The 70,807-nt window shown below is 45.5% G+C and overlaps 6 protein-coding genes across 9 annotated transcripts; 2 read left to right on the top strand and 4 right to left on the bottom strand.

The window, feature by feature from the left end:
- Window positions 1-30,041: 30,041 nt before the first annotated feature.
- On the bottom strand, window positions 30,042-30,837 carry LOC149374752 (uncharacterized). The gene is made up of 3 exons (XM_089592155.1): window positions 30,775-30,837; window positions 30,416-30,690; window positions 30,042-30,324 (listed from the first exon to the last, which is right to left on the bottom strand). The coding sequence occupies exons 1-3, from the start codon at window positions 30,784-30,786 to the stop codon at window positions 30,231-30,233; spliced, it is 381 nt and encodes a 126-aa protein (XP_089448281.1). The 5' UTR covers window positions 30,787-30,837; the 3' UTR covers window positions 30,042-30,230.
- Window positions 30,838-35,631: 4,794 nt separating this feature from the next.
- Window positions 35,632-36,695, top strand: l(2)k10201 (zinc finger protein 511 lethal (2) k10201). Its single transcript, XM_014351187.2, has 3 exons — window positions 35,632-35,913; window positions 35,988-36,183; window positions 36,252-36,695. Exons 1-3 carry the CDS (start codon window positions 35,747-35,749, stop codon window positions 36,666-36,668), a joined length of 780 nt encoding a protein of 259 aa, XP_014206673.2. The 5' UTR covers window positions 35,632-35,746; the 3' UTR covers window positions 36,669-36,695.
- Window positions 36,696-36,716: 21 nt separating this feature from the next.
- gt (transcription factor giant) lies at window positions 36,717-38,927 on the bottom strand. Of its 4 annotated transcripts, XM_089592058.1 has the most exons (3): window positions 38,652-38,927; window positions 37,206-38,455; window positions 36,717-37,035 (listed from the first exon to the last, which is right to left on the bottom strand). In XM_089592058.1, the coding sequence occupies exon 2, from the start codon at window positions 38,388-38,390 to the stop codon at window positions 37,215-37,217; it is 1,176 nt and encodes a 391-aa protein (XP_089448184.1). In that variant the 5' UTR covers window positions 38,391-38,455; window positions 38,652-38,927; the 3' UTR covers window positions 36,717-37,035; window positions 37,206-37,214. The 4 variants fall into 4 exon arrangements, with proteins under 4 accessions (XP_089448184.1, XP_089448182.1, XP_089448183.1 ...); XM_089592056.1 differs by having other exon boundaries at window positions 36,717-38,455; XM_089592057.1 differs by having other exon boundaries at window positions 36,717-38,452.
- An 8,991-nt stretch (window positions 38,928-47,918) lies between these two features.
- Window positions 47,919-51,949, bottom strand: tko (30S ribosomal protein S12 technical knockout). The gene is made up of 5 exons (XM_014351289.2): window positions 51,798-51,949; window positions 51,609-51,656; window positions 51,475-51,528; window positions 48,200-48,424; window positions 47,919-48,110 (listed from the first exon to the last, which is right to left on the bottom strand). The coding sequence occupies exons 1-5, from the start codon at window positions 51,859-51,861 to the stop codon at window positions 47,977-47,979; spliced, it is 525 nt and encodes a 174-aa protein (XP_014206775.2). The 5' UTR covers window positions 51,862-51,949; the 3' UTR covers window positions 47,919-47,976.
- A 745-nt stretch (window positions 51,950-52,694) lies between these two features.
- LOC106638231 (uncharacterized) lies at window positions 52,695-54,001 on the bottom strand. Its single transcript, XM_014351308.2, has 3 exons — window positions 53,858-54,001; window positions 53,552-53,723; window positions 52,695-53,091 (listed from the first exon to the last, which is right to left on the bottom strand). Exons 1-3 carry the CDS (start codon window positions 53,870-53,872, stop codon window positions 52,892-52,894), a joined length of 387 nt encoding a protein of 128 aa, XP_014206794.1. The 5' UTR covers window positions 53,873-54,001; the 3' UTR covers window positions 52,695-52,891.
- Window positions 54,002-58,233: 4,232 nt separating this feature from the next.
- LOC106638136 (mitochondrial genome maintenance exonuclease 1) lies at window positions 58,234-60,104 on the top strand. The gene is made up of 4 exons (XM_014351188.2): window positions 58,234-59,248; window positions 59,316-59,523; window positions 59,660-59,792; window positions 59,880-60,104. The coding sequence occupies exons 1-4, from the start codon at window positions 58,540-58,542 to the stop codon at window positions 60,024-60,026; spliced, it is 1,197 nt and encodes a 398-aa protein (XP_014206674.2). The 5' UTR covers window positions 58,234-58,539; the 3' UTR covers window positions 60,027-60,104.
- Window positions 60,105-70,807: the final 10,703 nt, after the last annotated feature.

The raw sequence follows: 70,807 nt of genomic DNA, 5'->3' as shown, positions 1-70,807 counted from the left end.
AAACATAATTCTTAAAGAAAAAAATATATATATATTACTGAAATTGCTACTCTTTCACAAGTGGTCAATTCAATTTAAGTCAATCATGTGAATCTCTAATCATTCAGTCTTCCGTGTGTTTTACCTTATTTCGCTGGTAGCGAGAGTAAAATTGTTCAATCACGAAAGAAATCGAGGTAATTATGTTGTACAACTCTGTCACCTAAAATCTCATAAAAACTGAGTGTTACAGTATTTTGCCGATGATGCTGAATAAAAGGGATCAAACAAGAAGCGGAAAATTAAAATTACTTTGCAACTTGCATAGCAACTACCTAGCCCGGGTCGTCCTATAGCTACATTTATTGTATTGATGTACGATGACAAGCTCCAAGAAATCCCGGCCTATGGCAAAAACTATTGGGGTGACAGAGTTGTATAGAAAGCAATATCCGCGATTTTATTTGCTTTTGAATTTTTCGTACCCGAGAAACAGCAAGCAAAACTCATCATTTGGTTTTAAAAATTCTCGTTTTAAAAATATATCTTTTTTTTTTCTTCAAGATTCTAGTACAAGCACAGTTTATCCGTGCGAGGGTAGCGAGGAAAAAAAAGTAGGGTGAAAAAAAAAGGGTGCCGTAATGAAACATAAATAACACGAAAACTTGGGGAAAGAAGAAGAAAAAAAAAAAAAAAATGGTAGCTACTCTCAATCCATCATCAATTACGGAGGCTCCCCGCACAAGTTGCGCGCAACAACTATAGGGCACACACCGAAGTACACACTATACGCTCCTGAGCAGTCCCAAACTCGGACGGGTCGAGGGTCGATTTCGAAACTCCCTAATGGCACGGCGCCCCTCCCAGTTCTCCCCCACCCCGTCAACTATCCACTATATATACCCACCCCCCGGACGACAGAGAGAGAGAGAGAGAGAGCACTTCTAAAGGGTGCGTTACCCTACCGACCGAACCAACGGCTATACTTTGCGGAGAGCGTCGCTCTTACCCTTGGATTCGGCATGTGTATATCCTTCGACCCCAATGCGGCCCGGTCGATACGGCAGGCAACTACCTTCTCCCGCGGGCCCTTTTTACGCTCGACAAATTCACGCGGAGCTTGCGTGTCGCAAACCCGCGCGTCGTCCTGCTAATTTCAAAGACTCGCGCGCCCTAGCATCCCTTGTAACAGATAGAAAACCCCATCGCTTGCTTTGGTGAACCCGAGATTTCGTTGCACTGGAAAACGTACGCGGAAGTAAATCCTCGGGTCACATCTGCCGATTTGTCCTTCTATTTCGCCGTACAACACGGACGCGGAATGCAGTCTCCCACCCACCCCCATCTCCGACTTTGCATCCCCCTTGCGCGCGAGCAGTGAATGGGCTGACGTATCGGCGGGCCGTCTGCGCCCGACACCTCGGATTTTTTCCATTAAATTTTCCCGACGCGCGAATCCATCACCGGCCACCCGCCGCTCCCGAGTGATTCACCCATCCCATTTTTTTTTTTTTTTGCTCTCTTATATTTATTTACAAAGTCTCACAAACACCCACTCGGCCGCGTCCCTTAGATTCCGCTCTTCCTCCTCCGAATCACACGGGGGGGGGGGGGGCTGGAAAAGAAAGTTTGCTCGTTTCGCGTCTGCAACGCGGTCGTGTTAATGTAACTTGCGTATAGCGAGGAGGAGGAGGGCAAACGCGAATTTCTGGGCCGTCGTTCAAACAGACCACCTCGTAGCGCAGATGGGCACCCTCTCCCTCTTTTCCGCTGTATACGAGTGTTTGCCCGGGGTAATACGATGCACGAGATTTGCCGCGTGCAAGCAATCCTTACTTTACGTATTACATGTACTTTGGTGTACTCGGCGGTGCTCGCGTTTTTGTTTTCGGCGTTTCTCGCTCATGCCCGTCACAATTCTCGGCCAAACAAATTTAATAATTAACTTTCCAATGCTCGTCCTCCTCCCGTACACTGCGAAAAAGGAGGGGGTAAACTTTGAAGTATATTTCGACTTGGCTCAACTTCGCTTCAAGTTGGCCCGTACTTGTGCTTATGCTTGTAAACTCGCGGGTGTCAACTCGGGCGTCGAGAAAATGTTTAACTTGTTCGCAGTCCAGGGGTGTGTACGTGTGTATACGCTCGTCAAACGAATTCCCATACATAGCTGCCAAGAGAGACAAAATCTGTTTCTCTTTGAAAAAAACTTGGCTGACCACTTTTTAAGTCAATAGGTCGGTTTGGCTTGTTTTAAGAAAATCCATACTCTATCAATCGAAGAAGCGTCCCTCGATCAAAAAAAAAAAAAAAAATGTACACGCTTACACTCAAGGAGGTGAGGAGGAGAGGGGCAGCTGGAGCGCTAAATCCTTTCAAAGACGAATGCACGGCCGAGCGAAATACTCGGTGTGCGCGTGATATCCATCATTCCTCGCGCGGCCCGAGCGACGCGGTGGCACGTGTACGAAAAAAAAAAAAAAAAAGGAAAGAAAGGAAAGAAGAAAGGAATAAGGAGAAAACACGTAAAAGCGAGCGTAGGGGGGAGGATTCATTTTTCAGTAAGCAAAAGCAACAGAGGTACAGTGTGTACGTGTACAGTCCGGCGAAAACAGTAGCACACACGCACACACACACACACACACACAGAGGGTGCGGAGAGAAAATGCAAATGCAGGGGGCATCTGGCAACAATGGCCGCGCGCGCGTGGTCTCGCCCTTATATATATTTTAAGGGTCGGCGGTGGCAGGGGCTTGCTGTCGGCGGTCGAAAGCTCCACGGACCGTCGACGGCGGTAGGGGGTGTGGAGCGAGAGCGCGACTTGCCGGCCATGCAGAGCGTATAGCGGGTAGTGGTGGTGGTGGTAGTAGCTATCCCCCGAAACAGCAGAGAAGAGCCGAGGTAAGGGCATAGAACTGCTCTCCCCGAGCCCCTGATAAGGGTGGACAGCCGCGATCGATTAGAGTGGCTGCTGCTTGCTCCGGTCTTCCCGGCACACGGGCTATATACTTACTTTGTGTCTCGGCTCTTTCTCTCTCTCTCTCTCACCTCACTTGCTCGTTCCTTATTCCTCTTACTCCGCCTTAATTCTCTTTCGCCTTTCTCTCCGCTCCCCCAAAGCCGCTCGCTCGCCACCACCTCCTCCTCCTCCTCCTCCGTCTACTTGCCGTTCCTCGAGATTTACTCTTACGCAAATACAAGCACACACTCGTAGCCCCCGTACACCCGATGGGAATTTATCGTGGCAGTGTATTTTACGCCGGTATATCCCTGACGCTACTTTTCCCTCCGTCTCGCTGACCCCGGGTCCTACCTCGTGATCAAGGGACAATCGGACGCTTGCTCGTTTCTTACAAATTTGGCTTTTTTTTTTTCCCCTCCCCCTCACGGGATGGATTTTCCCAACAAACGATCGTGTGCCGGGCGTCGTAAATTACTGGTTAAAAGTTGGGCCCGAGATATCCACTTGGACCAAGTTTCGGTCCAGCGACCACACGCTCACAGCTGTTGGCCCGCGGTGCACCACCACGACAGAGGCTACGTATATATACATATGTTGGCCGAAACTCGGGGAGTTCCCTCCGAGGAAAGGATATACTTTCCACCGTCGGGCTCTTGGACCAACTTGTTCCCAACTCTCCAAAGAGCCCCTCTCCCTCCCTCGTCCACAGGGACAAGGAATTAATTTTGGACGAGCTCCGCAAAGCAGTCGTTTCGAAAAAACACGCGCGTAGGGAAAAAGTCAAATATCGCCTAAAGGTATCGTGCCCGATATCCGAAAGGCACACGTGGCTTGATTTGGATTCGAAAGGCGAAAGTGCCTCCTCGTGTACGTAATACATGGTACGCGATACAAATCGATATATAATAATATGCAGGCGCGCTATTCGTTTCCCGAGTCATCGGTGCGGATGATGTACATCGTGGATGTAGCGACTTTTCCGCGCATCACCTCAGGAATTTCTGTACGTTAACACACACACACACGAGCCGCGAAACCAAATGAAAGAGAGCTGCTCCTCATCCTTTCGGCATTGAATTTTCCATCCACCCGCTCCTCCAATGGGTTTCTCCCGAGTCCTCTTTTTCGAATTGGTTACGCGCAAATCTCCGAATTGCCCCCTTTCAATTTCGTCCCGTACGCCGAGCATCAAGGTAACGCTCCGAAAACAGGGAGGGGGGAGGGGCAGACGCATATATCCCAGGGTATCCTGTACCTTTGGAATTTTCATATCGGCCTCGGAGCGTCTTGTCATATTAAATTTCCGCCTGTCCTTTTTACCCCTCCTCTCTCTCTCTCTCTCTCAAAGGAAAATCCTTGGCACCCGCTCTCGACACTGCTCGGGACCATACTCGTTCAAACCCTTACATATTGCACACGAGACACGAGTAGTCGATGGTACAGGCTAATTCACGAATTTCTCAGTGTACCTTTTGTACGCGCATTGTTTACCCAACTGCTCTACACTCCTCTCGGGACGCGTGCGTGTTTACGTGCAGCAGCTGATCGCAATAAATATACATCTAATGGATTTATTATTTCCAGGATAGCCGGTCTGAGTCATCTGTATGCCGCGCTCTTTTTTTGCGAAAGCAACAAAAACAACGTTATATGGAGCACAGTGGGTATACGGCGACAGACGGACCGCGTACGCGACGAGTACAATAGACGAGGCGCTACAAAACCCAAAACAGTTTTTCCAGTCTCGAGCTGTCGTTCGGTGCGGCTCGTTATTTATTTGCGAGAGCGCGAAAGAGGCGGGGCCCCGGCGATTCTCGCGCCGATGTACCTCCAAAGGAGCGAGAAGGCCCCCCCCTTGCTCCGGAGCAGCTCTTTTTTAGCGAAACGCATTGTCGAGTCGAGTGCGGCTTTTTAACCCCTTTGGAAAAAAAAAAAAAAAAAGTTTCGGTGAAAGGATCCGACGCCTGTTTCGATCCCGGGGAGTCTCGTCGATGATGCGTGTACACCCTTTCGAGGAAGGGATGGAAGAGGAAAAAAAAAAAAAAAGAAATTGCCGACTCGGTGAATACCCGGATTACACCGGGGATTTTGGTTTCCACGGCGCGTCCGTGTAACCTGCGCGGGTTCCTCGGAGAAAAGGCCGAAAGCCGATTTTCCGATTTCGGCGGACCAGGTTGCCCCGGAATTAGTCTATACCCGTATACTCGTGACGTCGCATATTAAGTTTTGCCCCTCTGTGTATCTATACGCGGTGGCGTACGTCTGCCTCCTCGCCCGGCCGATACTCAATTTACCTCTCTCGTCTCCGGTGTACCCCCCCCCCCCGTACTTCCTATCTTTTTTTTTTTTTCCTCACTTTCCACCCTTTGCTCCGAATTTGTCCATTAGTGTCTTAAATGCGCGCCGGTGAGAGAGTCGAAATTCCGCGCGGATCATGGGTGTGTTTGTTTGGACACCCGTTACGCCATTATCCTTCCCTCCTCTCGCTCGTGGGAAACGAGAGCCCGTGTATATACACACGCATCTCCCGCGACACGGGAGGAGGGGGGGTATCGATCAAAAATATATTAGTCCCCGGAATGACAGTGCGGAGTGTTTTCTGCGTGCTTTCGGGAAAGGGGTTGAGAGTCGAGGGGTGATCTCTTTTCTCTCATCCTTTTCTCCGAGGCCCTGATGTATAGGGAAAAAAAAATGCGCCTGCTCTCTCTGAAGTAGACGTATAGTGTCTACTATATCTTCGTACAAAGAAAGGACGATCGCGTACCTGTGCCAGAGGGGAGTATACAGGGGAGGGGGGATCTTTTTTTTTTTTTTTTCATCGGTGCTACCTGTGAAAGTGAACGAGTGCGCGGAGACGGAGAAATAGATATATGAGAAAAGGAGGAGGGAGGGGGGACGAAAATCGTCCAAATTAATGATTTAGTGGTGTCAGTTTCGACGCGTACGTGGGGTGACACTGCCATCTCCCCTCTTGGCTCCGTGTCCCTCTATACTATATGCCCTCTAATCGTGGAAAATACAAAATTAATAAACTTTCGTTGCGCTGCTGAAAAATTTCATGCCCCGGGAATTTCTAATGTATATATGTGTATATGTACTAGTTGTTTGGCCAAAACTTGGATTCTCACGATACCATGAATGAATTTTTTAAATTCGCCGTGTGTCGGGAGAAGACTCGAAAATAACCTCCTGTACCTCCACCACCACCACCGTCCACATATATATTCACGGACGCGTATTAAGGGAGTTTATTGCGAAAAAAGAAGAACCCGGGGGCTTTCGGGACGTCCCGAGGGATCGGGCGACGCTCAAAAATTGAAGGAAAAAACGCGACCTCGTGCTTCCCAGCCGCCGAGGGAGCAAAGTGACCAGAGACTCCCGTGTATAGGCCGGGCGTACCTCCCGGGGGACCCAAAATTCAAATTTAAATTCAAATTTGGGGACGAACCTGGACCTTTTTTTTCTTCCTTTTCTCTCCATTTTCTCGCGTGTACGCACGAGCCTTTTGATCGTTCGATAAAAATTCCAAGATTACTTCGGATACACCCCCCTCGCCGGGGCATGTGTCAAAGCAAAAAACGAGAAATGGCACCCACTCTAACTCTTCAAAGGAAAAAAAAAAATAGGCATCTTTGAACCACCAAACTTGTCGCGTTTATAGACGCAACGTATGCACAAAAATAAATATCGAGGAAAATAACAGATACCAAAGCCACTTTTCTTCGCAGCGGCGCAACTGACGTGCACACAATGCCGGTCGCACAATCCGATGATTGACGGACCGTTACGTGTATACACACGTTTGTAAGCGTCTCCCGAGAAATGGCCAAATACTCGTCTCCCTCCTTTCGAGTGGTTATGTACTTTTGCGCGGATACTGAGGACACACAGACGTACACTCTCGCGCAAATAGAGCGACGATCCATTAGCGCGGCTGTCAGAGGGTCGGACTACCCTCCCTTCGCAGCTTTTTCCAAGTGAGGGTGTCTTTTGCGCCCCCGCTTCGCCCTCGGTACGGTAAATAAAAACAATTTTTCGTCGACGCGTGTTACACGCGAGAAATCGTGTTTACCTTATTTTATTTTGTTTAGCCTCGCCGCGCGTGCATCGGGGTGCTTCGAAAACACGTCCTCGCGACCCATGGCGGAGGGAAGGTGTCGGGCGCGTGGTTAGATGCTGTCAGAACTCGTTTTCTCGCTCGGACGTCGGGTGCGAGCTTCCTCTTTCTCGTGCAATGAAGAAGAACCGGCCGGTGAGGCCACACGCCCGAAAAGTCTCCATTAGCATATTCACGAGCGAGCAAAGGGGGAAAGTACACGCGCGACTTCAGCTGCTCCGCCTTTTCCGCTGGAGCTCGCGAGCTTTCCTATTATTCCCAATTACACGCGCTTCCTTTTCTTTCGAACGGATTTCAAGAAACGCTCGGCACCTCGGAGCACAAGAGTGTGTAAACTCGTGATATATAGGATGGCACAGGCGGCCTATACCCCGGAAATAATGATCCGAGATAACAGGGGGGGTGACTGCCTCCGCGCTATCTATACGCCATCATCAAATTACCCATCTCGGCGTGTGCAAGATCCCACGAGCGTATATTATTATTATTATTATTATTGTACCGATGCCAGTCCATTTGCAGTCCATCATATTAGGTATTTATTACGCGAAGCTCCTTCGATGTAACCTAAACACACACACACAGCATATTATCGTATCGGGCAGGAAAAGGTAGGTACTGCAGTCTCATCGTTTGGTGTTGGATACGGATACGTGATGGTTCTCGGGAAAAAAAAGGGGCATGACGAAACCCTTTTAGAGGTAAAACTCATCAATCTACCGCCGACGCCTGATGTACGTGTGCCAGTGCGATCGAAGGACGGCCCGGCATTTGGAAACGTATATACACCCAAAAATTGATCATTAGGGAGTTTTCATTAAATTCACGTGTTTCTATTTTTTTTTTTTTTTTTTACGGGTAAAAAAAGACCGATTTCCACGCTATGAATTAAACAAGACGTGAGCTAGTGAATTTCCACCATTTTGCGTCGAGAGAAGAGAAACCGTACACAGGGAGTGAAGAAAAAAACAGAGAGAGAGAGAGAGAGGCTCCCTAGCTCGTGCAGCGCGCGGGTGTATATCGACGAGAGAGAGAGAAAGAAAAAAAATCCAAGCGCCCCATTGGTCGGCACGCCGGACCCTGGGGTGGCCTTTTACGCCAGCCCCAACTGCTGACCAAGCACTATACGTATTACCCCACTGCACACGCACACCAGCCGTATACCCCTCGTTTACTGTATCCACTCCAATTTCCTAGCTGCCTCGCTCGAGTGGCTCCCCCCAGCATTTATACCACCCACCCCCCCTCGTCTCTCACCCACGTATACACCTACGCAAACACACACATAACACGCGCCCGACGTGTTTTTGCGCTGCACCGAGATAAGCCCGGGCACTTTGCATATTGCAAAAAGCCACCCCCTCACTCGCGCTCTCGTTAATATTTACGGTCGAGCGGCCCATCGACGACTGACCTCAAACTACAGTGTACTTATATACATGCAGTGTCCTCCTCCGGTGTATGGCTCGTCCGGTGATTCACTTGAATTAATATTGTATACCATAAAGTATACACAGGGTAAAATATTGAAAATCGCCTTTACCGATAAATCGTGGCTCGACTGATTGTACTCGAGAGCGCGGATCGATGGGAGAAACATATTTTTAATTGAACAATGAAAGGCCCGGTAAGTGTGACTGGAGCCGATAACTTGGCGCAAAGAGTGCCGAACTACGACTGTGCCTCCACGGTGAGGCCCCCGTGCTCATTTCCTTCGATCCCCATCAGCGGGCCCGTAAAATATATTCCTTTACCTGAACTGCACATCCGATCCTTGATTGTGGTGGTGGGGGACTCAGGTAGGGAGGTATACAGTTGGGTAAAGGGTTTCGAGCCTCCCGTGGACCCTTTTTTTTTTTCCCACTCACCTCGTCTCTCTCCCCTCAAGTTGCGCAATGACGAATTTACCTACTACGTGCCTCATTCGTTATTCCGGATAATGCATGCGTAGTCTGTTGGGCGGTACATTGTGCACGGAGGAGCCCTTTGGGCGCGTGTCAAAAGGACGCGGCTGCCTGATCCCCGCTGTATACGTACTTATATATACCTATACACACGTATACGGGTGCACGGTTGCGAGCACACGTGCGCCTCATCGCCTCGGCAACCAATCGATACGTAGGTATACCTTAAATTATTTTTTCAAACCGTCCCCTGCGAGCGACCACAGTCTGTATACATATACGCATGTGCGCGAATATAACGAAATTTAGCGCATACGCGACCATAAAAATCGGGGATGCAAATACAATAGTGACGATCGGTGGGAGACGGAGCGGTGGAAGTGAAAAAAAAAAAAAAGGTAAATTTAATTTATTTGCGTCCCGCTGCGAGAGAGAGTCTATTATTTGCGTAAAGGGGTAGCGCGCGCGAGCGCCCATTATCGTGCCTCGAGTGTAATTTTATCGGCCTGGTGGTACAACGAGAGAAATTTTCACTCCATATCGAGGGTTAACTTTTATTAACAAAAATACCTACGCACGATAGGCAGAGGTATAAATCGCGCGCTTAAATGTCACGGAATTCGTGGAGCGTTGCAAGCCTGCACCTGTTTGGCCCCCCGCACGAGAGCGTACGCACACAGTAATTTGGCGGAAGTGGAGGGAAAAAAAAAAAAAAAAAAAAAAAAAAAACTTACACGGGCGATTATCGCTTGACACGTGAACCTGCGCCGGTGACCAACCTGCCCCTAAATCCAGAGCCGATAGAGCCGTGAAGTGCTTGAATTTCGACTCCCCTCGGGGCTGTGGATTACACGTTTCTGGAAAAGAGAAAAAAAAATCTCCCCGTCAACTATGCGGGGACAAAAGAGATCGAGGGTGATTTTTGGGTGGAAAAGGACTGAAAACCGACACCTAAACAGGGGCGGGCACAAATGACGCCTCTTTCCCTCGAATTGCCGTATCTGATTTAGTGGCAGGATCCATTACGCGGACTCTGTTTTTTTTTTTTTTTTTTTTTTCTATTTCCACGCAACTACTCTCCATTATAGGCGAAATTAGCCGCTTGTCCATTTCCTGCCCGCATCGACGGCGAAAAGTTGAAAAAAAATGGCCATCGCAGTCGAAAAGGGCACACTCGAAGGGCTCGCGCTCGAGTTGCTCCCGAATATTTTCGGAGGGGGCCAAATGCAAAACGCGCGCTATCCGCGGGTCCATCTCTCTCTCGAGGGCCCTCGAGCATCCGCGCTCGGACGCGCCCGCGAATTATCATCCGGCATCTCCGTCTCGTCCTCGAGCGAGCAATCTTCCGTGCCCCCCCCAAACAACAACGGCGGCTTCTCGAGAGCCTACATTCCCGCGGCTGCGAGATCTCACGCGGATAGCCCCGACCCTCCTTTTTCTTCCTCTCCTCGGGACCCTACCCGTGTGTATCCGGCCAATCGCCACGAGCTGCGAACGACCAAATACTGCACTTGAAAAACAATTGTATACCTTTGCGTACAAAATTAACCTGCACCAAGTGTTGTACTCACAAATGTTTCGTCAAAACGGCGTCAATTGGTTGTTGTTTTTTTTTTGCCCCATCATCTGATGTATTATTCGTAAAAAGCGATTTCTCCTCTAATTTGGAAACGTAATACGGATGATCCTCCTGCGTGTAGCGTCAGTAGCACCCATCCTATACGCGCGCACGTGCAATATCCACCACTGGGTACATATACGGTTCTGTAAAGGAGAAAAAAAAAAAAGGGAGATGTAGAGAGAAAGAGAGAGAGAGGCGTCGCGGGCAACCAAAACGAAAATGGAAAGAGGATCAACAGCCGCTCGGCGCTGCTTCCCTAATCCTTTTCACAATTTTTTTAACCCCATCTGTCGCCTCTGACGCATCCCTTGGCGATCCTTCCCGTTACGTTGCCTCAACGTTTATACACACGCACACGTATACCGCGCTCCCGAGACTAATATACCCCGTCCCATCCTATGTGTACATAATATCATCTGCGGGCCCCGAAAAATCGGCATCGTTAACGACTTTCTCATTCAATCGTAAATATATGCCATACAGTGGACAAAAAAACACGCGCACTTACAGTATGGTCTACAATACCCAAAGTGCGCGTTGAGTGTGGCGTGATTTTTGTTTATTTCTTACACGAAAAGCAAAATCACACCTAATCAATTTCTTAGAAAATTGTACTTTGTAGGGATGCGCATTGAATTCTCATCGGGACGTGACCTAGATATATCGCGGCGAAGTAAAGAGACAAACGCATATATTATATACATCTGTGTACAACACGGCCAAAACGGGAGCCTACCACGGGAGAGATATTGGGGGGTATCAAAAACGCAAAAGAGCCCAGAGGCGCATCCTCCAAGTGGGGTATGGATAAAAGAGGTGAGCCCCAACAACGTCAAGGCCCCGCGTTTCCGCTCGTCCCAATTTTCGTGCACTCACATCACCTCACCATTTATATACCTCGGCTATTGTTAACCCCAGCAGTACGCATCCACCTAATGGGACCCCGTGCGCGCACGTCGCCGGTCCCGGGGATGGGAAGGATATAATCCATTAACATAATTTCACATGCGAGCAGTGCCAGCGGAGCGTCTCTCTTTACGTATATATACATGTACGCGTTCGGTACCGCTGCAGATGCAAAAAAGGTATCGAAGCCGTAACATAATGGAGGAGAAAACGGCTCCCCCTTCCCTCGCGTCGAGGGTTTAATTCAAATATTTAAAATTTTCCCCGCACGCATCTCTGTACGTACACATCCTCGTTATACCTATACAGTTGGTGGATTTTTTCTGCGGAACGGCTTCTACAATATACCCACCGCACGGTGTAAAGTAACCCCTTCGCTCCTTTTTTCTCCACCGATGCTCTCTCGCATCGGAGCGTATTCACATCAGTCGGGGCCTGTCCCGTTATAGGGAAAGGGGGGGGGGGCAAAGGGTTTTTATTGGGCCTCCTCGAGCTTACCATTGTCGTTGGGATCCGTGGATGGAAACAACCGGAGGAGATGCAATTTCACGGGGCTCCTTTTCCCAAGTAGGTACACACGGAAGAAAAGCGAGCGTCGGACGCTCGAGGATTAAACATATACGTATACATACGCAATCCAGGAAGCGCAGGTATATCTCGTGTAACGTATGTATATAAGGTATACACAGAGAAAATGGGGGGGGGGGTAAAAGGGATTCGATCGCGTATCTCGCCGGCCAGCGAGGGGTATGCGTGTATACTTCCATTCTCTCTCGGTCGTTTTCTCGCGGGAGAGAGCGCGTCCCCTTGATTTACGAGGATCGTGACGGGCCATTTGTCGGGGCGCCCTTGCGCCTCTCGCGCTCTCCTCTTTTCTCCGGCCTTATCGGCGCTCGGCCGTGCAAAAACTATGCGGCTTTTTATTCCGGATCTCCGCGCACCGACTCTCTGTCTATCTATCTTTGTCCGACCGTGTCTCTCTTTTTGGGTGCTCTTGTGGCCCCCGTGTGTATGTACATGTATCGAGAGGATCCGAGGAGGGACAACAAAGAAAAAAAAAAAAAAAAAAACAGTGTCGGACGGGGGCGTTATGAGTCTATTGGGGAAAAGCAAACATCCCGAGATTAGGCTTGTTTGGCTTGTATCGAGTGTAGGTATTACCAAAGCTGAGGCTCGACGGATCAATCGACCGATAGCCTTTCTCTCTTTACGTGTGTTTGAATACAGCTATGTTACGTCAAGTTGCCGACTCCATTATCTTGCTATTGTTTTCTACTACACAAGTATAACTAGGTACTTTTTTTTTTTTTTTTTTTTTTTTTTTTTTCATTAGTGGCCTATATACAGCTGGTTTTTTAAGATTTTTTGGAACATGAAAACTAAAGTAACTATTATACTAACACCTGAAATGAGTATCGGAATTACAATTCACTCGCTTGTTTTACTACTACGATGAGTCCATTAGGTAAGGGAAGAAGTTGGCTTTCCACGAAGAAATCCATAAAAAAACATTTACATTGCACATCCACTCGATTTCAGTACCAAATATTATTGGTGCTCCATCTGATACTATAAAATTTACAATACATCGTCGTTTGAGTGGAAACAAAGTACCATCTCACCTATGTAACGTAAATGGTAAAATATCGGCTTCGTGAGCTGATTTTTTGAGGTAATGTAGACGTACAAATAATGGTAATCAAAGTAACAATATAACCCGAGACATCGATCAGATGTCACGTAAATATCACGCAAAACTGAAAAACGATATTTAAGGTACCATTGTCCTGTGCGGCCGAGATAACTTGAATTCTCACTCGTTGAGCTTGGAGGGTTGAAAACCCGTAGGTAGATAGTACAAGCGTGTTCTTTTCTAGTTTTATTTTAAATAAAGCCCACCCGTTTCGATCGATCGGCTTGAGCTCCCATCCCCGAGCGGGAAAGAGGGAGTCACGTATAACGAGCCAGTGGCAGCTCTCTCTCTTATGTATTCGCACGGGCCTCCCTGTTTATGGTACGCAATTTATTTCGAAATCGAAGGTAATGGCCGTCGGTTTACGCACCCCCTGTCCTCCTCTTCCTTCTCTTTTTTTTTTCTTCCTCCTATACGAAGTAACACCAACCCCACCCTCCCCCTCGCTCTGCATCCTTTGGAGCTACTGTGTATAGCCGTTTCGAAAATCGAGCCGCGTAACGGCATTAAAAATTCAAAAAGCCCATGCCTGCGCAGCCAGATAATACACCAACCACTGTCCCCTTTGCCGTATGTATATATCTTACGTATAGCTCGAATGTGCATTTTTCATTCGATTACACCGACCGAAACTACACCTCTGGCCTCAACACCGAACTTGGCTCTACACGAAAGACGTTGTATGTTTTGCGCCTTTGCAACGAGAGTCTTGGGTGTCTCGACGAAAATAAATTTACACGTGCTACCGGGACCGGTGATGGAGATCGCGGCGAAAAGAGAGAGAACAATGACATGGAAAATCAGAGGAAAGCCAATCGAGAGAGAGAGAGAGAGAGTTCGCGTCGACGTGTTATTTATATATAGATGCACGCTCGCCAATATGTTGCGTGTATATCCTCGCCCCGGTAGATTTTTCTCCTTCGTCGCTTTCCTCTCCCATTTGTATACACGTACACACGAGTTTTCTCCCCCACCCCCGATAGCCTCGATCCTTTTCTCCCATCATTTTTTTATCAGCCTTCGATGACTCGCTTCTTTCTCCCGGGAGCTTCTTCCAATCCTCGCCCAACCTATACGCGCATAATCACAATAACCCCCTACATGTCGTGCACGGGGTATATCGGGGCTTCACGTGGTCCTTCGTCGTATATGTGTAGCAGCCCCGTTATCCGCGGATTTGAGGGTACGCTACATCTCCCGCCCTCCCTCGCACACCCGCCTGCCTGTATACTGTGTATTAGATGACGCACGTGAATATCGCCGCGTAACCGAGTCTATACTTTTAAAAGTCTTTTTAGCAAATAAATAACTTTTACACCACCCCCTTCCCCCTCGACTAGTCTCTTTTTCATTTTTTTTTTTTTTCACCTATAATAAAGTGTTTTTTTTTTTTTTTTTTCATTCAAGTTTGAAAAAATATGTACAACAGGTGTTTGTTTATTTACTCGTGTTTTTTATTTTACACCAGATCCGTGCCCAACGACTCGAGCGATAAAGCTCGTATCTGGTGGACGTTCGGCGCGAAATCTCCGCTCGTCGAGCGCGTAAATCACGCCTCGACGTAAAATTTTATTGCCACTGCCACGAGGATTTGCTGGTTAATGTCGCGGATTTACCCCTCCCGTGAGTTTCGAATATTGCGGACTCGCGTGCATTTTTTTTTTTTTTTTTTTCTTTTTTTTTCGAACTACGAGTAGTGCGGAGGGAAGAAATGGAAAAAAAAAAAAGTTAACGCGCGAGCGAACCCGATCTCCACAAATTACCCGATTTCGCGAGCGTTTGACACACGCGGAAAACAACACAATGCCGCGTGAGTGCCGTAACTTTACAGCTATAACGGAACAGCAAGGGAGAAAGAGAGAGAAGTATATAACGCTACATTTCTCTCGTGACGGGAGTTGGTAGGGAAAAAAAAAGAGGAGGGCATCCGAGGTCTAAAGTTTTCCCTCTATATATACGTATGTATGTATAAATACCCGACGAGCGTAACGATGCAGTGGATAACATGTACACAGGTATGCGGCACCACACGTACATATATATAATACAGGGCCAAGAGGGAGAAGGAAAGAAAGAGCATCAGAGTTGGTAAAAGTTACCCCTTTTTTTTTTTTATTTTATTTCCCATGCCAGTGGCATAGTCGGGCACAAAGGTGGCAGTTCTGGGTCGGAGCTCGCGCGCAACGCATCATCGAAGCGCACACCTCGCTATTGTACACATATACCCACTATATATACGTACACGGGAGGAAGGTACGAGAGCGGCTTCCCAGTTATACATGTATATAATCTGATTCCCGGGGCACTCGACTCGGAGCGTCATTCTTCCATATACGCGCGGTACAACCTAATATACATCAATATATATATACTTTGGAAACGTACGAAAAGTGCATTAGCAGCCGCAAGAGGATTAAGCGGGACGCTCCCGGGGACTTTGGCGATTGGCCCTGGCATTGTAAAAATACGTACAACACCGGTCTATTTTCCATCACAGGTATATGTATCTTATATTTTTCCATTTGAAACGAATTCCTTACATTTAAATTGGTCCCTCAAATGATGTAAAAGTACACCTCGTTTCAAAGTAAGCTCCTTGCGCGTAAATAAAATACCCACACACATATATATATATATATCGGTGGGCGGACGGATAGTCGATCGAGCCGTCAAGCTCCGACTGTCTATAGGATGTACAGAGATATACCATTATATACCAAGCGCCACCTTTGTATATATTATATATATATATATGTGTGTGTGTGTATGCTCTCCTTCGGTGGCCGCAAAATCGGTCCGCCATTTGCGCCGAATTGTCTCGATTTGGGGAAGGCTCGCCCCGAATCGAAGCAACTTGCGAGGGACAGCGGCGACGTTGCAAAGGGGCAGGGGGGGCACGGGACGACAGACCAGGCCGAGTGTACAGATATAGAGGGTCGAAAGCAACACGCGCGCACAGCACCGGGGGGCTGGACGCGGGCTCAGACGAGGCATGGGGAGAGAAACGGGGGTGGGGCAAAGTAGAGTCCTTCGGTATTGGAATACATATACATAGAGAGAGAGAGGGAGAGGCGAGTCGCTGCTGCGGGGTGGTGTGAGTATAATATCGATCTCGGCTTTGATGTATTACCGGGGCAAAGGTCCACCCGCAACGGCAATAGGACCGCTCTGCTGCCGTTGCTCCTTCGAAATATGTTTTTTATGCGCGTGTCGTTACCGCGCCCGCTCATTCGAATAAATGTACGACTTTTTATTTCAAGATGACGCCCACCTACCCCCCTTCTCCTTTTCCTACACGTTGAAGAATATTACGTTATTCTCCGCGCCCTTCCTTCGATCGTTCGATGATTTCGCGCTTTGGGTACACAAATTTATTGGCACGCCGAGGTTTTTTTTTTTTTTTTTTTTTTTTTTTTCTTTCTCTCCCACGTTCAATGATATATTCGATGGCTAATTGTGTCTTCACTTGGAAAAGTTACGTGAGATAAAAATGAAAAACAAAAGTATACAAGTACCCTGACCGGGTAAACTATAGAAAAAAATAAGAAAGAAAGAAAAAATAACCACGTGTATATGTATGTTTGTGAAAAATATGTATACCCACTTATTTGGGTATGAAAGTGCGCATCGCAAATGTAGCTTCAATTTTCCGTTCGAGCGAGGAGGGCATATGAAAATTCGCGAGCCCGAAGAAACAACGGAGTTGTGCGAGGTAGCGAGAGTTATACCAATAAAACTCCCTTCCCTCCACCCTCCCTCTGGCTCGTACTTTTCTCTGCATGTACGGCTTCCAGCATAATATACCCATACGCACGAGTATATATGGCAACTGGTTCTTCCTTCAACACTCGTGTGTATATGTATTGTTCCAATCCTCCCCCGCGACATCATCGAGACGTCCGTGAGACAAAGGAGTCTTTCTCTGCATCACGACTGTATTGTACGGCAACGCGCACTTGGTACCTCAACCCCCCCCCCTCCACCCTCTTCTGGTATGAGCGTCTCGAGATGAGCGATTATTGCCGCGGAAGAACTCGCGGCTCGACTTTCCAAGCTTTCGTGATTCTCAATATTTGATAATAAAATTGTCCCTTTGCTGTATCGCTTTCACCTTGAATTCTTACCGTGGCTTTGAAATCGACGCTACAGATGAACGGCCTTGAAAATATCTTGGCAAAGCATTGTGCATCCGACGGTGGAAAAATTACCGTTTTGAAATTATTAGTATTCCATGTGGAATTGAAATTTTTTCAGATTTCTCAAAACTGTACAACGTCAACAACCTTACTTTTTTATTTCTACCTCCTTTCAGACTTTAGAATAATTCTCTTGTATACCATTCATGTTTCAAATACCCTTTTCTTATATACATTCGAATTTCACTAGACAATGTTTTGTTTTTCAGCCACCCTCAATCATCGTGATCCATTACTTCAATATTAATACGTTATGTATATTATGTTTTCCGTGCGTATAGCTGATATATTATGCGATTGGGCGTGAAAAAAAAAAAAAGTTACAACTAAAGTACGGAAATATGAAAATTGCTCCTCCAAGCGGGCATGAAATTAAACTAATCCTGGAAAATATGTGATGTAGAAAAATACCAAACGATCACCTATAGTAGGTATACCAAAGTAGCGTGAATTAGGGAAAAGTATAATATTGGCTCGCAAGAGATATGCAAAATCACATCTGTTTCTTCGGCATACCCAAGATGTACAGTATATAAACATGTATGTAGCCGGTCGCGTGTTGTACATACACGTATATACCCACACATAAACGGGGGGAGGGACGAGCTTGTAGCCAAAACTAGAATATGAAAGCGTATAACCTCCCTTTTCCCCCAGACAAACGGAAACTCGGTTCAAGTGTACGTATACACATGTCTATATGTACACCCACTTGACGTTCACATACATTGGCCCCCGGGAGGGAGAGAGGACGAGGAGGAAAGCAGAAAAGTCGAGGCGTTTTTCTTTTTCTTTTTCTTTTTTCTTTTTTTTTAACGAGAGAAACAGTTGCGACCACGAATCGACCGGACTACTGGGTGTACAGTCCGCTGTGCAAACCAAAACTTTCAACCCTGTGCTTCCTCCCTGGTGCCATACATATATATATGTACATACCCATCCACGTTAGCAACACTGGCAACCCCTTTTCTGGAATATGTAATGTTGGATAGGTATACTCATGCCTCGTATACATTACGAGTTATTCATACAAGTTATGCATAAAAAAACAACATACGTGTTTTCTTTGGCACATATCTATGTTGTAATAAATTCGGTCGTTTTCAATTACGTTTCTCGAGCAGCGAACATCCATTAACACCCCCTTTGGACGCTCAAGTTGTTTACACGTATATAGCGAGAGAGCCTCAACCAAATTCACCGTATACATATTATATACATGAAAATAATAACAAAAGAGTTGGTTAAGAGATGGGGGGGGGGGTGTGAGCGTGTGCGACAGAACGATGATGATAGTAGCGACAAGTTTGGCAGCGGTAAAAGTGAGTAGCATCGACACGCCGATAAACAAGTACTTACTTCTCCAAACAGTCGCGATAAAACGAGAGTGAGTGCGCGTACGTGTACATTACATATGTATACATATACGTAGCTCGGCAAAAGCAGTACGTATATAAAGAGGGTAGCCATCACGGCAAAGAGATAATGTGTAGCACACGCGTGTGTGCAGGGGAGGCTATATTATACTCCTTCAAGGTTACAAGTTACGGCGGTGGTGGTTGTATGTATATATATATGGTGTCCGTGTAGGGGGTGTGTGCGTACATATATACACGTACTTTTTCGCGCGAGTGTATACCCGTCTCTGGTGTATATAGGTCTTTTGCATACATTTTTTTTTTTTTCCTTCCCTCGTGCTCTGGCTTCGAATAAATACGAGCTGTATATACGCATCCCCCGCGCCACCAGAGGGAAAAAAGAGAAGAAGAAAAAAAGAAGGAAAAAAATAAAGAGCCGGCCGGCCGGCAAACAAACGCCTTGTACATAAAGTTGGTACATAATATTATATTATACACACTGCTTTTCTTATATATACGTATAGGTATATGTATATTATACCATTTCCCTTTCTCATTGTACCAACAACGAGCGTGCAATTGCGCGTTATAGGAGCACATATAACACACTTATTTTGATTTCCCGGCTCGCCTATAATAACGTATGTGTATGTATATATGCATCGGGATGTAGCGTGTAATTTCGTCGGGCTGATGGGCATCAGGACGCAGTTGTATAATATACCTATACCCTATATTATACCTATGGCTCGCGAATCAACTCTACATTGTTAACCGAGCGGAAGAGCCAACGGGTTGTGGAAGTCGGAGTGGAGCGTGCCGGTCAACCAGTTTCAGGTCGTTTTTCAACCAGTTTCCTTTTTACGAGCATTACAACTATTATCATTGTTATTGTCACCGTACCCTTGTACGCGGGCCCAGCCGCACGGGCAACTGCTAAACACCAATCACCAATACCTATACACACGCGCACGCACGAGTCCTGTCGAGGGCTTTGAAATCATGTATATACATAACTACGTGGTGTTTTTCAGGGCGCCAACCGCAAGATTGAAAAAGCGTATACGTATCGAGGAAAAAGAGAAACCAAAATCGTTGAGAAGTAAGGATGCAGGAAGGAAGAGGAGCTGCGTCGTCTGGAAAAAAAAAGGTCCTTCGCGCGTCTGGTCTGGCACAATGGACGAAATATACACACACGTATACACAGGACAGAGAGAGAGATACTCTCGAGGGTTATATGCGTATAGGACGCCACCGGCAGGACAAACACACGTTCGCCTGGGGATCGGCCGCGGAATAGTATATAATAGCCAACCAAGAGTGTAAGTATGGGTGTGTACTTTTCTTCTTTATTTTCTTTTTTTTTTTCCTTCTTTCTTCGGCAGCTTCGGGAGCCGCTATCGGAAAAATGTTATTTACGCGGGACAGAGAGTCAGCCGGGCGGGTTCTGTCCTTATTTACATGCGGTAAGACTCCCTCCCCTGCGGGACCAAATCCCGGGACCGCGGGAGCCCCGATAATTCTTCCTTTGATCCCTACCTTTGGGCCACCCCCGCCACCACCATCTTTTCCTTATCCCCGAGCTACGTATAGGTACATGGACTCTGGTATACAAGCATCCGCCAGTCGAGGGTGTATATATATAGGTAGCCGTAGAATCTGTCAGTGGACCGATCGTTTCGTTCGGCCCCGCGGATGGAACTTTTCACGGTTTTAGCCGAATAAAGCTTTCTACCGCTACCACCTGTGTGTGTGTGTGTGTGTACATGATGCGGCTGCGACATGTCCTTAAATCTCGGGGTGGATCTGCTCTTTGGCAAAGTTTCAGGGAAACGGGTGGATGCATCTGCTTCGGCAACGCCGCGAAATCTAACGAAAAGGACTCGGGAGAAATGTATCGTACGCGCTAACTTGGCCACCCAATCTATACATAATATATATATACCCTATGCAGTGTATACGGATATACGCGGTGGGGATGGTGGTGGGTGATGTTTCGTTATTGTTTCTTCGCTGCGCTCGGCTGAATTTACGTAGCTTTTTTTTTCTTTCCTTCTTTCTTTCGCCAACTCCTTAGGACTTGGATTGTTTGTTTTGCTCAATTTTTTCGGGCGACCGTATTTCCCCTTGTTTTTTTTCACCATACGCGACATAGTTTGGGTGAAGGAAAAAAAAAAAAGGTGGGGAGGGAGGGATTTTAATAAAAGCACTATCCGAGTATCGGGTTGAATAAGCGTCGGCTTATACATGTACAGTCGAGGAGGTGACTCTGCGGCGGAAGGAGGAAAAGGGCGCAGGGAGGGGGGCAATTGCGGCGCCTCGGGCGAGCCCCGAGAGCTTTCCGAAATTGAAAGATGGGAAATTCGCGTGATGCCACCCGCCGGGCGATCCCTCTTTGGTTAGTTAGCGGCCGAGATCCGCGCCTCCTCTCCAACCTTAAGCTCTGGACTACACTTGGCTCTATAGTATACCTATACCCCTCTTTCTCTTACCCGTACACACACACACACACACACACACATATATATATATATATATATATATATAATATAGCTCCTTTTCTCCCCTATATGTCCGAGCAGGCAGGGGTTGTAACTACGTAGCCGTACCTATATAAACGTATGCGTAATAAATGGGTAAAGGCTAAAAGAGCGCGTCGACCAATGGGCCGAGCGGTCAGTGCGCCCAAGTGGCGGTGGGGCTCTCGGCTCCCGGCCATTGGTCAGTGTGCGCCGGCTGGTATCGAGCGAAGTCACGACTGTGCAGCTTAAATATATATATATATACTGTCGGTCCGCTCCGATGAAAAAACCACCCCTATAGAGAGGCTTCGCTCGTGCAATAATACACAACAGCTATATAGCTCTCGTTTCGCTCTTTCCTTCTAAGTATATTTGTATAGCTCTTTTTTTTGTCTACTTCCTCTTTTCTCTGTTATCTCGGGCACAAGACGCGGGAGACGAGAGATAAGACAATTCCTATGGCGCCTGGCTCTCTAAAATATACTGTCGCGGTCTTCGCTTCAATTTCTTTGTTCATATTTTTTATACTATACTCGATACGCCGGTGTGCGTTTTTCCGCGTTATTCCAACGATAAGTGCGCATTCGACGCACTTGATTAACCGTGCATGACTGTATACACAAAGTGAATGATGGTTGATCGAAAATGAAAAGAGACGAGGCTTCTTTTTAGCCAGCAGTCTTTTGGTTCGACGGTTGTCGTGCTTAACATGCAATAACATTGAAAATTCAAATACTCCGGAGGGGGGGGGTGATGGACGTGAATATACACATAGCGGCAAATGACGAAGAGGAGGAGGAGGAGGGGAAGAAACAGAATCGAGGTATAGGGTGGAGGGTGGGAGAGGGCGAGTTGGCGCAAGGTTGTAATTTTAGCATCGAGACCCGAAGTAGGTACGTCCAACCTGTCCAAGTCTAAAGGCTATTTGCATAGAAGATATTATAGGTACCCGCGTCTCCCCGGCTGGCTTGTCCCGTCCCTCTTCCTTATACACCACCAACACGTATATATATATATACCTTACCTCTTCCTCTTTCTCTGCGGCTGCCCTCTGCTGCTGTTACCGTATATATATATATACATACACCTCTCTTGCAGCGCTTTGTGTGCGCCTTCCCTCTATATGTGTATAGGTAGCCATACACACAGCACACCGTCCCGCGTCTTACCTCGTTCGCCCCGCACTCGCCGAGTAGAGGACGTCTTGGGATCTCGAGAATTGGATTAGTAGTGGTTCGCCCAGAGTGAGACTTGGACTCGCTATACTCAATTTCAACCGAGATATCCACTGCCTCGCGCCCCCCCCACCCCCGCTCTCACCTCCCCGTGTATCCATATACATGTATATACTACGGGCGAATTGCCAAATCAGTTTTACGCGATGCAGATCACCTATTCAGAAAGTTATGCGTGATCGAACCTATATACGTATACATCATAATCCATGAATATTTCACCCTTTTTTTTCCCTCCCCATCTCGTTTATACCGCTCGCTTCGTTTCGATACATCCATATTACCATCTATTACATTGTCGCTTACTTGTACGCGCTCGTCTTTTATTTAAATTCATCCAAGAGCCGAGTATATAATATATATATTCTCTCGATTTTACACCCGCGGGTTAACGAAGCGCTACCGTTATAATTCATACTTTCCCTATAAGGTGTATGTACCTACTGGTAAACAATACACGATTTTTCAGTAAATATCTTCGAGCATGGAGCTAAACAGTATATTTGTGTAAGCGGGCGCGTGTGTGAAACGTATACATGTATATTCTCGATGATGACTCTCGATTTCACGAAAGAAAACACGCGGTTTTACATAGGCACGTGGCAAATCAAATCCTCCTCCTCCTCCTCTTCTTTCCAATGCGATGTGGAAGCTCGGGAGCGTCGCGACTGCCATGCAGAAGCCAACTCGAACGAGCGTATAACGCGACATAAGAAAATTTACATCCCCTGACCGTATACCATTGTGTATATACATGTATACATACCCTCCATTTGGACCGATCGATTTGACAAGCTCCGCAGTGCCGCTGACCCCACCGAACCCTCGCTTTCTCGTTCCCTCAAAGGGGAACGTGTATATGTATGGAATCCGACATAAAATGGCGGGAAAGCGTAAAAAATGCAATAGGCAGGTAATGTACACATGTATACGTACATGGTATAAAAAGCGAGCTCGTACACGGGACTCGTAACAGAGTTAATTTGGCCGAATGGGGCTGTCCCGCGTGCCCCGAACACTAGCTCATCCCCCTATAGATCCCCGTCTCCTTCCACCCTATTTGGCTAACTCCGGCCCAGCCAGCTATCTCTCCCTCTCCGTGTATCCCCGTCCTCGTCTAATAAAAAGCAGCAGTGCTGGCCGAGGAGGGTGGAGGGGGTAACAGAAAGACGGAGCGCCAAGGGGCGGAGGGGGGTCAAAAGTCCATTCGGAAGAGCAAAGCGGGCTGGTATTGTCCACCGGTAGTCAGCCCCCCGCCCGACCGTACCGGCTGCCGATTGACCAGCCGACTCCATTTTCGCCCACCTGGGGACCGCACTCGTAGGGCGAGCGGGGTCAGTCGGTGATGCGGGCCCGGAGTACGGTGGTGCGGCCACGCGGGCCCTCTGCGGTCGGACGCGCCGGACTAAACTTTCTCGGGCCGTTATGGGAAGACGTATGGGTCGAGGAGGAGGAGGCGGTGGCGCTGGCCAGGCTGCTCCGACTTCCGACTTTCCCGGCGGAAAACATTGAGTCCGAGGGGTGGCTTTGGGGAAGAAGAACGGCCAGGAGGTAAGCACACCACCTCCTCCTCCTCCTCCCTTCGGCTTTAAACCTTCTTCCTCCTTCTCCTCTTCCCTTCTACTTTCCAGGGTTAGCTACGGCTAGTCTCCCCGAGATGCTATAAATTTCATCCCTCGGCTCTGTACGTGTGTATATACTACATTGGGCTACGGCTATACTAGTCTCTATCTCCGTTTTTGCAGTCTCTCTTTCCGATACGAGCCCCCTCCCTCCCTCCCTCCCTTCCGTGCTCCTCGGAACTTAAGAGACGGAAAAGGGAGAAGATGTTCACTGTGCTCCTCGCGCGGGGTCTCTTTCTTTGTCTGCCCATTGGGCTAATTTTACGTACGCCCCCGCTGTATTTACTACACGATAGTACAATGCTCACGTATGTATATATGCGCAGTGAAATACATTTATGTTGTCGTTTGTGTGTATGTACAGTTTTGTTTCGTTACTGGCATCAGCTAATATCCTGCGAGTCCGTTGTATCTTGGGTGTTCTCCTTGAAGCTGATGCTCGTGCGAAATACAATAAGCCGCAGAGACGACTAATACAAAGCTGTAACTTTATCGTTATGCCGGTTCGGAGAATTATCGAGTGCGATCAACTTTTCATTAGCGCCCTGCATTTGGAATTCGTTTCTCTCTGGGTAATTTATTACGCTTGGTGTCTCTTCGAGGCACGAAATCAATGATCTTTTGTTATACAATTAGTGCAATATCGCGGATATTCGTCGAAAAAAGTACATCGATTCATGTAAGAAAAACAGATAGATAGATGAAATGTATCTCGTCTTATTTTGGCACGACGTATGTCACATTATTATTATTTTTTTTTTTACTTTTCTTTGTACTTTTAACTTTGATTTGCTTTCGAGAAATCAAAGTACGTGACTTTATGCAACATCTTATTTTCAGATGTTCACTTTTTTCTCTTTTTTATACAGTTTTTCAGTCTAAGAACTACTGGGAACTAAAATTTTTTTTGTCCTCACTAAAATTAACGTATGTATTTGTATACATACTCAAACTTATGAACATATACCACACGAATGACCCTCATAAGGTTTAACATTTGTTTTACGATCCAAACGGTGATTTCGTTCATTTTTTCCGTAGATTAATTGTACCTAAGAAAAAGAAGAGAAAAAAAAAGAGTGATTTCAAGGTCACGCACATTATAAACCCAATGACGTGCCCCTATGAATTGATAAAAAATTTCAATCTCTAGTGGTTGAGTATGCAAATACCAAAAACTAAGTTGACCGGCAAGTACTTTTTGTATATATATTTGTTGTCATCACAACTGAAAGCTCGACGCCAATAACCGGCGTTTATCCAAGCTCGATCGGCTTTCGGCGCGTCCGTGTGAACAATTTTACGCTCAACCGACGCGTTTGAAGACGTCTCGTGCGCCACGAGCCAAATATATACAGAGAGTAGAGCACACCATTTTCGCCGGCTGTCGTTTTCCGGACGGAAAGCCGCCCGGCACCCATCGGTCCGCGCCCGGCCAAAACGAATCTTACAGCGGATTTAACACGCCTCCCCTTCCTCGCCACCCTCGGCAGCAGCCTTATTTTTTCGTCGCCATAGCCGGGGAAATTCGATTTTCTCGCGCGTACCTTCCCGCGCGTGCGATTGATTCCGCGATGACGCGTGCCCTCATTGCATTTGGACTCGCCCCCCCCCCCAGGCCTGCCTCTGGCGATTCTGAATAACCACGCAGCCGTGACTCCATATTCATACACGTTTCTACAAATCGAAAACAGCCTCGATATGGCTCTTCGCTGAAGACATTCTCCATCGTTTTTTTTTTTTTTTTTTGATAGTTGTTGCTAAATTTTTGTAAAAAAAAAAATAAATAAATAAAAAATATTGGTTTCAGGTGCAATCCAAATGACGCAGAGCTGTAAAAAAAAAAAAAAAGACAGATCTGCTCTGCGAGGAGATCGGTAAAGGAGAGGAGGGAACGAAATCAAGTCCATAAAAGTCTGCGGCACGCAAACTACAGGTATATCTTGTACGCGCCCAAACATGTACATATATATGTATAAAAAACTACACGCGGTGCAGTATGTATGGTACAGAGAGTCGAAGATAGGGGGTGGACTATCCTCGCGGTGGTTAGTTAATAAAAGAGGAAAGATGAACTTTCCTTTCACGGCACGTCGCGTGATTTGGCTCCCGCGACACACGTGCATGTACCTCCGAGACGACGGCGGGTGGGTGTATATAAAAGGGAGGGGGGGGGCGAAGGAAAGAGCAGAGGAGAGAGAGAGAGATTCGCGCGCTCGGGGGGTGTATGCCTGTACCGTATAATATCGGAAAGACATAAACGCCCGAAATCCCAGCTGTAAATTAGGATTCGACAAAATGCCGGACTACTACCACGGCTGCATTTATTTTTTTCGCCCAACCTGCATATATATATATATATATACATGTATACGTGTACGTACTTTTACGCCCTCGTACGTGGGTATATATGTACGTGTGCTTATGCCGTGCGAACGTGCGCGAGAGAAAACGAGACTAGTCGGGTGTACACGTACAGTCGAGACGAGCGCAGTAACTCTGCAATTCGCGTGTGACCACCTTCGCGGGATATACGTACATCTACTTGTCGATTTTCGATTTTCTTATACGACTGCCGTGATAACCGAGAACTTTTTTTTTTTTTTTTTGTGTTTTACATTTTCCTCCCGTTATTTTGTTTACGATGAGTTTTTTCAACTGTAAAACGAGAGACATTGCCGATTCGGCCACGACATGCGCTCGCCAAGGAGGAGCTGCACAGCAGAGAGAGAGGAATAAAAAAAAAAGAAAAAAAAAAAGACAAGAGAGACTTGGAATTCCAGGTCGTATACAAATATATACGCAAGCAAGAGGAGTAGGATAAAGCGCCATTAAAAGAGTTAAGGACCTTCAGGTTCGAGCGGGTATATATATATGTGTGTGTGTGTGTAGGGACAAGCTCAATAGACATAAAAGGTGGAGGCGCGTGCGGGTAACGAGGGTGGCACGATTTCAAGAACGCGGAGCACGTCCTATTGCCAGTCGGGGTGCAGTAAAACAAATACCTCTTTTCATCCTTTCCCCCCCCCTCCCCCATTGCTCTCGTGGTCTTTGCCATAGCATCTATACACACGACTCGGAGCTGTTGCTTATATATATAGAGCCAACTATCACCAGAGTTATTCTTTCTCCTTCTTTTCCTTACGCGTGTATATATGGCGACTCGCGGCTAAGGCGACCCCCACGTATGGAGCTTTTTTCCACGACTGCCTCGTTCTCTTATATACCTACGCGAACGCGAACGATTTTTTAAAAAACAGATGGCTCCGCCGTACGTGTATATACCGATTTGTCGTTTCGCCGTCGTGAAAAGAAATACCTATGTACCACTTGTGTATATACATGTTCTTCTCCCCCGTGTAGGACCATTGGGTTTGATTATTGAATAATAACATGGCGTTTAATTACTTCCAGGGAGTTAGCCACGCGCGACACAATGAGGGGGAAAAAAAAAAATAACCGAGGGAAACGAGAGGTTTGTAAGGGATTGTACGTGTATACATGTGCGGGCCCGCAGTCTTTGAAAAATAAATGTCCTCGGCGCGCCAACGCACGGTAGAGTGACGGACGGGTGAAAGAAGTGGCCAATGTGGGCCGGTTTCGGCGTCTTTTTTTTTTTTTCATAGGTACCCTTTGATCGAGCGTGCGTGTATGTGTTATTCAATGTCTCCTGATTATTATTGTTATTGTTCGTCTTGGCTCTCTCTTTCCGTGATTTGTAGTGCGCCGACATGCCCCACATGAAAAGGCTTCGAAACGGAAAGAACATTAATTTTCCCTTGCTCCTCTGTGTGTGTATATATAGGAAGAAAAAAGCTCGAGGGTCCACAGGTGCTAGGGGGGCCATCAGCATCGTGTCCACCACCTGCGGGGAGATGGACCTACTTGGCTGCTTTAGTTTTCGCCTCGAGCCCGAGGTGCCCCATCCACCGGCCGGTGGACCAGTTTACACCTGACATATGGAGCACGCGATCGAGGAAAGACACGCGATGGACCGGACCTTCGAGCGAGAGAGGGAAGGGTCGGCGCTTCGGTGGTCATCCCGGGATGATCGGGAGGCTGGGGTGAAAAAACCTGTCCCCTCCTCGCCGAGCATCACCCCATTGTGAGCCCATTTATGCGGACCCACTTATTAACGTGGTCATCCTCTCGGGGCGCGTGCCGGGTATGGATGAAAACTGGTCCAATCCCGGGGAGGGATGCTGCCCCGCGCCACCGACCACTGTCCAGTTTTGGCTAATACGCGGCAATGCGTATCAAGGGAACGGGTTTGCGGCGCGAACCGACTCCGTTCTCTCGCATCTCCGCACCCTTTGGCTCGTCCAGTGCATTGTATTATACACCACGTCGTGGGCTTTGTTTACCTTAAATGATGTTGGCTTCCCAATGGACCGGATCATTGTGTTTTGACACGGGGAGGAAGGGCCCCTTCACGCGGACAGAGGGATTACTGCGTTTATATACATCCGGGGTTAACCATCCGTGATAATTCAGATGTCGGTTTGCGGTCATCTCGGCAATGTTGTTGATATTTCGATTACTCGGCAAAATCATTTGATACATCGGGACATTATTGGATCGTATTGGGTTGTTTATATAAAATGAAGAACTTTTTTTTACTGGAAGCAAAAGGTAAAAGTTCAAAGAATATTGCTTCGTGTCTTGAGATTTTTTTTTCTTTTTTTTTTTTTTTTTTTTTTTTTTCACATTTAAAAAAAACCAGCAGTGGTGATCTATAAAATTCGATTAAATAGTGCTTTCCTTCTTCGAGCTGATGGCTAATCGAAATAATCATTTTTTTTACGATAGGTTTTTATGTTTTCGTTTGTGCTGCGAATATTGTGAAAAATGTAAAAGTGTGCAACAATGGCTAAATAAATGATTTTTAAAAAAATGTAAATCCAGTACATCGTTTGTTCTTCAATCAATCGATTAATACAATACAGGGTTGACGGAAATTGTAATTGTAAATTTTTTTTTCAACCTTACTTTGCGCTATATTAATTAAAGAAGTAATTGATCTTTCACGTGTGATTATTATTACTCAAGGAATATTTAATTTTTCAACTTGCGACTTGTGTAATATAATAATGACCGACGTACATTATTACGTTGCAGCATACAAAAACTTCATCATTTTTTCATTTATAATTGCAAGGTAATACCTTCTTTCCAAAATGTCTTGCAATTGTGTCTAATTATGCACTAATCCATTCTCTTTGATAAAATGTATTGAAATATTTAGTTGATTAATTTATTTTATTAATGTGGTTGATAACGATGAAAGACAATTTCACACTCAAAATGTACAAAATGAACTGCCACTGAGAAAATTTCATCCCCCTGGCGATTTTTTTCTAAACTGCTCGTCAGGCAACTCGTCGATAAGGTAGAGTTTTCCTACCCTGATGGAGCATTAGACAAGAGATTTCTGATTTACCAGACTTAAGTGGTAAGCAAAACGAGAAAAACGATATTATTTTTACCTTAAACAGAATAACTAATCATTCGTAGATATGAAAAAAAAAAAATTATTTCCCTTGTTTCTGAGTATTAAAATTTTCTCAATTTTTGTTCGGTATTTTTGGGATTAGGTACCATATGCAACTCGAAGTATGTACAATTATTTTTTATTGTTTAAACAAGGATGGACCAGCTGAAAAAAATTACTGTGAAAAAAAACAATTAACACATTTGATTCTTGTAACACGTATTAATGCACTAGTCGAAAATTATATGCAAAATGGGTAGTCAGTTGTTACATTTTGGACGAGCAATTATACAATGTTTTTCTCTCGATACTCATCACAAGTTAATTAAAAAATCGCCCATAAAAGTAAAATAATAACACATTCAAGTAGACAAAAAAAATTTGTTTTTTAATTTATTCATGATTGGCACATTAGTGTTTGTTTATGGTTGATTTTTTTTTATCGCTGCTTCAAATACACCCCATGAAGCACCGTTAAACCACAAAACGGCATAACATATACGTACAAAATAGACATCAAACGCAGCGTCCTCCCGATGATCACGAGTTCAAAGATGACCCGATCACTCAAACGATTGCTTAATAGTAATAAACCAATGGAAATGTCAAAGTGCAGGTGCGTGTGTTCACCACTTGCTGTGCCAGCCGTGGCTTCCGTACGAGCTGTACCCATGTCCTATCGAGATCGACGGCCAACCCAGGGACACGCCGTAACCGTACCTTTTCGTTGAAAATTTCGTTAAAACCTCCACTGTTTTGCCCACAAATTTTTCACCCAAATAAACATTTACATATATATATATATACTCACGAGGGCCAACCGTAACTGTAGCCGAGACCATGCCCGAGTCCAAGTTCGTGACCGAGTCCATGACCAAGGTACAACCCGTGCCCATACGAGGGCAACAGCAACGAGCTCAGGCCGTAACTCCGCTTGGCGATCCTCTTGGCGTTGCCAGGCGCTGCAATCTCCTCGGGCTCCTGGTACACGGGCTGCTGCTTCCCGATGTCGACCAACTCACCGGGGCTTGATTCTATCGCCTTACCAACGGCCAGTCCCACCAGCGAAATCAACAACAGCACCAGCTACGAAAGACCATCGTGTACTTAACATGTATATATATAAGGGTTTTTTTTTTTTTTGTTTTTTAACGTAAACTCGTGATTTACCAGCGACTTCATTTTAATTATGCAGTGTCGGGGTGTGTTTGGCACACGATACGCGGACGGGGCTACGAGAGCGCAACTGATGAGCTCGGGGCGCCCCGACGGTACTTTTATACACGCTCGCCGGGGTGGTGGTGGTGCAGAGACTCGTTTGGCGTATTATCGTTGTATATGGCCCGGGTACCCGATACACCGGTATTCGACGCAGTGACAACAACTCGGGCCACTCCCATTATAGATTGCGGATTATTGCAAAACACCGTGTGCTCTTACGCATCGTTACCATTAACAACAACGACACATTCTGTGTTATGTGTGTGCATGCAGTATATGAGCGTCTACGTAGTTACGGGTGCTGTTATATTATACGCTTGTGGTGTTACGTGGATCATTAGGGGGACAAAGTGACTGAATGGATAATAATACCTACGGGGACGATGACAAAAACCGGCAAACGGGAAGAGCCAAAAGGAGCGATTTCTCTGAGGTAACAAGTGGATCGAGGAACATATCTCATACCGGACAAACTGGCCCTATTATCATGGAGAGGCGTAATTTCCAACCAACTATTACACGTGAACTCGGCAAATGCAAAAAAATTTACGCGTCAACTCGATTTTGTCTTTTAATTAAGTCGATTTTTTGTGCTTAACAACGAAACGTTGTAATGATGATTGAAAATCATTGTTTCCCTGTATCATGTAGAATTTTTTGGTTTTTTTTTTTTTCACCACGTTTTCAGTGTAACTCTCTCGCGTGGCTTAGAAAAGTGAACGAGAAAATTCGACTGATTTATTGGCCTGTTATTACGAGTCCTCTTTCTCTCTCCTTATCGACTGCTTTCTCGAGCCTTCCCACGAGTTTTTTTTTTTTTTTTTTTTTTTTTTTTTTTTTGCAACTCCTCCGCTGTAAGATGACACCGTATAACTTGTACCATAAAACGCAGTACTATGGATTTCAGGGTTACAGTTCGGATGGATTTTTTACGGCTTATTTATACGCTAGTGGTTTGTTTTAATCCCTACTTTCACGGATGGTTAACAAGACTTTTTTTTTTTTTTTTTTTTTTTTCAAATCATGTAATGAACATACTCTGAAAAGTTCCAAGTAAATGTAAACAAAATTTTATGCTTTGCAAAAAAGAGAAAATAGAGCGCATCCGAGAGTTACTCATAGCTACTACGACGATTAGTTTGCAAAACACTCGGATCGATGAATTCACGAGTTGTCGAGATGTTTTTCGCGCTAGCCTAATGTGCCCACTTAGTGCAAGAACCACATTCTAGAAAAAAAAAAAAAAAAAAAAAAAAACGCGCCATCATCCGCGGGAATTCCCTTACCGATTCACCGATTATATGGAAAAGCCATCATTCCAAGACAATCAGCTCACTGCTCTGCGTATCTTGCACTGCTACGTTGCGATTTTCCGGAATTCCTTAAAATTTAAGTTTTATCTCCCACAATGATACAGGTGGATAATATCAACGCGCCGAGCTGTGCTAGTACACTTTTGACCGTAAAGCGTATTTTTTGCCGATTCGCGGCGCAGTGGTTTTTCTCGATGCTTTCCTCGACGAAATGCAGCCCCGGCCACTTTCTCCCGATGCCAGTGCATCCAAAGCCCTCATTGACGGGCACACCAGAGCAAAGTCCCCCGACGATTAAATAATGACAACCTACGCTGTGTTGGGCTGTACCTATCCACCTATATAATACATAGTCAATGCATACGTATGTACTTGTATACCTGAAAATCGAAAGTCGGAGAGGTGTACGAGCGTCACGCTTTACGCCCGATTGCCCCCGCTAATGTATACATTTCGAATGTCTCGCGCATGGTATGGAGTTTCGTTTTCAATAGACGTTTTATTTTCAACGACCGTACGTTTTGCGAAAAAATTTTTTCCAACCTTAACACATGTGTAAAATTAAAAACTACTTTTTATCGTCCATTAGGTACTTTGGCAGCGATTGCCCATCAGGATTTTCTCGGGTATTCGCTCGATGTGTATATGCAGTACTAAAACTGCGGACGTATTTGGAAGTAAAAATCGGCCGGTTGAGCAATCTAATTATATTTAATTGTACATAAGAAAACAGTCGACGCGGCGGATCGAGAAAATTACGCGCACCTCTACTCTATACCATGTATGGCGACATTTCGGGGTCGCGTTGCGATCTGTTTTTTCTTCTTATTTTCGACGCCGTGCCAGCGTATTCGTCTCACCCCTCGTCGATGTTGCGAGAGGCACGGTTGAAAAAAAGCCCCCCCCCACTTGTCATTTATATACCCCCCGCGGTACACCGATGGTAAAAAATTTTTACGCGAAGGTTACGCCAGTACAATGAACGGCATACCAGCGCGTACAGCTATTGTATACCCGTGCAATTGAAGAGAAACTCCTGCCTAGTGATCCTTTTCGGTATTATGCAAAATTACCTCCTCCCCCACCGATGGCTTGAGCCTTTCATTCCCGGGACCGACCGATCGCCGGGCGACGGACAGTCCGATCCCAGAATTCGCGCGACACCCAACAACAAATTACCGATCGACGAACCCGAGGGACCGATATCCTTTTACTCTTGTTTCCCGTCCAAGCGCGAGACGATGATTGCCCTTCCCCAGTGAAACTCGAAGCTACCGGTATAATAGTCTCGTTATTTGGTGTCGCGCTCGAAAGTGACATGTTAAAGCCTTGAAGGGGTCCCCCAGCTGAGATGAGGTTCCCGCGGCTGCTGCTTCTCTGCACTGCGCTCCACGCCCTGAGCTACGCGCGCGTCGCCGATGCAAGCGGTAAAGAAAAAGAAGAAGCGTCGCGCGACAAACGAGCCCTGGGCATACTCCTGCAGGGCTTCATGGAAGCGCTGGGCTTCACGGTGTCACCCGTCCAGCTCGCCTCACTCCCCGTCGGCCCGAATCGCCCCCCGGCCAACGCCTCCGCGGCCCCGAGGCAACGGGAAACCCTGAGGTTCACCGGGGTGCTGAACTTTGGTAACAACCTCAACACCTCGAACCTGGTGAACCACCTCGCGCAGTACGAGCGGGCCTTCCATGGCAACGCGACCATCCCTGCCCCACCGGCCAGTAGCACAACCCCGGGCGCCCCGTTGTTCGTCCAGCTGCCCCTGCCCACCCCGGGACAACCAGCCGAGAGCTGCGAGGACGGCTCGCAATACTCCAGGGAGGAGGATGATGGGAGCCACAGTAGGGAAGCCGAGTACATAAGCAACCAGAACGTAGAGAACTACAGTCTGGAGGACAGGGAGTTGCAAGACCCCGGCGAGGTCACGAGACTGTACCTGTCCGCGTCGCCTGCCGAGTGGGGGAAGGTGGAGCACCACCGCGCCAGGGAGAAGGAGATCGAGGCGCTGAACGAGGATCCAAGGGAGGGCTCCTTGGAAAACACGGATTACGACTACGAGGAGGACGGGGACCGGGCCGAGGAGGAGTCGCAGGTGTACGAGAGGCCGTCCTCGAACCGTAGCCGCCCGAGCACCGGGCCCCGGGGAAAATCTGCCGGCTACGAGACGAAGATCGGTAGGGAGGAGGGAGCGCCCGCGCTGCGCGACAGCTACGGTAAGAGACTCGCGATGGACGAGCGCGTGGCCGGCTACGCTGCCATGTTTGGGGCTCCGCGGGTCAATTTGCCGGGAAATCGGTACGAGGAGTACGAGATCGGTGCCAAGCACCCGAAGAAGCCAAAGGTGCGCGATCGCGGTATCATCGCTAGTCTCACCTCGTACCCCTCGTCGGCACCACCCCACTCCCCTTCCGAACAAAAGGCATCCACCTCGAGGGGTTTGCTGGAAGAGGCCGAGGAGGCTTGGCCAGCGCCGTTCGACTCGGGGTTGCGGCCGATCGTGAGTACCGTGGATTACCATCTAGAGAATGCCGATCACTACGAGGACGGGCCGGCCGTGAAGATGGGGAAATTCCAGCCACGAGGATTTTGGAAGGACGGACAGGTCGAGGGAACTGGGTAAGCTGAACATTGGTTATACTTGCGATCGGTACCGATTGAGGTGTAATAATTGATCCTTGCGTTCAGTCGTAACTGGAAAAAACCGTCCACCTCGAAACCGATGAAAGCACATCTGAAGCAGAGCAAGGGAGATCCATCGAGATTCGTCATTCCTTTGGTGGAGAAAAAGCACGTTTCAGCTGTGAAAGAGGACAGGGATGGCGCGACAAAGATGACGATCCAAGGGCCCGTGGTGTATCGCTACGGGGATGTGGACCAAGTAAAGAAGTACAGGAGCACGAGTACCGTTAAAAGCCAGGGACTGTAACTCTTTTTTTTTTTTTTTTTTTTCTTTTCTTTTATACAAACGAGCTACCAATTGGCAAACTGAAGAAAAATTTCCATTGTCATCTAGTCGAGTGATTTACCGAAACGTTTCGTTGACCTTGTTCTCGGCAACATTTGCACGTTTAAAATTGGATTATTTTTTTTTTTTTTTTTTTTTTTTTTTTTTTTTTTTTTTTTTTTTAATGAAAAAAACAATTGTTCTCAATTTTTCCAGCATGCAATGAAATGAAATCTTTGTACAAGTTTATAATAAATATGACGAGAAAAATATTAAAAATTATATTTTGCCCAAAGTGGTCGAAAATATGTTTGTATTGACGAACCGTTAATAAAAATGGGATTATTTAAAAAGAAAAAAGTCCTATTTACTGTAACAAACCTACAAAAAATCCAGTAAAGTCTAAGCTTATTTTTAAGACTCTACTTTAAAAATCCCGCTTCGATCGAACTGTAACACTGCCATCTCGCGGTCAATCCTTCAAGGGCACAGAGGCTCTCTGTTATTGTTTACTTTCAAATTCCAAAGCGTCTGCCACTTACCTACTTTCTTAAAAGTTATAAGTCTACATTTATATTGAGTTTTCTTTGTATCAAGTTTTCGATGTAGTTAAACTAGTTGTTAATCAGACTTAATATTGTTCGAAGCACATAAAGTATTGATAATAATGGAAGTCCTTCCGAATGTCGATAATCTTCTCGATTTCGTCAAAAAGTTGGGAGTCGGTCGGCGACCTCTTGATGATCCTTTTTTCGAAAATTCTCACAAATGCTGCAAAGTCCTCGAGCGCAAGGGAGTAACTATCGAAGATGACGAAAGACTCTGTCATGAAATGTAATTATCAATAAAAATTTTGTGTTAAAGCGTGCCATAACCTCACACATGCATAAACTATGTGTTGATTTCAGGATGGGAGAGTTCACCTGCAACGCGTGTAATGCTACTTTTCAGAATTTGCTGGATTATGAATTGCACTATCATAATTGTCATCACTATGTATGTGCGAAATGCAACAAGTGGAGGCCAACAGCCAGGCTGCTTGACATTCATGTTCAGGAAACACACGACAACTTTTTCCAAGTCCTTGCAGAACGACAACCAATGGTGAGTATTCTTTATTTTTTTATTACAATTTTCAGTACTCGTACTTATGGTCATCATTTTACTTTCAGTATCAATGTTTTGTATCCGAATGCGAGGAGAAATTCAAAGATCCAGCAGAGCGCAGGAAACACTGTCTAGAAGTTCATGAATTCCCTAAAAATTATAGATATGATAATTCAAAGTGTGCAAAAGCAACTAGAGAAAGTGAAAAAAATGAAGAAATGGAAACAGATGCACCGGAAACGAGCAAAAAAACAAAGTCTATTATACAATTTGGAAATAATCATAAGCAAAAAACTTTTACAAAATCAATGGCAAATGTTAAAGTAAAAGAATCTACTTGTGCTCCTGAAGGTGATGTCAAACCAAAGATAACCATGGCTCCTGTAACAATGTTTATTCCAAGGCAAGTTCAAAGAAAATTAAATGAAGAGAAGCAGATCAACATGATGGAGTTGGAGGAATCGTTGTCGAAAATTGCTTGAGTTTTTCTAAATAAAGGTCACTTGTTACGAAACAATTTTTTCATTAAAAATAAATATTTATTCATATTTAAAAACTTAGTCGAGAGGTATATTTACAATTTTTCGCACGTCTATGATATATTAAAGACTTACAATACGAATTATATTAAATTTCGAAAAAATACACAAACACCAATAAAATTCAAAAATAGACGTGTGCATGGATAGTATCGTTGAAACAACTTGAGTATCAGTTGACGAACTAATTTTTGAAACTGTTTATCCTCTCTTAACCTTGACTGGACACCAATGTCCAAATTTATAAAAATACACCGTTGTAGCAATGTCTCGTTTTCATTGGTAATGTTGCAAAATAATCGTACTCGCACTGAAACCATAACATACCGAGAATGAAATCACGGGATCACATATACTTGTATTATATATTACAGATTATTTACAAACGACACAGTCTTATCTAAGGAACACAGATAGTTTACGCAATATATCCCATTGCTTAAAACACAGTTATATACAAACGGACCACAGTAACCGTACCCAACTAAGCTAATGGCCGTAGGACATGAACTTGAGCCTCGCGTTTTCCTCCTTGAGCCTAGCATTCTCCTCTTTGAGCAGCTTGTTCTCGCATATGTGCTTGAGGCACTCCTGCTCCAGGAAAGCCGCCTTGATGGCGATCTCATCCTCCTTGGCTCGGCGCGCGTCCCTCGACCTCTTGGCCGCCTCGTTGTTCTTGCGTCTCCTCTCCCAGTAGGCGGCGTCCTTCTCATCGATGGTACTGCTGCTCGGCTGAAAGCCCGGGCTCTTGCTGCTACCGCCGATGTAGTTGGGGCTGACGGTAATGCCGCTCCCACTGCTGCAGCTGTTCCGGCGTATCTTGGTGTTGGAACCCTCGTAGGTCCGCTTGACCGAGTCGAGCATCCGGTTGCGGAAGCTCTGGTAGTTCAGCTTGACCTCCGGGTCAAACATCAATTCGCTGGTCAAACTGATGGCGAGGGAGTCCCTGGGGTAAGCTTTGAAGGGCCGGGGCGGCACCTTCTTAACCTCGTCGGGCGACCCGGCCGGGCCGGACACTGGTGACGTGGAGCCCGGATACTCGGCCGGCGCTAAGCCACTCGGGCCAACGGAGCTCGGGTAAAAATTCGGGAAGATCGACGAGGCGTACGAGATCGCGGGGATGGTCGAGAAGCCGGGCACGCTCACCGGGACGCCGGGCGGCACCCCGTACGAACTCGACAGATTGGCCTGAAGCTGCAGTTGCACCTGCATCTGAGCCGCCGTCGCCTTCACCTCGTCCTCCTCCAAAGCTATCGTCAACCCGTGCATCCTCGGCGAGGAGGAGTGCTCGTCGGTCTGCGGGGGGGTTAGGACGTAGGAGGAACGATCGTCGGGGCTCTGCACTTTGCGATCGGGTAGCCACTGGGGCTGGCTCTCGCTCTTGGGCTGGAGGTACTCGCTGACGTGGCCCTTGTCGTTGTTGTTCGTCTCTTGGTGGTGTTGCTGCTGGTAAGGATTGTCCTGGTAGGCCATGGCTTGGAGGTGCGGGTGCTCGGAAGTCTTTTGTAGAAGCAGCAGCGGATCTGCCGCCGGTGGGCCGTAAGATCGGTGTCCCTTGCACGATAGATCGAGCGCGCTCTTATTGTCGATCCTCATTGCCGTGGCGTACGTGCACAAGTCTTCGTTGATTGGCTTCGTCGACACGCTCTCTACTGTCTTTGTCATCGCGTCGAATTGTATATATAAGTAAACAAACAAACGATCGTCCCCTTTGTAAGTTAATGGTGCTTCTTTCGTTCGGTAGCGAGGAAAGAAAGAAAGACCGAAAAAAAAAAAAAAAACAGAAAAAATGAAAATCACTCGAGTCAAAAGCGCCAACTCTTGTAATTAATTTTTTCAACCGATCGAAAAAACAAAAAATGTATTTCTCATTTTTTACTTATTGCAGATAAAAAAAAACAAAAAGAAAAAGAAAAAAATAATCACCTCCAGCCAGGGACTATTTGCTGCTCGGTCGCAACGATCGGCAAATCAAATTCGGTAACCACAGCACAATGTACAAAAAAACACCGAAATAAGAAGGCGAAGAAGGAAGAAAAAAAAGAAAACGTTCGGCCTAATTGACGAGAGTGAAGAGACACACTCGACCTGTCCACACTGCCGTCCGAAGATCGTCTGAGTGTGGGCGAGGGTGCTTGCCCGACGTATATAACGCAGCAACCCTTGTGTCGCCTGTGTATACGCTTCTGCAGTGGCCAGTTCGTGGCTCGGAGCCGAAAGACCGAGACGCCACGTGCATGTGCAGAGTGCTCCCTCTCTTTCCCTGGCTTTCTTCTTTTGCTCCTCCTCCTCGATTCCCCAAATTTGAAAAAATAGCCTGCGGGCGAGCCAGAATGGCAGGGGGGGCTATCCGAGTCCTACAGCAGAGGTAAACGCCTCTGAGCCAAAGTGGGAGATATATAATGGCCATTTGGGCAATCCAAACTATATTCGCTCCGCACAGATTTGTAACTGATGATACGGCAGTGGCCTTATCTAAGATTGCGCATATTTACACCCCCTACTCGCTCAACTATGTGGCACTTGGTGTGAGTCTACCTGTCTGTGTTACATCAACTGTGAAAATAGATCGGTTGAACGATTTTTAATTGACTCTTTGTTTTTCGGACCGGCACGTACGCTTTTGAAGAAGAACCTTTGATAAGTTTTTTTTTTTTGTCGTTTCCAATTAAGAGCACGCGCATACGTTGTGGTAATAAAAAATCCGTTATAAAACGCAACTACCGGTTGTTAAGAACATTAGTCAACGATAATATAGACACACGCCTCGCGCTAATTAATATAATATAATTTATGTTATACCGAGGGTTTACGAAAATTCAACAATTAAGAGAATTGATATTCAACTTTCTGAATGAGCTATACTACAATGCGATTAAAAAAAAAAAAAAAAAAAAAAAACTACGCGCGTGCACATTATCGTATTAGTTAATTTTCTCTTCGTTTCTCGTGTCTCTTGAATACATTCATATTCCGTATAATATTTTACGTATTTATCATGCGATGGGTGTTGTATTAGTTTTTGCGGGAAAGTAAGATGTTTACGTCTCACGAGCCGTGAAAAGCCCTTGACACAGAATAATTTAGTCCAAATCGCTCGAATCTCGCTTTCCCTACAACAACAGCCCGTGCAAATGTTTGGAAAGTCACGAGGGGCTACCGCGAATTTCGTCCCGAAAACCCTTTGAAACATTGCGCCCGTCTCCCCAACCCCATGATGACTTTAAGCTCCGTGTTTTGTGCCCCTGTGAGATGTGCATGTACTTATGCCGCGCTAACTGTGATTTATCATCGTGTTTTACCCCCGAAGCTTGACACCGAGCAATTAACGCAAAAGGCCCATAAAACTCTGTCGTCGTAGTCGCAACCCTTCCTTTGAATCTGGTCCTTATAATCTGGTAGTATCTTCACTTTGGACTTTTCCTTTGCCTATATACACGTATTTGCGTACACTTTCTTACAGATGCAAATGCACATACCGATTTCTCGTGATGTACGTGATGCGTATTAGGTGAGTTATGTACACGTAGATAGATGTATATACATAAATGTATTCCCGAGCTCGGTTCAAAGTCATGTTTTGCTCGACAGCACGAAAGCAGTTTATTGCACTCCGTAACTCTTATGGGCCTTCTAAGTAATTTGACACTAGGCCCGGGATTATGTCATCATTTCCGACGTCACCCTCGTAAATTTGCATACCTAAGTATACCGACTCAGACACGAAATTATGAACTTTGCGACACTCACAGTGTGCGCCCGCAAGCCGACAAAGCTCGTTTTTTTTTCCAAGCACTCGATCTTTTACAGTGTGCATTTCTATACACAATCGGATGGGAACAATCGTGTGCCACGTGTCCCCCACTGTACAGCTTCGCAAGTCATTAGTTCACCCGAGACGGACATTTTTTCTTCGGAACCTCGTTCGTTAAATAACAGCAATAAAAAAAAAAAAAAGGGAAAGCAGATTTGCATTTGAATTTCATAGTTTCGTCATCGCGCACCAATAACTCAAAAGGTGAAGAAAAAAATAAACAAACAAACGTACGAGCGAGAGAATGTCAAAAATGTATAAATGATGAGAGCTCGAAGACATGATCGGTATGTACACGAGATTCGAGGAATCCCTCGGACAAGGGGTATTTTGAGTTATAATAACGTAGACCGCGCCTCCCGGCAAACTACGCTAAATCGAGGCTAGTGGCCCTGCGTGAACACCTACGCGTACATTGTGCTTTATATACATATTTTTTTTTTTTCCGAAGCCGGAGAAAGGGGAGCAGACCATCAGGTAACGCATTTCCATTCGCGGAAAGCAGGGGACCCATCCCCGCGTATTGTATCTGATGTATATATATATACGTGTATGACCTTGCACCCTCTTCCACTCACCATGTCCCTTCTTCATTCCCATGGATGGGTATTATGCGCGTGTGTGCTGTGTATACAAATTTCATCTCGACCACATAACCTATATTATACGTATATTCTCTAAATTGTGTATATAATATGGGCCGCGCAACCCGTTATTCCACCATCATCGGCACCAGCGGTGAGTCTCCCTTTTTCCGAGCCACATCTGCTGCTTGCAAAAGGCACACATATATAATATATACATTCTCTCGTCTTCCAAAAAGAGAGCAACGGGGATCTGCGCCTCGATGACGATCTAACGGTGCCGTTGCGGCTCTTTGTCAACGTCCCACAGGAGCCTCTCGATCATTCACGCAAACCTTGTGGATGTCCCTTATATACATGGACCTACAATGTGCGTTGTGTATATATATATGTATATGAGTGCACGCGCGCTTCATCGACGACACGTCAATTAGCGTAGCGAATACGATTCTCGTTCGCATCGGCGAGGTGCACACCTTTCCCCGTTCCCGCGTTTTTTTACTCACGCCTCGTCGCGGCACACATGTCCTTCCGTAACGGGACATTTATGCAGATATACGTACAATGGCGACGCAGGGCTTTCACGGTTTTCCCTTCAAATTTTTTGAGTTTTCGAGATAACGGTTTTGAGCTTCAGTTGCTAAACTGTACCGATCGGCTATCGGATCGGCCAATCGAGGGTTGCGTATACTTATTAACTATGGATATTAAAGTTTCTGGGATAAAGAGCATCGGTATAGGCATTTCGACGAAAGGCGAGGGCAGCTAGTCTTGGCCAAAGAATATAGCGGTTATTGATGCAAGTGTTTCTCGGGCGCAACAGATACCGATAGCGGGTTTTTATTGTTGATTACAGAATCGAGTCGATATTACATTTACAGATATACCTGAAGATTTGGATGTATTATCGCTCCTTCGTATTGCCAAAGATTATTCATTGGTGCCACACGACGCTCATCACTTGGATATGTGTATAGATATCTTTTTTTTTCGTTCTACAAAGATACACGTATTAGTTATATCTGTGATGTTTTAACGCTTTAGCAACAGAAGCACGCGTATTGCCGCTTGACAGCTAATTGGGGATTTTCCTTTAACTATCGGTGCATTGCTCGTCACCGAGCGACGCAATAATTTATCCGTCCGTCAATCGTTTTTATTTTTCGTTTTTTTTCAAATTTTTTTTTTTTTTTTTTTTTCTATCTTTTGACAAATCGGTTCATGACTACCTCACGAGTTTGGGCTATGAGTTCTTTGTTGCGTCTATTGCGTCAAACCACACTTTTTTTTCCCTTCTTTTTTTTGTTTATTTAATAACGGGTTTACTTTGTAACACATTTGTTGAATTCCAATTTTTTTCAATTTCCTGTCTTCCTGTCTATAACTCCTAACAACCCAATTTAAAAACCCAAATCTGAATTAAAACAAAAAAAAATGTCTCACGTTTGTATACGCATTTTTCGTTTCCCTGTATTACCGTGAAAAACCGCGAAAGACACGTTTTTGCCCACCGAAAATCGGTGTGCCAATACATATACTTTCGGAAATCCCAATTAAAAAAATAAACAGAGTCTTAATTGCCTCCCTATGATTTAATTTCATATGAATGTTACCGTAACAGCAATTACAGTAAGTATAGGTATAACTTTAATGAAGTCCATGCAATAACGCGCACGAAATGTTTTTTAAGTAATTGCACCCCAAAATTGCAATGTACACATTTACGTGTAACCACTTAAATTATTCGTATTAACGATAGGCGCCCAATTTTTAAAAACGACTTTGTTTAACCACTTATCTAGCAAAAAATAAATTAAAATCAAAATTGTACAACGAAAGCCTACGATTTTACGCTGCTTTGCAGTAGCCAGATGATTTTTTTTTCTCTCACGTCCAGCACGAAAGCTGTATAGTCGTATATGACATGCCGATGTGTGTCCAAACGATACGTAGGCACACATTTGTCGCGAGTCAAGAAAAATGAAGTCGACTTGCGTGAAATCTATAAATCAGGCAAAATAACCATGAGATAACTGACGACGACGCCGAGAAAGACGTTTCCTGCGACATTGAAGTATAGTTGAAAGAGACGATGATGATGTGGTCCCGCCGAAAAAAGAAATATATACCTATACACCACGACATGCAGACGGAAGTCACTCGGACGAAAACCCATAGGAGGTCCTCCGCGTATGCGTTGTCGTATGACCATTAGCTCATGTCTAATAGGACAAACTTGAGCCCCTCCATTAATACACTGTACCCGCCAGTAGAAAAGTAAATCGAAGAATCTCTTCGACGCCTCGCAAAGATATATCTTAATGATCTCTCTGGCCATTAGCTTCGTTTATAAGAATTTTTATTTCTTTTTTTTTTTTTGTTCTCAAAGTCCAACGATGCGAAAATGTTGGTTTCACCAAAAGTTCTAGTACACCGTATAAGCAAAAAAGCACAGCTAAACTGTTCCTCCGAGTCGACGGGGGGACCTTCGTGCGACAACCACATGGCTATTAATCGCCGATCCGTCATACCACCCAGGGGTTGCATCGCCAAAAGACCTTTCAATTCCGTCCATCAGCACACGCCCGCGCCGCTGCCCCAAATAATCCGCAAGAATATACATTACAAAGCTGATGGTCTTTCCTCTTCTCGAGACTTTTTGTCGTCCGAGCGCCGGGGGGCTAATTGCACCGAGCTACCGATTTTTTTTTTTTTTTTTTTTTTTTTTTTTTTTTTTTTTTTATTCACGCGAATATGCCCACTGTACCCCCCCTATTGACGAGACCAAGGGAAATTGACAGTCTCGGTTTTTTCTGCACAAAAATGAAAGATTTTACGAGCTCGTGGATATATACAATATATATTATATATCACGAATGTTTTCTATAATTATGTTTAGTGCGGTGTTTGTTTTCGAGCCTCCCGCGGTCAACTCGACCCAAGGAGAAAGTGCTCGACCCCAGCACAATAAAAAAAAGAGGCCTCTCATCACGGGTTTACAATTCAAGTGGGAACGGGTTATAAATGCATGTATACCTCATTGGCCCATAGGCATCACCGGGAAACCGTAAATCCGGCAGTGCGTCTAGACGCACCTCGTGTGCAGGACATCGGTATAACAACAACCTCACCACGCACTGCACCCATAATATACATAATGTTCACAAGGTTCTTTTCTAGTCTGTCACCGATTTGGCTACACGTATATATGTATGTATAGACGTATAGGGTATACTTTGAAAGCGAAAAGGAGTCCGCTATACCACCATCGAGCGAAAATAGAGTAAATCGAGCGCACATACGCGGAATGGTGTGTATAGGAGCCATCGTCGGCGCAGCAGAGAGGGATGTATAAAAGATATGCAGATGCTTATGTACGGCGTTTCGAGTGGATGCGACACCACGTCGCGACGGTGTCCAGTTACGGCTAAGCTGTAAGCCCCTCTGTGTATATATGCGTATCCACCACCGAGGCCCAAAAGAGTTGTGCGTCCTCGTAACGAGCCGATGGTCCAGTTTGGTGATGTTTGCCCTCCTTTCTACGGCCGTGTTTGCCGAACGGCTTTCTTTGGCTCCTCTCTTGCGTGGTATACACTTATTTACGTGCGACACGCGCCCACGCCCCTTTTTCTTCGGGAGGCTAGCGCGGAAAAATACATTGTACATGTGCCCCTGCTGTGTTTAATGTATAACAACGTATACGCTTAAGCCCAAGATGCGCGCCGCTCACTTTTTTTTTTTTCCCCCTTTCATCCATGTTTACCCCGATGCATGCATAGCACACACCTACCCCGATTGGGGGTACTGTTATCTGGTGTAGAGAACCCGGTTCTTTTTTTTTTTTTATGTACTTTTCTTTGCCGGTTCCTTTAGCAGGTGCGCGTGTGTTTTTTTTTTTTTTTTCTTTTGCGGTACAAGAATCGTGATTGATTTTTACTTTAAAATTTGTATATTCGGTGAACGAGAATATTACATATAGAGGCTAGAAAAAAAATTTTTTTTTAATCGCAAACTTCTTAATGATTACTCCAGAGATAAGTTGGATGTATTCAAGTTCACTGCGCTCGTGGCTAGCTGTTAACGAGCCTTGGTGTAATATCATATAGCAGGTGGCGATTCCAATCCCAATCGAGGTCGAGCCACAATCTTTTGTCTATTTTCAGTTTCGAACGCGAAAAAAGTTTTTTCAATATTGCCGCGTGGCCTGGACTGCATTTTATTCAACACTATATTTTTTTACTTTTTTATTTAATGCTCGTGATATTATACATTTCTTATATATTGTACAACCTTCCTCGACCACGAGAATAACATTCTCACCAAAGTCTGTCTAATCCCCCCCCCCCTTTGTGCTCGTATGGACGCTTGTTTGTCTCTTCGGACTTATTCGAATGACGTTCGATGTACCTGTATACGCATACACACCGGCTGAGCCCATCGTTCGTAAGAATAGGGCTATACCGGGAAAACGTAGCTGCAAAACACTAATCCACCACCATATAATTCCCCGAAAAAATGTAACATTAAGATTACAAAATTTACGTGCAACAGCGGCAAACAGAGTTTTGTACAGCTATATATACCTGCTTTGATTATTACAACACCCAGGAGAGAGGCTCCAGCACGATTGTGCAGCCGAGCAGATAAAAACAGCCGAGCACGTTTCGTGTAAGCGTATACCTATGCACGAGGGAAGCGATTTTTCAATCTCTGAAACTCGCAAACCCTATACAATATCTCGCACGCGTCTGTTGTTGCTCGTTTTCTCGTCAACAGTTGTGTTTTTTACGGCGCAAATTTTTTTTCTAACAGGGGCATTGGTGTGTACGAAAAAACGGAAGGGAGGAGGAAAATGTCGTGGCTTTTACGAGCGGGATTAGGCTTGGAGAGCCGAAGCCTCGTCGTTGCGGATTAACTCGGCTTGACTCGGAAAATCGCCGCGCCTCGAAATTAGTTAACGACCGCTTGTACTCACGCAGCTCATACGGCCGTTCAATTATCTCGGTATATGCACCAACTCTTCGAGCAAGTAATTCATGTATACACAACGCGTTGGTTGGAAATACCCGAAAAGTATGATTTTTCTTTTTTTTTTTTTTTTCACCAGTTTTTCTTCGACGAGTGTATATTATCGTCTCCGTCGCGCCGATCGCAACAGTTCCCGAGCGCTTCCTTCTCTTTGGCGGGCCTTTGACTTTTACAGGGGGTCCCTTTTTTTTTGTTCCGGCAGTAAAAATGGCCCTGCGGATTTTCCCGACGGATAAGTATTATTGCAACTCGGAGCAATCATGCTCTCTGCTGCCGTAATACGCTCTCGGGATGTCCCGGGAGGAGTGCTATTTTTTTTCTTTTTTTTTTTTCTATACCTTTCACTTGGAAGAAAAAAAGGTGCCACCATAACGCGTTTTACTCGTGCATCGTAAAGCCTTGAAATAAAAAAGTCTCCCGAATTGTCATCTGTGCCAAAAAAAGGAAAACATTTTTCCCCGGTTTTATTGCACCCGCAGTAAATACCATTTTGCGCAATTAAGCGGTGACGTCATCTTCGAGCGTGAATGTTCGTTCCTAAGCGGCATGGAAGATCAGAGACTTTTGCGTTACCTAGCGGCCCAATTCATTTTTCACCACAATAAATGGTTAAACAACCCAAAGTGGAGCATGTAGGCCGATACAAGAGCGGCGCCGCTGACAAAACAGACGGCCTATCTCGGGAGGCGGTCGCGTGTTGTGTGTTTAATGGTGGAGAGGGTGAGTCAGTGGATTTTTCAAGTCGGAGGCCCGTGTAGGAGAAGCGCGGGGGGGAGTTGCCGGATTTTGGGAAACGCATATAGAGCAATGGAGTAACGGAGCGACGCCACGTGGCTAGCGCGCGTCGCGAAAATCCAGTCGCGTGCGAGGTCCCGCCCTTCAATATCGCAGCCTCATCTCGCCGACGCGGCCCTTTTCACGGCGAAACGAATGGGTTGCCGACTCTCTTTCCATTCAGCTGTACCTATAACACGCACACACACCATTTTCCTCGTTTCCTTTCAAACTCGCTTGCTCGAGATTGGTTATTGTTTATGTTATTTTTCGACCGAAAGAGCACACCCTCCGCACGCGAACCAAGTATTTACTCTGTCCTCGCGTTTTGTTCCTCTTTCCGCAGCGTTTGTTAAAAATGAGTTTTAACGCCGAAAAGACAAACAATCGCAAGGGCATTCAAAAAAACGGCGTCGTCGCAAAGCAGCAGCATCAGTTTAAAGTTACAGAGTGCAATGAGACACCGCGACGAGATCGTCCGTCTGAATAAATACAGCGAGAGGAGCGTGGCAGAGGCCAGAAAGCTGAAAACCGAGAATACTTCCAGGGGAGGGGGCGGCTCGGACTTGTGTATGTTGGTCAGCGTGTCATATGGTCAATGGCCAAAGCTGGCCGCGAGCGCAGATGCGGAAAGGGCTCAACCCTTTCGTAATAACGTTATTTCCCGGGGCCCCCATTGTGCGCGCGTGCCATGTGTGTGATGGTGGCTGGCATTGAGCACTTTTCACCCCATTTCTCCCCACCCCCCCTGGTTTTTGGAAAAGCGTGGTGCAAGTAGAGCCCTGGAAAATGTGTGTCAATGGCGCGATCCGAGTTTCATCTGTGTTTGTAACTCTTGGCCGGGCGTCGATGTTTGCTCGTGATAGGCGTGCAGGATGTAGCAGCTCGAATTTGACGCGTGTCGAATTTTCGGAACACCGATGCCCCTACGAGCGTGTCCCGTTAGGCGTGAACGTTTTAAAAACTTCATCACGTACAGCATCTGTTTTTTAATATAGTTTTTATTGAACCAAATAACTTATATGATAAAAAACCACAATGTCGTCGAGCTTTACTGGGTTTTCTTAACAACGTGCGGCAAGTCGTACTTTCCGCGGACGCACTTGATCTTCAGACCGGGAACGTCTTTGGTTCTGCCGACTCTGCACAGGACGATACTGTGCTCCTGCAAATTGTGTCCTTCGCCTGTAAATGAGAAATAGAAAAAAAAAAATAAAGTTAAAATCCTATGGTTTGAAGATGATCTGCGCGCGTCAAAAGACGTTGGTGTTCACCTGGCACGTAGGCAGTCATTTCCTTGCCGGTGGACAGCCTCACGACGACGCACTTTCTGTTTGCCGAGTTGGGCTTCTTTGGCTTCTTGATCACCGTCCTGAGTACGACGCCTTTGGCGAACGGCTTGCCCGGGCCGAAGGGATTCTTCAGTTTCCTCTTCTTCACGTGAATCCCTAGTCTGTGCATCCTATACAGACTCGCCATTTGCCTTATCTGCTCGAAACCTGTCGATCACGACGGAAACAATGAAAATTGCACCATACCGTGAAATCGCACGACTATTGTTACCGATTCCCCGAAAATCGATACCAGGGTCTATTTCAAAACGACGATTTGGTCAAAAGTAGCTCTAATTGTGCATCATTAGCATTGGCGTGAAAAAAATTTTTAACGTTTTTACACGTATCGAATCGACATTTTTTTCCACCTACGTAAGTGTGAATTTCAGCCGGGCGATCAACAAACCTTGAAAAATCGGAGAGATAATTCAAGATACAGTCACAAGTCGAAGCACACCCGTGTAACGTTCTAAATGCGAAAATAATGGATTGGCCATCCAACTGATATAACTTACTGGTTTTGGAAATTCCAAATTTAAAAAAAAAGAAGAAAAAGAAAAAAACGTCCTTCCTCTTGTGACCCAGTTCGCTGATACATGGTATCGCTATTTTTTTTATTCGTTAGATATATTTTTATTCGCGATAGAGGCGCGACTGTAACTATTGCGAGCAACTTTAAATTGTATTTTAATTCGTTTATGAAATCACACGAGTTAGAGTATCGCAATATCGGCCGGTAGAACCGTTAACATTAAATAAAAAAAAAATGTAAAAATCGGCAACGACCCACGAGTAGAATAATACGCTAGTGGAGAGAAGAAAAAAGGAAAAAATTTTTTCCTCGAATTTGTCACGTTCGCTTATTCGGAAGGAGAACACAAAGGGACCCAGAAAAACGAGGAATTATATAACACACGAATAAAAGGAAAAGGCGAGGGAGGGAGGGAGGGACCGAAAATTTGCCAAGGGTCTCGAGGCAAACTCTTTCGCCAAAACATAATCTCGGCCAGAAGAAGGAAGGTCCACAGGGGCTGGGGCGAGAGGGGGTCAGAAGAGCGAGGATGAAAGGAGGAGAAACGAATATGACGAGCGCCTGACATCTGCAAGCCGCTTCCTCCCAAGGAGCGAATGGACACAATGCGCATATAGGTGGGACGTGCGTAAGCTTATTAAGCAACGCTGCCTCGAACTCGGGAGGAGAAGCTCCGCGCGGTCGGAGGTCGCTCGCGAGCTCAAAACTGCCCCTTTCTCCGTACACATATATACCCACGTTCTCCTTTTTTCCGCATGCGCTTTCTTTCTACATTACAGGATACAGGTAGGTAGGTAGGTGTATTGCAGTCTCCTCGGCTGAAGGATCGATTTGGCTTTGGGGAATTGGCTTTTTCTTGCCGCCACCACTTCCCGGTACAACTCCCGTATATACCTATGATGCCACACAGCACAACGATACGTCAATTTTTTTCTTAAGCCAGTACCGCAACACCCGCAGCATTGTGCAACCATGAGTTTTCATTTTTTTTTTTTTTTTTCCAAGACGCAACGATTCTTCTCCCTGCCCATTTTCATTTGTATAGGTAATTATACCTACACGTTTGTGATTAGAATACGAGGCAAAGGGGGAAACGAGCGATCAAGTGCGCAACTGCGATTTTGGGAGAAAGTTTGCCGGACTTGGGTAGCCGTGGCAGGAAAAATAAAGCGAGCACAGCGATCGAATGTGTATAAAGGGCGCAGGGGGAGAAAGGAAAGTGGGGAGAGAGAGAGAGGCCGAAATGAACTTTTGTAGGCGAGGCAGCGGGATTGTTCATTTTGAGATGGAAAAAGGGAGAGAGAGAGAGAGAGTGACCATCGTCCATCAATGCGACAGATGTCCAAGAGTCCAGCGCTGCTAATCCGACCTAACTCGATGCGTTGGACTTAGCTCGGGGCCCCGGCGGCCCATTGTGCTTGCAGAAGGCAACCCCTTTTTCCCCAAGATCAATACGCAAGATTACATTGCGAAAATTTTTTCTCCCCCCTCCTGTTTTTCTCCAACGGTGCCGTCTTCGTTGTGCTTTTGTGTCGCGCATCGCTGCTTCCCTTACTTTTCGAGATTCTTCGTCGCTCATGCGCGCGTTTTTCCCTCCTCGTCCTTCTTTGCTTCACTTTTTTCTCTCGATTGAGCCCGAATATTCTTTATCTCGGATCAACTCTTGCATTAGCTTTTCTTCCCGACGCTTCGCTGAAAAACGTCGACAGTCCGTGTATGGTTGTCGTTGATGGCGAAAACACACAACAAAAGATGATTCAAGTCCCGGACCGGATTTTGCATTCGAAGCGTCGTAAAGCATCCAAAACGATTGCTGTTAATTTATCGTACTCGGGATCGATTTGCGAAGCTAAAATGCAAATTGCCGTCGTACATTTTCGATGAATCAAATTTAATTCGAGGACACGAAAGTAATGAAACGATCACGCGTGATTGACCGCATTGTTGATGCTCATATGTCTGTGAGAGGTGACGATGAAAAACCGTGAAATCGAAAAATTTTCCCAAGTATAGGTGAGCACATCTTGCGACTGCGACTCGTGGAAACGAGCCGGTCAACCGCAAATGGACACGTCACCCCCACCGATTTTCGACGATCATCCAAGGCACACATGGGAAGGTACGGGTATTAGGTATAAGCAGACAACAATAGCGTCGGCTATTCTCCTCAATTTTCCACGCTTCCCCCCCCATTCCCCGTATTCATCGTCCGGCACACGAAATATTCTTTGCTTGTCCTTTTTTCGCATTCTCTTCTTGAGAACGAGGTAAAGAGTTTTCTCCTTTCTTTCATCCTTTTTTTTTTTGTTCCTTCCTCTCTCCCTGTTTTTCGCATACGAAAAGAGCCCCAGTCTAGAGCGTACGTGTGACAGAAAAAAAAGGGGGAAGAGCTCTTTTTCTCTCCGCTGATGGCATCCTTTCGCACGCATCACGAGATGAGCATAGCTCTGTACCAACATACAATGCGATGTAACTCGAGACGATCCGATTCTTTCGCACCCCGTTCTTCCTGTGGAAAGAACTATGAAGGTATTCTGGCCCGAAAATAGGTCACGGTTACTACGCCTATGCAGAATTTTAAAAACGTCCCTCGTACGTACTGTTATACAGAGCCGCGCTTTCCGTCACACGCCTCGGATACCTCAATTATTATGCAGTTACTGCGATTGCGTCCTTTGTTTACCTTGCAGTGGATTTCCCAAGTAGTTTCTGGCTGCTGACAGTATGCTCCCAAAACCTGCCGACAAACACGCAAACGATGTTTATGTTTACACTGTATACTATTGGAATATTTAACAAATCAAACTCTGACGCTACCTCCAACGAAGCTCGAAGTATTGTTGTGACTAATTGTAGTGGAAGTGCCTAAAACGCAAAAACATTACTCAAAACAACACTCGTAAGTTGTATTGTTGATTTGTTACATTACAAATTGTACAATGTAAAGTTGTAACTTTGGAGGTTAGATGGATGCGAGTAAATGGTTTCTGATCGATTGAAGAGTACCTGCAACAGTCCTCCCGAGACATATCCTCGCCAAACTTGTGACACTCCTAGCAATAACGTTCATTTTTACAACTATTCTTATACTAATTAATGTTTTGGTAAAAAAAAAAAACAACACACTGCACTTTTCTTAATGCATATTTCTGTTGCAGACAGCTCTAAAACCAAAACACAGCAGACGACTTTTGATGAGCGCGCCAACTGGTGAGAGCGGGAGTTCTTAAATATTTAAAAAGTACTGAATATAGCTCATATATCGTGTGCTCCTACGTTACCGCTCGTTGGTTTGATTTACGTGAATCTCTACAGTAATTTCAATTACCAATGGTGGTAAATGAAAAACCAAATTGTAAGAATATAATATTTCAGTGCAATATTCATCACTGAGTTAAGTTACATAAAATGTAAAGTTCTACTTTAACGAAGCGTACCTATATGGATAATTTTCCACAACAAAAACTATTATCTAGGAACATTATACAATAATATTTCAAACAATATTAAAAAACTTATAATCTTTAACGTTCTTCGGTGATTTCCAAACACTATTCGAACACTTTTTTTTCAACAAAGATGGAACAAACGTCCAAAATTCAAGAAAATCGTCCAACATTAATAAATGACGCACTATGACGCGTCACAAAAAAATTATTGAGATTATGCGTGCTTTTAAAACAAAAGTTTCACACGATAACGTTGCTCCGCTCAATTTTAAAAATAGTAGTACAACAGCAAAGATGAAGGTTTTTATTGTAGGATTATTATCTGGAGATTCCAGGATAGAAAAGAGAAACATACATGTGCTTTTGAAAAAAAAAATAAATTTTATTCAGTACAAATCTTACATCATGAATACTTGGAAAGTAGAAGAAAAAAAAAATGAAAGAATAAGGAATCCAAAGGAAGAAGGAACGATTTAATGACCAAAATTATCCAGGCACTCACTTTGATGGAAAGCATACAAAAATACACCTGCTATTGGCAACTATAATCGTTCGAATCGTACAAGAAATGGAAAAAAAAAGGAAATGCATGTAAACGCTCGTTTCCACGATAATCAGTAGTTTATCGTTGGCGCGGCCCAATCTTCGAGCCTACCAGTAGTTGAGTCCGTGTCCCACGCCAAGGCCCAGACCGTGTCCGAGTCCAAGCCCGTTGTAGCCCACGCGGTAGGGCGAGTTGTAGATCGAGCCGTGGTAACCATTGCCGACGACCGGGCCGTGCGCGTACGCACCGGCGGGCAGGACCGAGCCGTGAGCCGAGTTGTACAGAGGCGCCCCGAGGTAACCGTAGCCTAAGAACATCCCATCAGATTTATTGATAATATGGAGACTTAATTTGATTTAATACATCTCGTGTTGCGAAACAACTGGGCCCCACGCCTATATGCGGTAATCAAGTGGGTTGCGGCAAGACAATTACAGCAGGGGCCATTGTGTTGGTCGAACGGGAGAGAAAAGAAAAAAAAAATCACCCCTGGAATATTCATGCGCACAATGCTCCATGATTTTCCGCAAATCAAACCCTCCCTTTCTTCGTTGCAGATTATTATTGATCGGTATAATTGCTCATTGTTCCCAACGAAACGCCGGAGAGATAGCGTTCCCTTTGAAATTAAAATCTTTATTGGATTCCTTTTTTTTTTTTTTTATTTTCGAATCGAAAACCTGCACCAGCAGGAGCTTTTGTTTCGCAACTTTGCGAGATCATTATTTATGGGCGGTGATACAATGTATATATATTTCAGGGCTCACCTCCGTATCCTCCGTATCCCAGTCCGGAGTATCCGTGCCCGGAGTATCCCAGTCCGTTGTAATAACCGCCGTATCCCAGACCAAGGACTCCCCTCTTGTCTTGCTTCTTAGCCTCGAGAGCTTCTTCGGCGAATATGGGCGAAGCCACGGCAGCGATGATGGCAACAAGTACCTGCACGTCATATACGACACTCAATGATACATGCATTCCTATTTTCTCAAATGAACTAACAACGAGTACCAAGATTTGTTCTATGGATGCCACAATGATGTGACAAAAAACCGAAAAGTAAAGTATATACTTACGATGGCGGTCTTCATGGCGACGAAGGAGAATCGGTTAGACGAGTGAGTAGGTTCGGTGGACTTCGACAGGACAGTCGAGTTAGAACTGATGCAGACAACGGCCAAGTCGGCCAGTTTATATACCCAGCCAGGAGACTCGGGCGTTCCCCCTCGCTCCTCTCGCGCCATACATCGGTGCCGATTTCTTCTTACGTGCATGTAGAAGAAAAGAAAAAAAAAAAAAAAATGCTCACACTTCACCTGCCCCACTCCCTTTCTACAACGTAAATGCCCATCGGTTGAGCGAGGTTTACCCCTTTGAGGTGGCCCACGGGGGTTTTGCCTCCCGGCGATCGATCGACGGGCCCCTCTCCTTCCCCCGAGGGAATTAACCCTCGGGTCGCCCTCGGGCCTTTTTACGGAAGGCTTGATTGCGCCGATTGTCTCCAAAAATCTCCGGAGCTTTTCGCCACCGGCTTACACTCGATCGCGGCTTTTGTGGTGATGTAACGCCGATATCCTTTTTTACCTCGTTATCTCCGAAGATATCGATAGTGTCGCTGTATATTTACACGTCACCACTTACATTTTGTCAAACCCGCTGCGACATAATTATCCGCAAGTATAAGTATACGCGTGTACAGCGGTTACGAGGAGAATCAAACGAAATGTAACGTACATACCAAAGGGGGGAGGGAGATATCTGTAATGCAACGCCACGTGAATAACGGCAAAATCAACGTGTAAAAAAAAACAAAATGAATAGGCACGCGCACCTATATGTTTGATCATACCGAGCATCAAACATACTTATATGATGTATCGGCTTTCATAACATTGTTTATGTAAGCATGTGTGTGTGGGTATGATATTTCTCTTGACGTACATTAGTAGTAAAAGAACAACGAGACCGTGGGTATAAGTATATTGAAAGTATTTCACTAGAAACGAGAATCGCAAGAATCGCGTGCGTTAAAGCCTCGGCCGAACAATGCTCGCCGATCATCGGTTGTAGTACGCGTCGATAAATGTCACAGACGATGTTCGAGGAGTGCCATTTGACGGGGATGGGGAAAAAAAAGGCACGGGTTGTCGAAGACCGCGTGGAAAAAGAGTTTCGAAAAAAAAATACATGTGTACGTACACGCGTGTGACGACAACAACGCAGTCCATGGGCGCGAGGCTTTTTTTTTCCCATTGCGACGACCTCGTTAATACACTTGTATAGGTATACCCGCGACACATGGGTAACAATATAAATTTGACTTGTGAAACAACGCGGCCGTAAAAGTCGAGGCGGTCCCCGTCCTTCGGCATTCTATACTAGACTTTGTCTTTTTGTGATGCCCTCCATCGAGAAAATTACACTATATACCTGATGTGCACACACGTATCAAAGCCAGGGATAGAAGAAGAAAAGAAAAAGAGACAGCAGTTACGAGAAGAAGCTGGAGCACCTTGTGCAAGGGAGGAGGGGGAGGTGGTGGTGGTCCGCGAGATAAATAATTGCGATCGCGTTTACGGGGGTCCAGCGCTGACAAAGAGAGCGGCGAAATCTATTATTTTGCCGCGCGCGGTCTACTGGGACGTACCCATACGTCGCGATTTTTTTGCCCCCCCCCCCTCTCCTCCCTCATTCCGCGCGGAGCCGCGCTTACGTCTGTTTGACCCCTGCCTATACTCGCGCGTTCTAGAATTAAACCTTACAATCGACAAAACTGCCGTGCATGTGTACGTTCGAGTTGCCGATTTTATTTTCGCGCTTTACAATGCAAACGTAACGCGGTGCTCCCAGGGTTATAATTATTGTTATATTGGCTACCCCCCCCCTTCCCCGATAATTCTCAAAAGAGTCGCGCGCCTTCGCGGTATTAATTATATGTTTATGTAGCAATGACCGAAATCTATATAGGGGGGGGGGGCAATTCTTTTGTGTCGCTAGTGTATACACCGTGTCAATTATATATGATACACCATGCGCCGCCCGGGTTGTTTTTTAAATCCAATTTTTAACTGTTCGAGCGGCAAATGGTACGCACTCGGGGGTGTCGCTTTGCTCATTTGTAATTGTTTCTCATTTAATACGTGAAAAATCGGCTATTTCGCAACTACATCTACTCGCCTTTTTTTTCTGTACAGATGGAAACGGGGAAGAATATTTCTTCAAAAACTGTCGAGGGGAAAATAACCTTTGTGATTTTAGAAATTGCATCTAGTGGGTATACCTGCACATCGTAAATCACTTCAATTATATGCTCCCGATAGTCGACGACGACGACGACGACGATCGTCGAGTCCATGTTTAATTAAAACAACTAAGGTCCCGTAAATCCACGAACCGACAGCCCCACACACACACACGTACAATAAAATATAGATCAGCCCGTCAACGTTGGGTAACACCGCACGCGATTTGTGCTGATATTCGATGCGGACGAAAAATACGCCCTTTGTTACGTGAACCCCCCTTGCGACCGTCGTTTCATTTCAATTTAATTGACTGTCGGCTTTCGATCGGCCGAAACCCATTCAGCTCGAAATTGCTGCATCCGATCTACCCTCCGATTCAACAAATTATTCATACAGCTAAATAACAATTGCACTTCGCGTAAACGCCACTTATCCACAAACGTGTATCGGTTGCTATATAAAAAAAAAAAAAAAAAAAAAAAAAAAACGATGCAGACGGACGTCGATCGTAAAACTCGGGGATTAATTGTATACAAACACGTGTTTGCATGAATACACCAAAGTGATGTGTAGGGATATCGGATTCGTGTGATCTAATTGAGTGTGTATACCCGCGTATCTAACATCAGTGCGCGATACGAGATTAAGAGTAAAATTTATTCGACGCTGATTGGCATTGACCAATAAGAAGCATTAAAGTTCCCACGGCTCGTGTTACCGGCGCGTAATCGAGAATATATGTATTCGCGCCACGTATATGCGGGCGAATATGTATACCTACGCCCGACTTGGTGAAAATTACAAATAAAGTTATGAATTCAGCAGACCCACACACACACGTATACGAGTGTACGCTGTTGTGGGCGTTGTTGTTGCGCAAAAGCAGCATCGGGGCGCGCGCGCTACAGTTGAAATAAAATACTTGCAATAAAATATAGGTCTTGTCCGTATATATATATAGAAAACTTTGCTTACCCAATGAAAACATAACCGTATATGATACATTTTACGGGACTTTGTATACATTTACGGGAAAAAATCTTGAGCCTCCCCTCCCTCTGGTGTGGATGTGTATACATACGTATAATGCTCTCGTTCACCCTTTGATTTATCGACTTAATAATGTTATTAAAACAACGAGCTGTTGGCGCTGCCACTCTTGCGAAAGGCGTGTGTATACAAATAAACAATGTATCGATGAAACCGTCAGCCCGAGGGAGGTAAAGGATGCAAAGTTTATACCCGTACCGGGTGAGCCTCGCAGGTGCGACGATTTTCTCCCTCTCGATGCTAATTATAGTTGTATACCGGCGTGATGTATGTGTATGTGCAGTGTGGCGTTGTGACGTCGACTGCTCTTGTTACAAAATTTCGCGAGAGTTAATAAGGTGCGGAAGAAAGGGGACGCCGACGCGTAAGGGGACACCCGAACGGCTCCCGCGATATTTTAGAACCTTGCCACTCATCTCGTTGCCCAACAACGTCATAAGCCGGTGGACTGTACGTCGAATTCGACTATGTACGTTTATGACTTTTTTTTTTTTTTTTTTTTTTCTCCGTAATTAAACACACGCCTTTTTTTTTATGCAATACTGAAATTTAAGGACTCCGGGTTACGGGGCTGCCTTCATACATAATCAGGTGATTTTGACTGTCCGCGCCGTGGGATTTATTTCGGTGAAAGCGCCTCTAAGAAGCGTTTGTTCTTTTTTTTTTTTTTTTTTTTTTTTTTTCTTTTTGCGATTAACCTTCAACTACTGGAGTACATATACCTGCAACTGTGTAAGACTTGGTTGTAGGTGACTGTTAAGTCATAGCTCAAAGCAGAGCTCAATTAAAAAGTAAAGCGAAAATTGTAGATGAAGATTTTTTTTTTTTTCTTTATGGAAATTTACGTAAGTGAAATTAAAACTATTTATAACCATTAGGGCATATGTAATTGCGTGTTTACGCAACGAGTTTTATGTATGTGTTTGATGTTTGTCAATTAGTTTTTAATACAAATAACAAAACAACTGTCTTGGATTCGATTTAATTTAAAAATTCATGAAATCGGTTAAACGATCGGTAGATCACTATCTTACTAACAGAGTGAATGCCCTGCGGGTACGCTTTTAAGGCATCAGATGGCGAGACGGGTCCTTTTCACTGGGGCACATGTTTATAATACATGTTATCACATGTTTTTGACAACAAACAGCATTCGTACGGTACTGTTGTCACTTCAGTCCCTTATCTGTAAAATTCACCGTCCGCATTTGTAACTTGAACAATAATTTTACGTTTTTGCAACAATTAAATTCGGTGCATGAAACTTGAGTGTTCAATTCAGATATTACGTGGTGTAGTGCTACTTTCCCTAAACATGTGATGCAAAGCTCATTGCTGTCACATGCAATACTGCAAAAAAATGCACTCGTAGTTTTTTCCTCATGATCTTCTGAAAGTTTTAAATGTTAAAGTAATCAGCGTTTGTTTTATTTCATTGAATTGTTGTTGAACGAGCTGAGGTTATGTTACTTTGTAAGGCGCGCGGCTTTGCGCTTCTGGCGCGTCCGTTTGAACATTCGAAATCTTTTACGCGTGTGCGAAATTGTTCCGGCAAAAGCAACAAAATTGACAAACTAAAGCGCAAAAATAAAGAAGACAACATGTTTTTTGGCAAACTTATCGAGACTCAGGAACAAAGATTGAAGCGTCTGAAGCTGGAATCTGCCGGAAAGTTGACTAGGTCACCACCATCCACAATTAATTCGGAGTTTGCATGGATGTTGAGTACTTGTAAAAAGTTAAATGTCATTAGTATACAGCCGAAAGATGCAAACGAAAATTTACCCACAAATTCAGAGAGACAAGCAGCTAAACCAGAGAATGTCATGAATGATTCTAGTAACAAAGTTGATAACAATGCCAAAGAAGAAAAAAGGATATTGAAAACAGAAAACCATCAATCTAACAATACTCTGTTACCTAGAGCCATTGTGCAAAAGTTGTTACATTTTCCTATGTACGAAGTGACCAAAACTAGCGATGAACAGTGGGATAGTAGTTCCAAAGTTATCACTTTGTCAGCCATGGCAAACAAAGCCTGCTTGAAATATCCAAGTGTGACAAAGATTCTCTCGGCAACTATGTCAGAAGAGGCGAAGAGTATACTTGAAAAATGGAAAAAGAAAATGATTGAAAAGCTAGGTCTTAAAGGTTTTGAAATTTATCAAGCAGGTATTAAATTTTCCTTCATGTCCATCAACAATTTATGAAAATATTACAATGATATAATCTCTTTCAGAGTTGTTTGAAGATGGAAAACTACTGCATACAATAATTATGTCTCACTTGACGCAAAAACCTTACGATGTGCCTAATAAAATTAAACAATCATTCGACAGCCTTGGTAACGTGCTGGAAGATATCAATCAAGTGAGAGCTGTTGAATCTCATGCTATTCATTCAAGACTGATGTACAGAGGAGTGGTAGATTGTATTGCCACTTATAGGTAATACAGAAATCCCATTTGTGCATGTGGCATGTATTTGAATTCTACTTTAATACAGTAGATGTCGGATCTTACTTAAATTATAAGCTCAAAGTCTTATATTTTTGTTTCAAAACGTATTTTTATAAATTTTTAGAGGCGAACTGTGTATTATCGATTGGAAAAAGTCAGATAAAGCTAAGAGTACCATTGGCGCTACTTACGACGCTCCTCTTCAGTTAGCTTCTTACATTGGTGCTGTAAATTCCGATCCGAATTACCCTTTTCAGGTAAAATAGCACAAAATCACGATACAATTATTTTTCATCAATATTGAGCCAAGTATGCAAACAATTATTTGAATTTTTTTTTTTTAGATAAAAAAAGGGCTTATTGCAGTGGCCTACACTAATGGAGAGCCAGCAACGGTGCACGAAGTAAATGAAGACTTACTAAAAATGTACTGGAAACTTTGGCTACAGAGGCTCCAAGATTACCACGTTGCCCTAAATACTCCACCGTAAACCGTAAAGGGTTACAATTACATAGATATAGTTGTACATGTAAATATTGAATATTGTTAAAACTTCGCTACGTTCTAGCTAAAGGTACGATTATAGTAAAACTTTTTAATCTTTAAACTGTAGTTTTATCTTTAAGTTTGAAAATACTTTTCAACGCACGTACATGAAATAACGAGTGAAAAAAAAATAGTTTGAGCAGCCAATATGAAAAAAGTCCTCGAGTTCCGCTCGTAAAAGGAAAATAATGCCGGGCGTGTACTGTATTTACAGCTGAAAGGCCGATAGGCCGCCCTTGGGTTGCCGGCTAAAACTTTATCATCGAGTTTCACGAGAATCTCTCGAGAATCGAATACACAAGGGGAGCTAATAAGTGAAAACTTTACACTCACAGATTTTCCCGCTCCAAGAGTTTTAATCACGAGGACGCCATCGGCGCGAAAAAACGCAATAAAATATCGCCAAAAGGGAACCCCATTCTTTCCACTCTCATTCCCCGCATATATACGTCGAGGTCTGAGCTCACGCTTATCACACAGTTTTTGCTAGCAGCTGACGTCACGTGACCGATACGTACGGACCCGCAAAAAAAGGGACCTGTGGCCAGAAATCTGCCGATGCAAATGCTGATTCGGTTCCCACAAGATGAAGAGACTACGGCTTCATCACGCACGGCTGCACCCACGCGTATGGGTGGCAAAAAAAAAAAAAAGAAAGGAAAGAAAAAAAGGCCGCTGTCATAGAAAAAAGTGCCCGAGCAACTCGACCCGGATTCGAAGGGATAAGCCCCAACCACGGCGATTAGGCGGAAGCTTGAGGAAATTGCAGGCTCACCTCGCCGGAAACTGATGCGGCCAAGTGGAGAGTAATGATCGGCTTTTCAACTTTTTTCGCCCCGATGAAAAGCAAATCAAACGCTTGGTTGGTTATTATTTTTTCATCCACACATATATACATATAACCATGTACGTATTTGTCGAAAAATTTTAAACAACGAGGTAAAATTAACTTTTCAATATGAAACACAGCAAAAGCCCCCTCGTAATTCAATCAGCATCAGAGGTTGGCTTTCAAAGAGACCATTCGAGTTTAGAAACAACATTAAAAGTTCATCATAACCGAGGGGATGTACACTTTTAAATTCAATGGGCGAGCAAAGGGGGTAAGCCATACGTACACATCGGCCCAGAGAGAGAGAGAGAGAGAGAGAGAACCACGACCCCTAAACGAGATTTAACGTTTCGAACACAATGATCCCAAGTACCGAACGTAAACGGTGTGATTCGGGTGTATGGATCGAATAGCCGTACGGCGGACGCGCGGAAATGGAATTTAAAAAATCACTCCGGTGACTCGACCAAACGTAACCAGTTAGCCGATACAACGGCGTAAGAGTTGATTATTGTACACACGCCGAGGAGGATATACAGACATTGCGGTCCGTCGCGTGGTAAAAAAAAAAAAAAAATTCGCCAGCAAAGAGAGAGAGAAGCGATCGTAAAAAGTCACGAGTTCGGCTATACACCACCGCAGCCACGCAACACGCAGCAATTATAACTTTCGGCTCGGTAGTGGAGGTACATGTACGCTCGAGAGAGGGTGAGCCAGGGAGGGCGTCCCTCGACGCGCACATATCCATGCGACGACGACCCTCCCGACGGCGTTCCCTTGCCCTTGGGGACCGTAAACTAATGGCGGTTCACGGTTGTATACACGCTAGCCGGTTCGCCCGTAGAGTCCAAGGGGTAGGAGGAGGCGCGTTATCTCCCGGCACTTTTCCCTTGCGAAACGCACCTGCGTTAAATTCCACCACACACACATACCCTACATGAGAGGAAAAAAAAAAAAAAAAAAAAAAAAAATACAGGTGCCTTTATGCGGTCGAAGCGCGCGCACGCGTGATCCGATACTTTATTAGCTCGCATCATTTATACGTCCGGGCCGTCCCTCGGCTCTCTTAATTTTTCAGGAGTCGTTTAGCACCCTGCAGCCCCGTGCTATTTATTTTATATGCGCACACAGAGAGGCGTCCGAGTGCCTTTATTTTTCATTTGACCGGTCGACGTTACGCCTCGACGAATCTGAACAATGAGCTATGCTGCATTGGCTTCGATCGTTTATAGAGGAAAATAAGAAAAAAAAATGTCATTCGTGGATAGAGGGTTGTACCCTGTATACTCGAGTTAATAATACACACTCACCCGAAGCAATCAGTCTTTCTTCGAAGGCGAGCCAGACGTGGTCTCGGGTAAACCCCATCAGCCCCCGAATTCGCGAGACAGTGCACGAACGTGCATGCTCGTGGGAACCGTCTGTCAAAATCACTTAAAGCGACGTATAAAAGCCGTTGCATCGATTCCCCGTGTACACCCACGTGTCCGATAGCAATTTCTCGTCACGCGATATAGTACATGTCCGCAGGACTTACTCGTTCCCATGCTTATCTCCCTCCTAATTTGCCTCTCTACTTTAGCTATTCCCTCACACGCTCGTGTTTGGTTTTTTTTTTTTTTTTTGTATATTATACACCTACCAGCGAACGCGTGCGATGAGCCCATTCGCTTTGCGCTTATATCCCATTTTGTATGGTACTCTACACACACCGAAGATTAAATAATTCAAGTTACAAGAGAGCTCGTTCAATTTTAATTTGTAACAAGAGCACGGCGATACAAACACGTGGAATTTGTATACTTAATATGGAAACAGAATGATATACTTACATAAGTACCGGCTTTTCGTGTAGTGAAATAGTAATCAAGTATAGAGGGTTCGGGGGAGTTGGCCTCCACGCACGTAGGTAAGTCGGGGGGGCCCTTTTCTTTTATCATTCCCCGTTGTTGCTAATGCATTATCGGTGGAAGGGTCTCGAGATGGAGGGATTTCTTCCAAGGACAGGGTCGCATTACTACTTAGGGGGCAGGGGGGCTCGCATGCGGAATTCATGATACCAAGCTTCGAGGTACCTACATATATACTTACTCGGTGTGGGGGGTGACGAGACCCATCTCTACGTCTTTTTATTTCTTGCTGCGGCAGTACGTAGTATATATATTTTTAAAGCACCTCAACTCCCCTGACGCGGTTGCTCCTCTTCTCGGACGATGGCACACTTTTTCGACTATTCCGCTCTTTTCTTTTTCCCTGCGGTAATTTTACGACCTTGTCGACGTACACTATACTACACTATATTATTATTATGTTGGCGTTGGCAACGGAATTAATTCATACTTGCAGTCAACCCTATGATGTGTCCCCTTCGTATCCAACACACATCAAGTATATCATATGCATCATTGCGCGGGGGACCAAAGTAAATTCATACATGTACATAAGTATATGACACTCCAAGAGGAGACAAAGTTCGCGGTATGAAATATTCGTCGCGCGCGAGAGGAGGCGAAAGATTTGCATAGAGACGACAAAGCAGCAACAAAAAGTACAACCAAAGTGGATCGCCGGTGGGGGCGAGAAAGCGCAACCTTATTCGGTTGTCGGGGAAACTTTGAACAGCAGCACCAGTAGCGGCAGATCCGATATAAACTTTGCCTTCCTACACTCTTGTTTTAGTTGAAACGGAGCACTGACGTTAAACAGCTGCAAATAAAAAATCTGGACGCAAAAGCTCGGCGTTGTTGACGGGTAAAAAAGAGGGGGGGGGGTTAAGTGAAAGCGCCATATGCACGCGAGGACTGATGCTGTTCGGCATTAATTAATTATCTAGCAAAAGAGGGAAGGGGGAGAGAGAGAGAGAGAAAAATAACACCGGCTCGAAAAAAGCTAAGCCGAGCGAGCGGGAGAGTTGTTTGTCACTCGCTCAAAGCGTTGCTTTACAACGGAGGGAGAGGCCTCTGTACTTTTTTTTCTTCTCCATACTCCCTTGCGGGGTGACAACTTTTGTTATTAATAAGCTTGATGAGTCGGACGATTTTCATCGTCACCGAAGCCAAATTCCTCTTTGAAAGTGCAGAGGAGGATTAAAACGCGACCATGCGGCTCTTTGATGCCATTTTAATGAAATGAAACACGTGCTTTTCTACCAAAGGTATACAATAATGTTGATGGTTTTTATCCATACACGTATATTTGCAAGCGAACCACTCGCTGGCATGATAATTTATGCACGAGATCTCGTTGAAGATGAACAAAAAAAAAAAAAAAAAAATCAGCAGGACAAAAGGCCCTCCTCCCGGACGTTAAATACCATAGCCGGAGCAGCTTCTTCTCAATACTGTGGAAAAAAAACGAACCAGGAGAAGGAAAAAAAAAAACAAAAAAAAAAGAAAAACTCAAAGGGGGAGAGAAAAAGAGCAAGGGCGGCTAATAGACGCGGGGGCTCAGGAAAAGGGTTCCTCCCCCCCGGCTTCTTCAAAGAGGCTGCACGGCACTGTGCGTGTATAGGTATATACTGCTATACGTTGCAAAGGAGGGATGTGCATACGGCCTTTCCACAGCGTGCAAGCTCCCCTCGCGTTAACCGTGGCTCGCACGAATTTTCGCACGCGCTACCTGTAACTTACAATTTCTCTTTTCCTCCCTTTATTTTTGAAACACAGTACACCGAGCTCGCGTCGATCGCCCTCTCGGATGCAACCTGCTCAAATTAAAATCCAAACGCGCTTGTGTGTACACGGCAACTAGTAGGCGCACGTAGCGCGAGCACCAAAGTTTTATTAAAAATTTTTTCCCGCGGAGGAGCTTCTGGCGCTCGGCTGGAATTTATTTGCCAAGTCGGGGACCCGAAAGTGTAAACGTGTATAATATGTACTCGCGCTGGCAGAGAAACATCGGTAGAGGCAGGCAGAAAGCGAGAATCACTCGTGCATTGATTCCAAAGAGGGGCAAGGCCACCTCCTCGTGTCTGCAAAGGAAAAAGAAGTGTAGTCGGTGGGGAGGGAGGCTTTGAAAAATGGTAAAAAGTTCGGCAGCCGGTCTGGCCCGTGCAGCGGTAACTTTTCCGGCCAAACGGGGGCTACCTGGTGGGTGCTTTTCCCGGGCGCGGAGCAAAAAGGGATCGATTTTGGAGGGGCGCACAGCCGGATGGAGAGAGAGGGTCGCAAAGTTGCGAAGAGAAGCGCGGGGTATCGGTGCGCAATGCGGATTAGGAGTAAGAGCGACGACGCACACCTTGTACGGCCTCGTCCCTCGGGAATTTCGCGGAGGACGAGCACCAGACGCGCGCCAGAGGGCCACGACAAGTCACGGGATTCCAAAGAAGACGTCACAGTCGCGCTGTTTGATTCGAATCCAGAGCCCGAGCGAAACGTGAGCTCGGCTTACAGGCACACACATCTGTACTGTCGTGTCGACGCTCGGCTCGAAACTCTTTTTTTTTTCTTTGCAACTCGTTTCACGTTTTATACGCATCAAATAATTACATTGTACACGCGTTAAACTATATATTTGAACGCGAGCTAATTAGTTGCGATAACTATACCGATGACCCCCCCTGGTGCATTCCAAGCAACGCACAGAGATCGATATCTATAGGGTATACAGGAGCACATATAGGTATAATCAATACCGCATAGCTAACAGTGGTTGTAATTATACAATATACGCTGTATCGGGTTAACTGTATCCATTAAATTAACGGGGTTACGCGTACGTATACAGCTTACCTCTCGTGTCGAGGAAACAATCAAAGAGTACCATCTCAGTACGAGATACATAATTCCTGGGACATTAATTCGTAATGTCTGTATATGTACACAAAAGGTCGCTTGTTTGGGGTGTGCGTGTATGTGCGGTTATGCCGGTAATGTACCGTACGTAAGCTGCGGATTCTCTGCAATACGAGATCCGGGAAGAAAAAAAAAAAAAGAAAAAAAAGAAAGAAAAGTGGGTATAGGTACAACTATTAGGCCTTGCTTAACCTTGCTGCTCGTGCACGAATTCCTTTCAGAGGGAGTCGAGAGGGACAACCTTGTGTATACCGCTGATGGTGTATTCCCACGGGAAGACCGGGAGGAAAAAAAAATTCTATTATCCCGTCGTCTGATACCGGGGCTTCTTCTTTTTTTTTTTTTTTTTGGCTTCTTTGATCTTCTTTGGAGTAGGTATACACAAGTACGACCGAAATCCAAGCAAACGCGCAATAGTCGAGGAGAAAAAAAAAATTATTACGATTTACGACATAATTTGATGCGTGTGGTATTGAGGAATATGATTTTTTTTTTTTTCCCTTTGGTGCATTAAGAAATGTAATATTGTCTGCGCGAATCGAGTGAAAGCATATACCCCATTGTATGGTACATTAATATCCGTACGCGAGGAATTTTCTTTTTTGTTCGGTGATTATTGCACGTTTCATTGTGTGATCCCGTAAAGTGGCTCTTTTTGCGTTTTTTAACGAGATCGCGACTGTAAGAAAATGCCGAGATGATCCACGAGCTCTTAATTTCAAGAGTGATAGCTCGTAGCCTTTTTTCTTTACAAAAGCTCCTCAATCTATAACCACGTAAACGTCATATTTCACGTGGCTTTTGAAGAAAGTACAATCAAGCATGATTTTTTTTCTATCCAAAACGAATAAATAAATTTCTCAGTTGGTGCAGGAAAGTAAAAATGAAAAAAAAAAAAAAAAAAAAAAAATGGGAAAATCCATAAGCCATTGTATTATAAATTCAGAGGGTGAGACTCGCACGGAGTGACTTATCGGAGCGCCGCATGATGAATATCCGACGCTTGGAGGCTCCCGTCCGTCGTATCTTTTTGCGTCATTAATCATATGCACATACATGTACGACAGCCCACGCACTTACATACATACACACGTGTACACCTAAACGTATATAAAACAGTTGGATGGAAGCTGTGGTGTATATCCGCGTGCAACGTCAAAAGTCCGTATCGTCAACGGCCCCCTGGTAATTAAAGGCGGTGCTCTTCTGGAAAATAAAAGAAAAAGCCAGACGTGTAATTTCGGCAGAGAGAGAACAAAAAAAAGAAGGGAGAAGAAGAAGAAGAAGAAGATAGCGGTGACACGATCGGAGAGAGAGAGAGAACGGCTGGATGATGACGGGATAATTAGATCGGACTCCAGCCGCGAAGTGAACAAGAGTGGCCGAAGGGTCGATGCATAATTAGATGATTGCCCCAGCGCTGGATCGGACACTCGCTCTCGGGGCTAATTTGGTTTGAATTCCGAGCTCTCCCCCCGGCGCACACGTATGCGTATCTGGCTTCCGTGGGGGGGGGGGCCCTGTATAGTATACCTATATACACATAGCCCTCTCCTCCTCCACGGCACGAGCTTACTTCGTTACCCAGCTCCATTTCAAGGCCTGCGTCCCTGACGATGCCTCTTAGCCTCTTTGTCCTACTGTACCCGTACGCATGTATATATATCATACCGTCGGTGGTAAGCTCCACTCGGTGTCGATTTCGAGGCGATTGCGGTCATTACGGGGGCACACATTCCTATAAAGTGGGGCTCGAGGAAGCGCCGATTTTACACGATCGTTCCGCGAGGTCTGTTTTACACAATCCACGAGATTTCGGGGATCGCGTCTTTGACCTTTGCCAATTCCCGAGAGGCCCGGGGCTACTTTGGGGAAAACTTGCCAACCGCGACTCAGTAAGAGGTTACACGGGAGAAAGTCGGAATCAAGTTTGCTCTTCGTCTACGATTTCTGGGTCGCGACAACTCTCCGGGTCTCCTTATTTTCCTTACTTCTATCGTGGTATGTATACCCATGAGTACTTACGTCATCGCGTGCACCCACACGGCTTACGTGCGTTTAGCCGGTGCAGTCTGAGCCCTTGGTTTCATTATATTACACGTCCTCCCTCTTCTCCCCAGGCTCTACATATATGTATATAACCGCAAAACTGACACAGAGAACTTCCTGCGCGCAAACTTCTCGCGGTCCGCTGTTTGCGAACTACTGTCGCGGAAATGTCACCGGTGTCCTTAGACTTTGATTTTAAACCCTCTGCCTTCTCGGCGTATACCCCCTCGTGTACATATATACATGGAGCTCCTGGGTAAATTCAATATTGGAACTCACTCGCGGAGCATAAAGTGATCCGATTTTATCGAGTACTGCACCACTACGACGTTCACGTAGCGCGTGGTATCGATAAATTGCACGAGATAACTCGATCGTCTCTCCAGATAGTTGGGTGTCCCCTTTCGAACGTTTTAAAAATTAAGTTTTTCAATAAAACAAAACACAAAACGCGGTAAATCCCTTTTATTTCACAGGACTATTCTGCACGCAATACGTTTATACATTGGATTAAGTAAAATTTATGTTCTCATGCGTATAGTTATAGTGCGCACATGAATCAATTAGTCATCCGCAATACGGTGTGTTAGACCGGCCGCGTGAATTTATCGACAGGCGTCGTCGCCACGTAAAACGATATAGGGTCCGGCAAAAGGAATGAGGCTATAGCGTGTCGAGGATCAGCGGCTTTTTAATTTGTTTCGGCCGCAACGTCCTTTGGCCCCCTCACGCCGTTTGTACACTGGCGGCGATCGGTTAATCGGGGGGGAGGAGCGGCTCGAAGGGGGAATTTATGCGGTCAGAGATCATCCGCGGAGATAAAGCACGTAACGTCCGATAACGGACCATCCATCCATGCGGTCGGAGGTTAATTTATCGTATAGGTATGTGTAGGTGGGAAAAGATGGATCTTTGCAAATAAATGCGTATGTACGTGTGAAGTAACTCGGGTAATTGTACGGTGGCGTTTTTTTTTTTTTTTGTTAGGCCGGAAACGAGTATTATGTGTACACCGAAGCTCCGATACAGTCATCGCGGGGGTGACTGCACATTACGCGAGAGAGGAAGGAAGCACGGCCGCGCGCACACGTACGCCCTCCGGCACAATTAAACGTCCAGGCGTGCCCGACTGCGTATACGTATAAGGGGCACGTAACGAGAGATTAAGCCCCGACCCCTCTTCTTCCTCCTTCGGGCTGACCCTGTTCTTCTTACGCGCCCTGTCGACGCGACGGAGCAGTACATATATAGGAGAGGGAAAAAGGTTGGTCGGGCCAAAGTGAAGGTACGAAATTAAGTTGGCCCTTTGTACCTTCGTGTATGTGTTTGTGTGTCATGTGTGCTCCTTTAGTTGGGCGTGGGTCGGCTAAAGGAATTGTTTGTCACGGGCAAATATGCGCAAACCACCCCTCGCCGACTTTGGGATTCCCTTGGACGTGGTATTTTATATATATATATAACCTCGGACCGCGTTGTTTGCGTATCAAATTTCACGCGCCACGATATCAGCGTGGGTCTTACAACTGTATGTACTTACACCACGTGTAGGAATATACGTTTGTTTTGCATGAATAAAAAAACAGAAGAAGATAGAGAGATACGTTCGCGTCGCTCAATTTTACGGCGAAAATGTGCTCTCTTCGATCGACTTTGCAAACATTTGTCCGCGCAAAGTGACTCCTATTTCGTAGCCCGTCCATTATCATTTTGCTTCTCCCTCTCCCTCCCGTAGTATTAAATTTTCTCTCCCATTCGATGAAATCGCAATTAGGTAGGTATACACAAGCTTCCGACGAATTCACGCCAGTCGTACACTCGCGCGCGGACACTTTTGTTCCAATGACCGGAACAATCATAAAGAGGAGGGAGGGAGAAAAAACGGGAAGATGCGAAATCGGTAAACGAAGAGTTACAGACCATCAATCATCGAAAAGGAAGAATGAGACAAGTGCGTTTAGCGACTCTGATGATCTTTCTCTCCAAAGGAGAGCGTATGTATACATATACAGGCGTTTGTGTAAACGTGCAGCTGCAGCTCTCCGCACACGAGCTAAACGGTGTATAGGTATATACGTGTGCTTATTTATGCGGTCCTCCGCGTAATTCCCATACACCGACGCAGCATCTTCTTGGTTCTCCTGTATACCCCGTGTATATATATACATCCGAGGCACAGTAGGTTGTACGCTTCCGGACGAAAAAAAAGGTGGGAAGGGGGGGACGAGGTATTTTGCCTCGCGCGTGTACATAAACGCAGAGTCATCCCCCGCGCGTATCACCTCTCCTCCGTACTTGTACATGTATTTACGTGCCGGAGTAAGAGTGGAGCCTCGCGAGTTATTTATTTTTATGGCACGCGAGAGGCGGCATCAGCTTCGGGGAGAGAGAGAGAGAGCTTGCACACGACGACGACGGCTGCCGGTATTCGGGGGGACTCTCTCTCTCTCTCTACGTGGGAAGCAGAACAGTGGAAGAAGGAAGCAGGACGGAAGAGAAAGGGGGGAGCGAGAGAGAGAGGCCCGTGTGGCCCCGTTTAATGGCGTTACGGGGTTGCCATGGCGACGCGAAACCCCATGGAATCAGCTCGCACAGCGGAAAGCCCATTTATCCTGGAAAAACATTATAAGAACGGCGAGCAGCATCTCGCCCCCCCCTTCCCCGTTGGCTTTTCTTCGTCCTTTCCTTTCCCTTTCTGCGCCACGCGAAAAGACACGGGGAGAGATAAAAAGTTGGCCCTGGCCAATATTCGCCTCCTACCTATACATATACAGGCATGTTGTATATACATGTGCGTTTTGCACAACAGCTGCACAAGAGAGAGAGAGAGAGAGAGGTGTCGAGAAGGACTTGTTTTCTTTTTTTTTCATCCTGCTCGAGCACCGCGAACAATATTGTCGCCCTCCCCCGCAAGCTTTTCCATGCGCGCGCGGAGAGAGAGAATAACACCGCGCCAAGTGGAAAATCGTGTGTCGCCGCGTGTGGCTATTGGGGATTAAATTTCCGGGCCCTCTCTCTCGAGCAGGAGAAGGAGGAGGAAAAAGGGGGTGCAAT

The sequence above is a fragment of the Copidosoma floridanum genome, unplaced genomic scaffold, assembly GCF_036245765.1.
Source record: "Copidosoma floridanum isolate Cflo_tuat_1 unplaced genomic scaffold, Cflo_Japanese_pri ptg000014l, whole genome shotgun sequence".
In the NCBI taxonomy this organism is placed as follows: domain Eukaryota; kingdom Metazoa; phylum Arthropoda; class Insecta; order Hymenoptera; family Encyrtidae; genus Copidosoma; species Copidosoma floridanum.
This window is presented reverse-complemented; position numbering and strand designations above follow the sequence as displayed.

What these genes read in the sequence shown, in the direction of transcription:
- tko (XM_014351289.2), bottom strand. Translation starts at nt 51,861, where the DNA reads ATGAACGTTATTGCTAGGAGTGTCACAAGTTTGGCGAGGATATGTCTC. An exon ending in TCTCGGGAGGACTGTTGCAG is followed by an intron (nt 51,657 to 51,797) that starts GTACTCTTCAAT and finishes TTTGCGTTTTAG; the next exon opens with GCACTTCCACTACAATTAGT. An exon ending in TACTTCGAGCTTCGTTGGAG is followed by an intron (nt 51,529 to 51,608) that starts GTAGCGTCAGAG and finishes GTTTGTCGGCAG; the next exon opens with GTTTTGGGAGCATACTGTCA.
- LOC106638136 (XM_014351188.2), top strand. Translation starts at nt 58,540, where the DNA reads ATGTTACTTTGTAAGGCGCGCGGCTTTGCGCTTCTGGCGCGTCCGTTT. An exon ending in TTTTGAAATTTATCAAGCAG is followed by an intron (nt 59,249 to 59,315) that starts GTATTAAATTTT and finishes AATCTCTTTCAG; the next exon opens with AGTTGTTTGAAGATGGAAAA. An exon ending in GATTGTATTGCCACTTATAG is followed by an intron (nt 59,524 to 59,659) that starts GTAATACAGAAA and finishes ATAAATTTTTAG; the next exon opens with AGGCGAACTGTGTATTATCG.
- LOC106638231 (XM_014351308.2), bottom strand. An exon ending in GGGATACGGAGGATACGGAG is followed by an intron (nt 53,092 to 53,551) that starts GTGAGCCCTGAA and finishes GGATGTTCTTAG; the next exon opens with GCTACGGTTACCTCGGGGCG.
- LOC149374752 (XM_089592155.1), bottom strand. An exon ending in TACAGTTACGGTTGGCCCTC is followed by an intron (nt 30,325 to 30,415) that starts GTGAGTATATAT and finishes TTCAACGAAAAG; the next exon opens with GTACGGTTACGGCGTGTCCC.
- gt (XM_089592056.1), bottom strand. Translation starts at nt 38,390, where the DNA reads ATGACAAAGACAGTAGAGAGCGTGTCGACGAAGCCAATCAACGAAGAC.